Source organism: Rattus norvegicus, chromosome 5 (genome assembly GCF_036323735.1).
Source record: "Rattus norvegicus strain BN/NHsdMcwi chromosome 5, GRCr8, whole genome shotgun sequence".
Lineage (NCBI taxonomy): Eukaryota > Metazoa > Chordata > Mammalia > Rodentia > Muridae > Rattus > Rattus norvegicus.
In genome coordinates, this window is record NC_086023.1 from 22,544,223 (window position 1) to 22,616,311 (window position 72,089).

The 72,089-nt window shown below is 39.6% G+C and overlaps 1 protein-coding gene across 1 annotated transcript; it reads right to left on the bottom strand.

Moving 5' to 3' along the window:
- Nucleotides 1–29,018: 29,018 nt before the first annotated feature.
- Nucleotides 29,019–55,904, bottom strand: Bpnt2 (3'(2'), 5'-bisphosphate nucleotidase 2). The gene is made up of 5 exons (NM_001008772.3): nt 55,306–55,904; nt 42,923–43,085; nt 41,718–41,813; nt 35,621–35,782; nt 29,019–34,391 (listed from the first exon to the last, which is right to left on the bottom strand). The coding sequence occupies exons 1-5, from the start codon at nt 55,684–55,686 to the stop codon at nt 34,123–34,125; spliced, it is 1,071 nt and encodes a 356-aa protein (NP_001008772.2). The 5' UTR covers nt 55,687–55,904; the 3' UTR covers nt 29,019–34,122.
- Nucleotides 55,905–72,089: the final 16,185 nt, after the last annotated feature.

The window sequence follows — 72,089 nt, forward strand, 5'->3', positions numbered from 1 at the left end:
AGAAGTGGCCATATCTCCATGACCTTGGTCCTCCTTTATTTCTCTTTTCTCAGCCCATGACCACATCTTCATGAGAATTTCCTATGACTTTTTCAGCAAAGAAAAAGAATGGCCTTAGCATACACATGATCCTACTGGGCATGCAGGCAACACCCAAATTTTAGCTGTGTCACCCAGCCTTATACTAGAGGTCTCTCAATAGATGAAAGAGGAATCCCTCTCATGAACAGAGTTTTAAGAAATGCGTTTGAGTGCTCATTCTGACTGAAAGAAAAGAAGACCAGAGACATGCGTCTGTACTGGTTACCAGGCTGAGAATAACTGTGGAATCAATGCCTTAGAAATAACCCAACTGGAAACCCGTGGCAAGGAGCTGGGGAAGGAGTATGGAAATAGAGCATATGTCTGAATGCATACAATGTATGATGAAATTTGTATTTGCTGGTGAGTGCTTACTAATGCACTCATTAGGTTTTATGAGTCAAAGTTCAATCAGCCACTCATTAAGTTTTAGCCAGATTCCTTGTTCCTTTGTCCTTCCTTGTGCTTCCATATGCTCAAGGAAAAAAATATATAGGTCATCAGTGGTAGATAGTACCATACACTCAGAAATACAAACATTTACAAGGCCAGACTAGCCTTACTATAGCTATCACTGAGTGCACAGTCAGACATGGAACTGTTCCCTGTAGGAGTCAGCACTGTGATAGACTGACTACAAGGGGATGAATTTAATCTAGAAAAGACAGGGTTTGGTTGTCATGAAAATGGTCACATATTCTAAGCGAACACCTATCTTGACTCTCCACAATGACTTTACTCAAATTATCACCCATGAATTTGTCAAATGTCTTGTGTGTGGCCACAGTATTGTATGAAGTATTGATTTTGACAGAGGAACTTGTTTGATAACAATGGGAGCACAGCAGTGAGCCCAGACTCACAGAGTTCACCGCTCTTACCCTATACCCTTCTCTGTGTACACTCTACCTTACAGCAGCATTTTAAAGACTGTTACAGTGTTGGTTAAGCAGCAGTGCCTTGAGAACTGGAGTCTAGAATACTCTGCCAGATGGGGTAGTTTCTTGAAATTAATATTTAATACATCATATAACTTATACAGACTGGAAGTCAGACTGCGGAAATGAGAGTAGCATCCCATGACAGTCTGATATTCATTAGAACAATTTTGCTTCTCATTGCCCACAGTTTCAATGCATAACAACATTTATTCCTTCACAGTGCTTTTGCCATATGAGGATACAAGAGATGGGACAATGATTCTGCTGGCACCTTGTTCATGTACTGCTTAGCTTCTGAAACTAGAGCACAAAGCTCTTTAATTTACAAATGGCATGGTCCAAGCTATGCTGTCATAGAATTGCTAGTGAATGGAGATATTTTCCTTCTCCCACTTCTCCACCACTAAACAAAAAGTGTATTAGTAAAAGCTATTTTATATCACAAGACTTACTCAACAGAATCTCAAAGTCATGTAGGATAGGGGATTTATATAAGCTGTAGAAAAAGCAATGTGTGTTGCCGTAAAGTCTAAAATGCATGGTGCATTTTGTGTGTGTGTGTGTGTGTGTGTGTGTGTGTGTGTGTAAGTATGTAAGGTCATCCACTTTAATTATATAAGGATTAATTATGTCCTTAGGTGTCATCATAACTCCATGATATTGCTGCTGGGAACCTAGTATACAGGGGTGTATGTGTTGCTGGGTGTCAAAAATGCACTCTGAGATCATTGCAATTCATCAACAGGACTAGAGAGAATTGTGTTCTCCTCTTTGAATGTTCTCAATTAAGTAAGCTATAAGAGGTTTTTCTGAAGTTTTGAAATGTGACAGTAATTTTTCTCATTATTTTCAGAAGGGATCCAGAACTTCATTGTCCTGGGCCAACTATTGGATCTACAATTGCTATTCACTACCAGGGTCTCCTGTAGATTCTTTGGTTCTTATGCCCACTATGTCCTTTGAAATCAGGCAGAAAATTAAAAGCATGGCAATAAAGTTCCGCAAGTCTAAGAAAAAGTGTACCACAAAGCTTATGAACAAAAAAGAAATTAAAATAAAAAGTAGTTTACAGCAATAAGTAAATAAGATGAGAGAAGAAATTGGTAGCACATAAAAGAACTTTACAGAACAAAGAACTAGTTCTTTGGGGGCAAAATATTCACCAAGAAAATCTGCAGTCAAATTAAAAAAAAAACACACAAACAAAAAACAAAAAACAAAACCCAAAGAGAAATAGCTAAAATTAATTTTAAAAAAAAGTGAAGAACAAGCTAGTCTACCAGTTTTTACCAGTGAAATCTAGAGGTCATTAAGAACTACTTGGGCCTTCTAGTCTAAACTAGTGCCCCGAGCAGACACTTGGAGCTGGTTCTAAACCCATTCCCACAACACCCAGAGGAAGCCTGTCACCCAGGTGCTTAAAACACCTAGGATCAAAAATTGAGGAGGGTATAACATCTTCCCCAACACCTGGAGTAACTGGGAACTCCTGTCCAGACAGTGCTGCAGGTCCCTTCGGGTCTGAACTTAGGCCCTGAGCAGACCTCGGGTGTTGGTTCCACACCCATTCCCACAACACCCAGAGGAAGCCTGTCACCCAGGTGCTGTAACACACCCAGGATCACAGGAACACAGGACCACAGGTGCACTAACAGGCTCAGGATCACAGGAGTACAGGAGCACAGAGGAAACTTGGCTCCCAGGAGATCGGACATAACCAGGAGTTCTGAAGCTCTGACAAACTCAAGGTCATAATTGAGGTCTCCAACACCCAGCATATCTGGGACCCACATAGGAACCAGGGAAACACAAATCCCTGCCCACCCAGAGGCACCAGTTCCTTCCAGCTTGTATCTGTGCCCAGAACAAACTCAGAGCTCTAGCTTCCCCTCACAACTCCTGCAACACCCAGTGAAAGCTTGACTCCCAGAACTCTAACACACTCAGGACCCTAAGATCCCAGGATCCTAGAATTACAGGATCACAAAAATACCTGGACTCTGAGGAGTTCTGACATACCAGGATGACAAGAAGGACAGACTCCGGTCAGAGACAACTAGGGCAGGCACTAGAGAATACCAAATGATGAGAGGCAAACACAAGAACACAAGCAACAGAAACCAAAGCTACTTGGCATCATCAGAACCCAGTTCCCCCACTACAGCAAGTCCTGGTTTACCCAATCACACCTGAAAAGCAAGATTCAGAGTTAAAATCACATTTCATGATGATGATAAAGGACTTTAAGAAGGACACAACCAGGAGCTCTAAAGTATTAAAGAAATACAGGATAACACAATCAAACAGGTAAAGGAACTGAACAAAACCATCCAGGATCTAAAAATGGAAATATACACAATCAGGAAAGGACAACAGAGGCAAACCTGTATATAGAAAACCTAGGAAAGAGATCAGGCATCATAGATGCAAGCATCACCAACAGAATAGAAGAGATGGAAGAGAGAATCTTGGGTGCAGAAGATAACATAGAAAACATTGACACACAAAAAAATGACAGTCAAAGAAAATGCAAAATGTAAAATACTCCTAACCCAAAACATCCAGGAAATCCAGGACACAATGAGAAGACCAAACCTAAAAATAATAGGTATAGAAGAGAGCAAAAATTCCCAAATTAAAGGGCCAGTAAATATCTTCAAAAAAATGTAGAAGAACACTTCCCTAACCTAAAGAAAGAGATGCCCATGGACATACAAGAAGCCTACAGAATTCCAAATAGACAGGACCAGAAAAGAAATTCCTCCCATTACATAATAGTCAAAATACAAAATGCACAAAACAAAGAAAGAATATTAAAAGCAGTAAGGGGAAAAGGTCAAGTAATATGTAAAGGCAGATCTATTCAGAATTACACCAGACTTTTCAACAGAGACAAGGAAAGCTAGAAGATCCTGAGAAGATGTCATTCAGATCCTAAGAGAACACAAATGCTAGTCCAGGCTACTATACCAAGCAACACTCTTAAATAACATAGATGGAGAAACCAAGACATTCCATGACAAAAACAAATTTAAACAGTATCTTTCCAAAAGTCCAGCCCTACAAAGGATAATAGATGGAAATCTCCAACACAATGAGGGAAAGTACACAGTAGGAAAAGCAAGAAAGTAATCTTCTTGCAACAAAGCCAAAAGAAGATAGCCACAGAAACTTAATTCTACCTCTAACAACAAAAATAACAGGAAACAACGATCATTACTCCTGAATATCTCTTAACATCAATGGACTCAATTCTCCAATACAAAGACATAGACTAACAGAGTGGAAACTTAAACAGGACCCAGCATATTTCTGCATATAGGAAACACACATCAGTGACAAATTCAGACACTACCTCAGAGTAAAAGGCTGGAAAAACTTTTCCAAGTAAATGGTTCCCAGAAACAAGCTAGAGTAGCTGGTGTAATATTGAAAAAAATTGACTTTCAACCAGAAGTTATCAAAAAGCATAAAGAAGAGCACTTCATACTCATCAAAGGAAAAAAATCTAACAGGTTGAACTCTCAATTTTGAATATTTATGCTCCAAATGCAAGGGCACACATATTCATAAAAGAAAGTTTAGTAAAGCTCAAAGCATATGTTGCACTTTACACAATAATAGTGGAAGATTTCACTAACCCACTCTCATCAGTGGACAAATCGTGGAAACAGAAACTGGACAGAGACACAGTGAAACTAACAGAAGTTGTGAACCAAATGGATTTAACAGCTATCTATAAAACATTTCATCCTAAAACAAAAGAATGTACCTTTTTCTCAGAACCTCATGGTACCTTCTCCAAAATGGACCATATGATTGGTTACGAAAGGGCCTCAACAGATACAAGAAGATTCAAATAATGCTGTGCATCCTATCAGATCACCATGGACTGCAGCTGGTCTTCAACAACAACAAAAATAGCAGAAAGCCCATATACACATGGAAGCTGAATAAAGCTCTACTCAACAACAACCTGGTCAAGGAAGAAATAAAGAAAGAAATGAAAAACTTTTTAGAATTTAATGAAAATGAAGGCACAATATACCCAAACTTATGGTATATAATGAGGGCAGTGCTAAGATGAAAACTCATAGCTTTGAGTGCCTCCAAAAAGAAACTGGAGAGAGCGGACACTAACAACTTGACAGCACACTTGATAGCTCTAGAACAAAAAGAAGCAAATTCACCCAAGAGGAATAGAAGGCAGGAAATAATCAAACTCAGAGCTGAAACCAACCAAGTAGAACCAAAAATAACTATACAAAGAATCTACAAAACCAGGAACTGGTTCTTTAAGAAAATCAACAAGATAGATGAAATGCTTAGCCAGACTAACCAGAGGGTACATGAACAGTATCGAAATTAATAAAATCAGAAATGAAAATGTCAACATAGGAACAGAAAAAGAGGAAATTCAAGAAATTATCGGATCCTACTACAAAAGGTTATACTCAACAAAACTGGAAAATCTGGATGATATGAACAATTTTCTGGACAGATAACAGGAACCAAAGTTAAATCAGGATCAGGTAAATCATCTAAACAATCCCATAAGCCCTAAGGAAATAGAAGCAGTCATTAAAAGTCTCCTAACCACAAAAAGCTCAGGACCACATGGGTTTCGTGCAGAATTCTATCAGACCTCCAAAGAAGATACCAATACTCTTCAAACCATTCCACCAAACAGAAACAGAAGGATATTACCCAATTTGTTCTATGAAGCCACAATTACGCTTATATCTAAACCACACAAAGTCCCAACAAAGAGAACCTTAGACCAGTCTTCCTTATGAACATGGATGCAAAAACATTCAATAAAATTCTTGCAAACCGAATCCAAGAACATAACAAAACAATCATCCATTATGATCAAGTAGGATTCACCCTAGTGATGTAGGGATGGTTCAATATACAGAAATCCATCAACTTAATCCACTAAATAAAGAAATTCAAAGAAAAAATATATGATCATCTCGTTAGATGCTGAGAAAGCATTTCACAAAATTCAACACCCCTTTATGATAAACGTTTTGGAAAGATCAGGACTTCATGGCCAATACCTAGTCACAAGTAAATGCAATGCAAAGCAAACCAGTAGCCCACATCAAACTAAATGGGGAGAAACTTCAAGCAATCCCACTAAAATGAGGAACAAGGCTATCCACTCTCTCCCTACCTGTTCAGTATATTACTTGAAGTCCTAGCCAGAACAATTAGACAACAACAACAAAAAAAAAAGGTCGAAGTGATACAGATCAGAAAGGAAGAAGTCAAAATACCACTGTTTCCAGATGGTATAATAGTATAGTTAATTGACCCCAAAAATTCACCAGAGAACTCCTAAACCTGATAAACAACTTCAGCAAAGTGGCTGGATAGAAAATTAATTCAAACAAATCAATAGCCTTCCACTACTCAAAAAAATGAGCAGGCTGCAAAAGAAGTCAGGGAAATGACACCATTCACAATAGTCACAAATAAAATATAATACCTCAGTGTGACTCTAACCAAGAAAATGAAAGATCTATATGTCAAGAACTTGAAGTCTCTAAAGAAATTGAAGATCTCAGAAGATGAAAAGATCTTCCATGCTCATGTATTGCAGGATTAATAGTGTAAAAATGGCCATCTTGCCAAAGGAAATCTGCAGATTCAATAGCATCCCAATTCAATTCTCCATAGAGTTAGAAAGAGCAATTTGCAAATTCATTTGGAATAACAAAAAGCCCAGGATACCAAAAACTATTCTCAACAATAAAATAACTTCTGAGGGAATCACCATCCCCAAACTCAAGCAGAGTTACAGAGTCATTACAGTCATTACAGAGCAATCATGATAAAAAATAACCAAAAAAAAAAAAAAAACCACTATGGTATTGGTAGACAGACAGACAGGTAGATCAATGGAATAGAACTGAAGATCCAGAAATGAACCCACACAACTATGGACTATGGTCACTTGATCTTTGTCAAAGAAGCTAAAATCATTCAGTAGGAAGAAGACAGCCTTTTCAACAAATGGTGCTGGTTCAACTGGTGGTCAGCATGTAGAAGAATGCAAATTGATCCATTCTAATAGTCCTGTACAATGTTCAAGTCCAAGTGGATCAAGGACTTCCACATAAAACCCAATACACTGAAACTAATAGAAGAGAAAGTGGGGAAGAACCTCAAATGAACACATAGGCACAGTGGAAATTTTCCTGAATAGAACACCAATGGTATATGCTCTAAGATCAAGAAGTGACAAATGGGACCTCACAAAATTGTAAAGCTTCTATAAGGCAAAGGATATTATCAATAGGACAAAATGGCAACCAACAGATTGGAAAAAAGTCCTTACCAATCCTACATGTGATGGAGGACTAATATCCAATGTACACAAAGAATTCAAGAAGTTAGACTCCAGAGAATCAAATCATTCTATTAAAAATGGGGAGCAGTGCTAAACAAAGAATTCTCAACTGAACAATACTGAATGCCTGAGAAGCACATAAAGAAGTGTTCAACATCCTTAATCATTAGGGAAATGCAAGTCAAAACAACCCTGAGATTCTACCTTATACCAGTCAGATGTCTAAGATCAAAAACTCAGGCAACAGCAGATACTGGCAAGGATGTGGAGAAATAGGAGCACTATTTGATTGTTGGTGGGATTGTAAGCTGGTACAACCACTCTGGAAATCAATCTGGAGGTTCCTCAGAAAATTGGACATTATGCTACCTGAGGAGTGACCCAGTTATACCACTCCTGGGTATACACCCAAAAGATGCTCCAACATATAATAACAAGGACACATGCTCCACTATATTCATAGAATCCTTATTTATAATACACAGAAGCTGGAAAGAAACCAGATGCCCTTCAACAGATGAATGGATACAGAAAATGGGCTACATTTACACAATGGAGTACTACTCAGCTATTAAAAACAATGACTATATGAAATTCTTAGGCAAATGGATGGAACTAGAAAATATCATCAGTAATCCTATCACAAAAGAACATACATGGTGTGCACTCACTGATAAGTGGGTAGTAGCCCAAAAGCTTGAATTGCCCCCCCAAAATTCACAGAACATGTGAAACTCAAGAAGAAGGAAGACCACAATGTGTATGCTTCATTTCTTCTCAGAATGAAGAACAAAGTACTCATGGGAGAAAATTCAGGGACATAAAATGGAGCAGGGACTGAAGAAAAAGCTATCCATAGACTGCTCCACCTGGGGATCCATCCCATATGCAGCCACCAAACACAGTAACTATTGATGATGCCAAGAAGTGCTTGCTGACAGGAGCCTGATATGGATGTCTTCTGCGAGGCTCTGCCAGAGCCTTACTGATACAGATGAGGATGCTTGCAGCTAACCATCAAACTGATCAGAAAGATTCCTATGGAGGAGTTACAGAAAGGACTGAAGGAGCTGAGGGTATTTGCAACCCCATAGGAAGAACAACAATATCAACCAACCAGAGCCCTAAAGCTCCCAGGGACTAAACCACCAACCTTTGAGTACACTCATAGGGACTCCTTGGCTCCAGCTGCAGGTGTAGCAAAGGATGTCATTGGCTAGCAACAATAGAAGTCCTTGGTCCTATGGAGGCTCATTTTCCCCAGTGTAGGTGAATGCCAGGGCATCGAAGTAGGAGTGGGTGGTTTGAAGTGGGAGCATCCTCATAGAATTAGGGGATGAGTGATGGGAGAGGGGTGAAAGGGGATAGCATTTGAAATGTGTATATATATATTAAGATCCAATTAAAATGCAAAAAAAATTTAGACAGACTGATTAGATTAAAAAATGATGCCTCCAAGAAACACCTAATTGGCAAAGGATAGATACCAGCTTATTAAGCAAACAGAAGCCAGTAACAAGCTGGCATAGCTCTATGGATGTCACTTACGGTAGATTTCAAAACCAAAATAAAAGAGATAGCAAATGGCACCATATATTAATAAAAAAATAATTTCATAAAATAATGATTCTTAATTTTATAAAACAAACACTACTGAACTTGGTCAGATAGATCCATAGTGTAGTTTCAATACTTCATTATTTTATACCTAGAAAAGTAAAACTAAAAAATGAACACAGAAACCTCTGTGGACTTGACAAATTTCTACAGAATAATTCCATCCAACAGACATTCTTTTTTGTTGACCTATGGAACCATTTGTAAAATAGGACATTGAGGATAACAAAGTAAGTCCTAGTAAATACTAAGTACTATTTTAGAGCTCACATTTGTCTAGAAACTAACTTTTTGTTTCTATCATTTCTAGTTTGAAAATCATGTTTTCCAAGTAATTCTTTTTTTATTGGATATTTTCTTTAATAACATTCTAAACACTATTCCCTTTCCCAATTTCCACTCTGGAATCCCCCTATCCCTTCACCCCTCCACCTGCCTCTATAAAGGTGTTCCCCCACCCACCCATTTCCTCCTATCTCCCTGCCCTGGCATTCCCCTACAAGAAGGCATTAAGCTTTCACAGGGCCAAGGGGCTCTCCTCTCATTGATGCCCAATAAGGCCATCCTATGCAACATATGTGGCTGGAGCTATGGCTCCCTCCATTTGTACTCTTCAGTTGGTGGTTTAGTCTCTGCAAGCTCTAGGGGGTCTGGTTGGTTGATATTGTTTTTCTTCCTATGGGATTGAAAACCCCTTCACCTCCTTCAGTCCTTCTTTTTCTTATTTTTTTTTTACTTCTCCATTGAGGGGACCTGTTTTCAGTCCAGTGGTTGGTTGAGAGCATCTGACTGTGTATTTCTCAGGCTCTGGCAGAGCCTCTGAGGAGACAGCTATATCAGGCTCCTGTCACCATGCACTTCTTGGCATCCACAATATTGTCTGTGTTTGGTAACAGTATATGGGATGGATCCCTGGATGGGGCCATCTCTGGATGACCTTTCCCTTAGTTTCTGCTCCATACTTTGTCTCTGTATTTTCTCCTATGACTGTTTGTTCTCCTTTCCATGAAGGACAGAAACATCTACTCTTTGGTCTTTCACCTTCTTGAGCTACAAGTGGTCTGATGATTGCATCTTGTGTATTCTGAGGTTTTGGGCTAAAATATCCACTTATCAGTGAGTACATACCATATATGTTCTTTTGTGATGGGGTTACCCCACTCACGATGATATTTTCTAGTTACATCTATTTACCTTTCACTCTGAGGTAGTGTCTGAATTTGTCACTGAGGTGTGTTTCCTGTATGCAGCACAATGCTGGGTCCTCTTTACGCCTGTAGTCTGTTAGTCTATGTCTTTTTATTGGGCAATTGATTCCATTGATGTTAAGACATATTAAGAAATAATGATTGTTGTTTCCTGTTATTTTTGTTGTTAGAAGTGGAATTAGGTTTGTGTGGCTATCTTCTCTTAGGTTAGTTTCAGGAAAATTACTTTCTTGCTTTTTCTTTGGTGTTATTTCCCTCTTGTATTGGAGTGTTTTGTCTATTATCCTTTACTTTGTGGAATGATATTGTATAAATTAGGTTTTGTCATGAAATATCTTGACTTCTCCATCTATGTTAATTGAGAGTTTTGCTGGATATGGTAGCCTGGGATGGCATTTGTGTTCTCTTAGGGTCTATATGACATCTGCCCAAGATCTTCTAGCTTTCATAGTCTCTGTTGAGAAGTCTGGTGTAATTCTGATAGGTCTGCCTTTATATGTTACTTGACCATTTCCCCTTACTGCTTTTAATATTCTTCTTTGTTTTGTGCATTTGGTGTCTTGATATTGTATGAGGGAAGAAATTCCTTCTATGGTCCAATCTATTTGTAGTTCTGTAGGCTTCTTGTATGTTTATGAGCATCTCCTTCTTTAGGTTAGGGAATTTTTCTTCTATAATTTTGATGAAGATATTTACTGGCTCTTTAAGTTGGGAATCTTCAGTCTTTTCTATTTTTATTACCCTTAAATTTGGTCTTCTTATTTTGTCCTGAATTTCCTGGATATTTTGTTTTAGGAGCTTTATGCTATTTGCATTTCCTTGACTATTGTGTCGATGTTTTCTATGGTATATTGTGCCCCTGAACTTCTCTCTTAAATCTCTTGTATTCTGTTGGTGATGCTTTGTCTATGACTCCTGATCTCTTTCCTAAGTTTCCTATCTCCACGCTTGTGATTTCTATATTGTTTTTACTTCCATTTTTAGATCCTGGATGGTTTTGTTCAGTTTTTTCACCTGTTTGCTTGTTTTTCCGTGTAACTCTTATGTGATTTTTGCATTTCTTTTTTAGGGCTTCTACTTGTTTGTTTTCTTCTGTATTTCTTTAAGGCAGTTATTCATGTTCTTCCTAAAGGTCTCTATCATCATCATGAGATGTGATTTTAAATTAAAATCTTGCTTTTCTGGTGTGTCTGGATATCTAGTACTTGCTGTGGTGGAAGAACTGGATTCTGATAGTACCAAGTAGTTTTGGTTTCTGTTGCTTAGGTGTTTGTGCTTGCCTCTTGCCATCTAGTTATAGCTGTCTCTGACTGGAGTTTAGCCCTTCTGTGAGCCTTTGAGCTTGTGATCTTTGGAGTGAGAGTACTCCTGGGCATCCTGCTCTCTCCTGGGAGGTTTTGGGTTTGGAGATCTATCGGACAGCATCAACTCTGGTCACAAATGGAGACCAGAAGAATTGTGTCTCAGGCTGCTTCACAGTACTCTTGGTGGGTCCCTTTTCATTCATGCAGTGGAGCGAAAGTAGGGTCTCACCTATGGGCTTAGGAGTGAGAGCACTCCTGGGAGACCCAGCTCTCTCTGGGCAGGTTTTGGACCTGGAAGACTGTGAGATAGCCTTAGCTCTGTCATTCTAAAATTTTCAATTGAAATATTAAATTCATTTGTGCTTATGGGTATTAGTGACATATAAGGATAATTTTGCTAAGGTCTATAGTTTTGTTGATTGCTTTTAGTTGAATTATTGATCTTTTCTTTCTTTGTCCTTGGAATTAAATTTTGCTATTTTTCTGTGTGTTGGTCCTGTTGGATTCTTTCTTACTTTTTCCTGTTAATCTAGTCCTTTCATGAAATTTTATCCTTTATGTGCTCTGGGTTTTTGATGTCTTGTTTTTGTGGTTTTTGTTTGTTTTTGTTTTGTTTTCCAAAACAGGATTCTCTGTGTAATACCCTGGCTTCCCGGAACTTACTTTGAGGACCAGGATGGCCTCAAACTCAGAGATTTGCCTGCCTCTGCCTCTTGACTGCTGAAATTAAAGGCACACAACCAGTAAGCCTGACTTTGTGTCCTCTTATAAATAAGACTATCTTCTTTTCCTGTTTGAATTGCCTGTATCTTCTGTGGTGCTGGCTTGATGCTCACAAAGGGTGTTAAATTGTATTTATTTTAAACTCTTTATGTTTCCATTAATTTGAAAAGATTTGTATGTGAGATATAAAATTTTTACTGGCAGCAATAAACTTCCATGTTTTGAAAGAAGTCATTCTTCTTTCTAGTTTTCCATTTCTGGTAAGAGGTAGGCAGTTGTTTTTATGTTTGCCCTTCTAGATATATTGGCATTTCCCTCTTCTAGTTTTTAATAATTGTTTTGTGTTGCTGAGATGTTTACTATATCATAGAGCAGATATTCTCTAACCATGTCTACTTGTCTTCTTGGGGTTTCAAGTTCTTCTTCTTTTTCTTTCCCAAGTTCTTCTTATGTTTGTCTATCTATTTCTTTCTCTAAATATGAAAGAGTTTTTGTTCTGATTTCACTGAATAGATATTTAATACTTCTAGCTTTTGATCTCTGTCTGTCTTTAGGTTTGATCTCTTACTCCTATTGCACAGATCTTAGGTGTGTGGTTATGTTATAGTCTCTGATAATTTCATCCACTGTTATCTAAAGGTTACACTGCATTGATCCTGCCATCCACCCTCGGTATTCTTTCTACTACTTGATCTTGTCTATTGTTGATGGTTACCACAGTTATTGAGTTGTACTAATAATTTTGGAGTTTGATTTCTTAAAAAAGCACAGAAAGTTTATAAGAATATGTTTTGTTTGTTTATATGTTTCCCACGTGTTGGATATGGGGATGCTTCAGATTGTCCATAGTAGCTGATTCTGATTTACTTCATGCTCTAGAAGGAACATGATTTTGCTGGCTGACATAGTTTCTGCAATTGTGTGACATTTGGAAAGTAGCCAAAGACCAACTATGAGGAGTTGTGAATATGTGGAGATGTCTGTAATCCCAGCATATCTAGGCAGGATGATTGTGAGTTCCTGACCAGTTTAGGCTACATGAATGATCTTGCCTCAAAACAAAACCAAAACAAGAAAAATGTATTTTTCTAGATTTTTATTTGCTAATAAATAGAAAGAATACTTTATTAAGGGAAAACTACATTAAGTTCTGCTTGCTAAATGAAATTAAAACATCTTGAATTAATGTCAGAGTCTAAAACTGTTCAGTCAAATAGAAAGATAGTCTCAATACCATTCAGTAAATGCTACAAGTTCTAGGTGAGAAGGTAAAATAAGCCCACAACTAAGGTTGACTTTAAAAAAAAATTGTGAGCTTGGGATGACTGCTTCAAGACAAGGTACTTTTCATACAAGCCTGAGAACCACAGTAGAGTCACCAGAGCCTGCACAGACTTGTATTTAAGGTGGAGTCAGGAAATCCTCAGAGGGGGAGCCTCAATAATGGTATCAGAGTTCTCTGGATTCAATCAAAAGAACCTGATTTCCTCCTATAAGATGAAAACTAGAAACATTAAATAATGTTATTCTTCCAAATGCATTCACTCAGGTAGTCATGTACACCATACACATGCAAAGAGAAAAATGCCAGGAGCCATCAAGGAGAAGCTAAACACTAGCAGGTATTCTCCCTGAGATGGTTCTGCCATAGAATATAAATCTATGACAGTTTCACTTCTTTAAGCAAGGCCAGGAAGATTATATTTTAAGAAAAAATCCTGCTATTAATATGCTTTCTCTTTTATTATAAAATATATGTTACAATCAATAGATATTATCTCACCCTTTTGAACAGGTTGCTATAGATCAAGAAAGATATATTGTCTTGTAGTTATGCTATATAGGTAAATAGATAATTTCTTAATTAATGATGATTCTATAAGAATTCCTAAAATTATATTAGTAATTATTTAAGTCTTTGGTAACAGGACTGCTATTAATCCTTTCTTGTGTCAAAAGTGCATTGAGAACTCTGTCAGTCTTCAAGTGTCACTAGTTGATTGCTTCTGAGATAAAAAGGCATCTACAACTTAGAGCACATTCCAAGAGGTTATAAAACCATTAACCAAAGGTCATAAAAAGGGAACTAACTTAATATAGGTGCAAGGACAGAAGGTAAAATATTGATTGAATTTATCTATGCAAAACTTCAACTACAACTTAATTATTGTCTTTACTCTCCATTAACCTGTTGAGCCTGAGCCAGATAACCTTGTTCTTGTAAAATTATAGAAAAAAAACCAAGGTTTTCTTTACCCGGACTAGGTCTGGCAGTGCAGTGCCCTAAGGTATTTGCTAGATATCTTGGCAGAAACATATCCCAACTCCATGGCAGCCCAGTAGAGGATAAAAGACAAGATTTTCTTCTTGTTGTTTGTTTGTTATTTTGTTTTTTCTTCCATTTTTATTAAATTGGATATTTCTTATTTACATTTCAAATGTTATTTGCTTTCCCGGTTTCTTGACCATCAGCCCCCTAATCCCTCCTCCTCCCCTTCTATCTGAGTGTTCTCCTCTTCATCTACCCCTCATTACCCCCCCTGCCCTAACAATCCCCTACACTGGCGGTCCAACCTTGGTAGGACCAAGGGCTTCCCCTTCCACTGATGTCCTAACAAGGCTATTCAGTGTTACCTACGCAGATGGAGCCCAGGGTCAGTCTATGTATACTCTTTGGGTAGTGGTTTAGTCCCTGGAAGTTCTGGTTGGTTGGCACTGTTGTTCTTATGGGGTCGTAAGCCCCTTCAGCTAAAAGACAGTATTTTATTTTTTATAATTTTACAACAACAGATGGCAAACCAGCGTGATGGGCAAGAATCCACTAGAAATCCTAAGAGTTGAGAGAAAGTTTTATTTTCTAAGTAAGAGGAGGCCAGCGCCATGTTGAGTGACATGATATCTGAAGCTCAGGAACTTTAAACAGAGAAACATAGAAGTAGCCTGGGCTGGGAAGCTGTAGGTCCCCTGCTGTGTGGTAAGTAATGGCAGTTCAGAGAGTTAGAGATAAAGCTGCTTTGCAAAGGAAGTCTTTCAGGATACTCATATTCCTTCTAAAGTGGACTCCACAGGAATTTTGGGTTGAAATCCTAGTTAGATAAGCTACTTTTTAATGACAGATATTATTAAAAGGTGATTAGGTTTGTTTTTAAAAAGAAGAGAATAGAAAGATTACCCAAATCATGTGAGGATTTTCATTCATGGTTTAGAACTTAAATATGGAAAAGTTAGTCACTTAGATATGGAAAAATTAGTCATTTTGATACAGAAAAATTAGTCACTGACTCCAAGTGGAGTATTGTGATATTTACAAGTTAAGGTTAAATAAAAATCTGTGTCTCCAAGTAGAGAGCTTAACAGATGGATATATTTTGGGCCAAAGTCCTGATTTGATATGCTGCTTATTGGTATTAGAATTGATTGAAGATGTTTAGTTTGTTTTATAAATTACCCCACTAAAGATCATATGCCAGCTAGCAAGGGTTTGTGGTTAATTTTGGGCTCCATGGGAATTTTGGGTTTATTTCCTGATATCACAGAGTACAAAGGTACAAAGGCCTATCGGGCTCATTGTTTAACACTATTGTTTAGCTTTCTTCCATTTTTTAAAATTGTTTAATCTTCATAATGTGTGTGACTTTGAGTTTTATGGTTATATTATTACTCTGGGAGAGAGTGCAAGATATAAGCTTTTCTGGTTGCAGACTAAGGAACACAGTATTTTGGGAGAAAGATTTTGTCTTTGTGTTTTTAAAAAGTGTGATTAGGCTGTGGAAACCTCACAGAGTCATACTGATTAGATTTGAGAGAGGCAGACAGCCTGAAAAACTAGATTCAGGAGAATCGAACAAAAAGATATCTGGATTCGAAACTTTTGTCTTGAGCATTGTATTTTACAGAGTGTGCCTACTTGGATTCCTGGTCTCAAGGACTTTCAGCTGGGTCCAGTCAGGACACATCCAGCTACAACATTTGCTTCATTCTTCCTACCCACTACCTCCAAAGATATCTCAATGCCCATGTACAGCTTGAAGAAGTTGTAGAAGAGTTGTCGCCCCAATTCCCTGGACCTTTGGGGGGCTGAAAGTGGATTTTCAAAGGTTGTTTTATAAGAAATCTAGAAATGGTTGTAATTTAACAGGGAGGAATTAGCTAGATTGAGTTGTACAATCATAATCTCATTTGGTAACTAAGCTGAAATCATAGCTTTGCTTTGGTATACAATTTATTTGTTAAAAAAAGTTTAAAAGTACAAGGTTTAGAGCCACTCCTTCTATTGATGTCATTACAAACTTCTGAGTTGATTACACATGTGAGTTAAGGGTCAAATAGCAAATTCATGGCTCTGAGTTTGTGAGAGTACTTTTGAGATAATATTTAGGATATGGAAACAACAGTCCAGATTACCTTATATAGATAGATGGTTTTCAAAAATATCAGAAATCCACAAAATATGAGATTTAAAGTTACTTATGTTTTGTTGAGACATATCTGTTCCTAACAGTTCCCCTTTGATGGATTTAATGAAGAAGTTGAACATCTCTATGATCAGGTGAGGCAATACTTTGTGGCTAGGCAGCCACTGGACAAAACTGCCTGTTTCATCTGCAGACTAATACTGTCCAGAAAAGGACAAATTATGCAGAATAGCTGCCTGATAAGCTCTGCCAAGATGGGGTGATAACCCTTCAAAAACCTGCATTTCAAGAGTCTTATCAGTTGATTTTGGGCTAGAAGGCTAAAGACTTGCACTCATATGTTGCTAACAGAGGACTGTGCTAGTGGAGATTTGTCTCTACCACCCATCTCAGTTCTGGAAGCCATGTTAGGCTTCCTATGTGTATAGATATTTGGTCATTCTCAGATTTCTGATGGGGTTGAAGACTGATTATAGTCGCATAGCCTATCAGGCACTTTAACTCTGAAAATACATATTTTATTAGATAGTTATCAGATAGTATACAAGCTAGTCAGGATATAATATAGATTTTAAGCCTTTTTAAAGCTGGAATGTATAACTAAACGTTCTGTTTAACTGATAAAGTGCTGAACTGGGTGTTAGATATATTTTATGCTTTTAATTACAAAATGATAATAGTTGTACTCAGCTTATATTTGAGAGGAAAGTTTTTTTTTTAAATTAGAGAAAAGGGGTTAAATGTGGGATGATGTCACAGGTGAGGTAGGTACAAGATAGAATGAGGCTTGTCATTGGACAAGAAGGAAGGATAGGTGGGAGAAAAGTTTGAGGGAAGGGGAGGAGACTGGGATGGAAAGGAGGAAGAGACAGAGGAATCTGCCAAGGAGAGAGAACATGGAGGCTGATGTTAAGATTCCATGCTGTAGGACTAGGAGAGAGAAGGGAGACGGAGAGAGGGGAGAGGCCATGGCAGGTGATGTTAAGATTCTGCTCTGTGTATTTACAGGGTCCTGTAATGACTGCCTCTGAAAGGCCCAACAAGCAGCTGAAAAAGTCAGATGTACACTCAACAAATGGACAGAAGCTTGTGCCTCCTATGGTCAAGTTAAAGAAAAGCTGGAAAAAGCTGAGGAGGAGGGTGACCTTATGGGAAGACCAGCAGTTACAATTAATCTGTACCCCCAGGGAGCTCTCAGACACTGAGCCACTAACCAGGCAACCTACAGCAACTGATATGAGATCCCCAACACATAAACAGCAGAGGAATTCCAGGGAGAAGAGAGTCATGCTGTAGTGGATATTCCTGGTTGTCAACTTGACTATAACTAGAATGAACTACAATCCAGAACAGGAAGACTCACCTGTGATCCTGATCTTGAGGCTGGGAGATACAAGTTTCTGACCTGGATCTTGGCATAGAGATGTTGAGTCATAGTGGTGATGAACCCCAGGAGACTAAGGCAAGGGGATCTCTGAGTTCAAGGTCATCTGGGACAAAGCAAGTCCCAGATCCGGGAATGAGGGTACACACCTTTAATCTGGGATGCACCTTCTGCTGGAGACCTGTATAAGGATTTTGAAAGAAGGAAGATCCTCTCCTTCACTTGCCTTCCTTGTGGGACTGAGCCACTGCTAGATCCTTGGACTCCCATTCAAGTTGCTCTTAGTATCTCTGGAAAAATTGCTGAAGGAAAAGAATAAGGTGTATAATAAAATTGAATACCTCCAGATGCAAGTAAACAATCTAAAGGTGAAAAATAAAAAGATTCCAATGCTGTACCTTTACAGGTTGTTATGTTTTTATGGGATGGATGTATACAGGGCTTTGTATGTTTAGGTGGGCGATTATATCTTATCAATTGGATCAAAGATTATTGAGTCGTGTGCTCATGTGTAGATTTAAGTGTAAGAAAGTAGTCTGCGCCGCTCCAGAATTGGGATGTATGCTTCTGGCAAGATATTTAGCAGATATCTTGGAGGCACTGTGGTGCCAGATCTAGAGCAGGTAAAAAAGACCTTTTTTAAAAATATTTTTACAACAACATGCCTTCCCTCTCCTACCAGCTATGAAGCACAGCATATCTGGAGATGAAGAGGGAAAGACCAAAGTAGGAACTCAGAAAGGAAAGTATCACAAATGAAAACTAAGCTAAGATTAAAATCGTTTAGGGTTAAGTTAGTAAGACATGATTCATTCAGAAAAAAAGCTTCTGGAGCTGTCTGCAGGTTGGGTAGACTTTTAACACCTTGGTGTAACTAAGACAGACCCACCTCCACCAGAGCCGGAATAAGCCATGGATGCAGTCCTGGAGAGAAGAGATGAAGTGGCCAGCCAGCAGAACAGTGTAACAGAACGGACTGGCCCTCCCTACCTTTCCCCTCCTATCCTCCCTTGATGAACTACAAATTATATTCTCTGGAGAAGAACATGAGATATAAGCCCCAAGAGTGTACAATGTGGGGAGAGCAATGTGGGAAGGGGACGAAATCTCCACCCGAACGCAGCAGCTGGGACTGAGGCCAGTTTATCTTTGTTCTTTAATGGTGATAAACTGAATTTGGAAGGGGAGAAAAAAAATTGTCCATGAAATATTCCAGGAAAATTTTTTTCAGGGAATCCAGAGCTACGAAAATTGTTGTGAAGGACCAGGCTCGGACGAGTTTGACTAGCATGGCAGGAGGCAGCACACCTGTCAGCAGCGCCAATATGAAGACAGAGATTTCTTCAGTGCCAGCCCCTTCACCCCTCAGACCTCTGGCGGGATCACTGGTGACCGCTGCTGCCAACTCACTTGGGATATTGGTACCAGCTGCCGCTGGCGCTCAACACTTATGACCCCATCTATCTTCTGATGCCTGGGCAGAGGTAGGGATGTCCACCCTCTCCGTGATGCAGCTTGCACCTGACTGGGAGGGGTGAGAACATTTCAGAAGCACCGTGTCTGAGCCATTGCTTGAGGATTTAGCAGTTTAGTCACTATTAAAAAATTACAGGCTGATTTTCTTTCTTTGAAAGAAAAAAAAAAAACTTCGACTTTTCATGTCTTAGGGTTTTTATTACTGTGAAGAGACACCATGACCACTGCAACTTTTATAAAGGAAAACATTTAGTTGGGGCTGGTTTACAGTTTCAGAGATTTAATCCATTATCGTCAGTCATGGCAGGAGACACAGCAGTACACAGGCAGACATGGTGGTGCTGGAGAAGGAGCTGAGAGTTCTCTACATGTTGATAGGAAGGAAGCAGAAAAAGATTGTGAGCCACACTGGGCATAGCTTGAGCATTTTAAACATCAAAGCCTACCTCCACAATGACACACTTTATCACAGCCATACTTCCTAATAGTGCTAAGCATTCAAATAGATGAATCTATGGGAGCCACTACTATTTACTCGACCTTGGGGTGTAAAATGTATTTAGTCCAATTTTTAAAGTCCCCATAGTCTTTAACAGGCTCAGCACTTTAAAGTTTAATGTCACTTCTGAGACTTAAGGCGGTCTCTGTTAGGTCTCACAAATCCTGGACAAAAAGCCTTTTTAGCATCAAATCAAACTCTAGCCAGCTCTCCCAGCATCACTGAGCACCAGTGGCTGTTCCTAGCACTTCTCACTCCACCCATCCTACACCTCTCTTTCCAAGGGGCTGGACTTTGGTTTCCCTTCCCTTCACCTGATCCCTATATAATTCAGCCATTTGCCTATACCAATCTCCAGGCCAGGGCATGTCTCTTGGTCAGTGACTCCTCTCGTGCTCTCCTTCCCCATTCCTCCTCTCATGGTCCAGTTTAGTCTGCTGGCCATGATTAGCCTAGTCTTTGTCCTCTGACTGCTTTCTCCTTTCTATCTGCAATAAGAATCTTCGCCATACTTTAGGAGTAGTCATGTCTTCCGCCCTTAATTTTGTGTTTTCATTCAGTCCCTTAACCATGATACCCTGTTACAAAACAAATTAGTTACTACAAATATACAATGGCACAGAATATCTATTACCATTCCAAAATGGAGAAATGGGGAACAGTAAGGAAGGATTGAACCAAAGCAAGGCCCCAGCAGCAAAACACCAAATTCTCTAACTCCGTATCTGGTATCTGGAACATTAGTTTCAAAGGCTCTACAACTCTGGCTCGGCTACTTGCAACATACATATCTCTTTCAATTCTCCTTGGTAGATGTCTCACAGTTGTGGCATTTCCATGGTGGTCTCCACCATAGGCCAGGCATTACCTGCACAGCTGCATGCAGTGGGTACAAAGCCTGCTCTCTTAGCAGATTGCTCCTGCCACAGGCTTCCTGGGCCCAGAAATTCTATGAAATCATGGAACAAACTCCAATACCTGCCCACCTTTACATCTTGCCTACACAAGGTTGACAACACAGAGGAGTGCAGCTTGGGAGGAACCACACTAACAGCAGCTTTTTGTGTACACTTGCTTTCCTTTGCCAGTTGCAAATATCTTATTCTGACTCCCTTTCCTTTGGAGATCCTCTCCTCTCTCTAGTATCTTACTAGACACCTAAACTCTTACAATTAACCTCTGTGGTTATTCAGACTGTAACACATATAACAAGAGCTTGAAAACTAACATACATGTGTAAGAAAAAGCATGCACTATTTATCTTTTGTGGGTCTGGGTTACCTCATTTGGAATTATTTTTTTTTATCTCCATCCATTTACCTTTAACTTCATGATCTATTTCTTTTAAAAAACTAAATAATATTTTTTGTTTAGATGTAATATTTTCTAATCCATTCATCAGTCGATAGATATCTATGTTGTTTAAAATTTCAGTGTGGATGAACAGGTTATCTCTAGAGTAGAATGAAGAATACTGTGGGTATATACCCAAGAGTTATGGGATAGCTGGATCCTGAAGTAGATTAATTCCCAGATAACCAAGGAACAGCCATACTCATTTCACAGTAATTGTATCAATTTGCATTCCCATAGCTTTTGTCTTACATTTTAGTTTTTGAGGCAAGGTCTCATAACCCAGGCTAGCATCAAACTTATATATATTCAAATATATATATATATATATATATATGTATATATATATATATATTTGCTTTTCTTTTTCTTTTTTTTTATTGGATTTATTTACATTTCAAATGTTGTCTCCTTTCCTGGTTTCCAGTTCATAACTCCCCTATCCCATCCCCCCTTCCCCTGCTTCTACGAGGGTGTTCCTGCACCCACCCAAACCCTCCCGCCTCAACACCCTGACATTTCCTTACACTGGGGCATCGAGCCTTGGCTGGATCAAGGGCTTCTCCTACCATAGATGCCCAAAAAGGCCATCCTTTGCTACATATGAAGCTGGAGCCATGGGTCCATTCATGTGTCCTCTTTGGGTAGTGGTTTAGTCCTTGGGACTCTGGTTGGCTGGTATTGATGTTCTTATGAGGTTGCAAACCCCTTCAGCTCCTTTAATCCTTTCTTTTAACTCCTCCATTGGGGACTCCATTCTCAGTTCAGTGGTTGGGTGCAAGCATCTGCTTCTGTATTTGTCATGCTCTGGCAAAGCCTCTCAGGAGACAGTCATATCAGGCTCCTGTCACCATGAACTTCTTGGCATCAGCAATATTGTCTGGGTTTGGTGGCTGTATGTGGACTGAACCCCTGGGTGGGGCAGTCTCTGGATGGCCTTTCCTTCAGTCTCTGCTCCGCGCTTTTTCTCCGTATTTCCTCCTGTGAATATTTTTGTTCCCTCATCTAAGAAAGACTGAAATATCCCGACGTTAGTCATCCTTTTTCTTGTGCTTCATGTGGTCAGTGGATTGTATCTTGGATAATTTGAGCTTTTGGGCTAATGCCTACTTAGCAGTGAGTGCATACCATGTGTGGGTTTGTTTTTGTTCGTTTTTTGGGGTTTTTTTTTTTTTATGTGCGTAATTGGGTTACCTCAGGATAATATTTTCTAGTTCCATCCATTTACTTATGAATTTCATATAAAGTCATTGCTCTTTTTTTTTTTTTTTCCTGGGGCTGGGGACCGAACCCAGGACCTTGCGCTTCCTAGGTAAGCGCTCTACCACTGAGCCAAATCCCCAACCCCGTCATTGCTCTTAATAGCCAAGTAGTACTCCAGTGTGTAAATGTACCACATTCTCTGGATCCATTCCTCTATTGAGGGACATCTGGGTTTTTCCAGTTTCTGACAATTATAAATAAGGCTGCTATGAACATAGTGGAGCATGTGAACTTGTTATATGTTGGGGCATCTTTTGAGTATATGCTCAGGAGTAGTATAGCTGGATCCTCAGGTAATACTATGTACAATTTTCTGAGGAACCTCTAGATTGATTTCCAGAGTGGTTGTACCACCTTGTAATCCCAGCAATAATGGAGGCATGTTCCTCTTTCTCCACATCCTCACAAGAATCTGTTGTCACCTGAATTTTTGATTTTAGCTATTCGAACTGGTGTGAGATAGAATCTTAGGGTTGCTTTGATTTGCATTTCCCCATGACCAAGAATGTTGAACAGTTCTTTATGTGCTTTTCAGCCATTCAATATTCTTCAGTTGAGAATTCTTTGTTTAGCTCTGTACCTCATTTTTAGTAGAGTTATTTGATTCTCTGGAGTCTAACTTCTTGAGTTCTTTACATATATTGGATATTAGCCCTCTATCAGATGTAGGACTGGTAAAGATCTTTTCCCAATCTGTTGGCTGCTGTTTTGTCCTAACAGCAATGACCTTTGCCTTACAGAAGCATTGTAATTTTATAAAGTCTCATTTGTCAATTCTTGATCTTAGAGCATAAATCATTGGTGTTCTGTTCAGGAAATTTTCCCCAGTGCCCATGTGTTCGAGGCTCTTCTCCACTTTTTCTTCTATTAATTTGAATGTATCTGCTTTTATGTGAGATGTCCTTGATCTACTTGAACTTGAGCTTTGTACAGGGTGATAAGAATGGATCGATTTTCATTCTTCTACATGTTGACCTCCAGTTGAACCAGCACCATTTATTGAAAATGCTATTCTTTTTCCACTGGGTGGTTTTAGCTGCTTTGTCAAAGATCAAGTGACCATAGGTGTGTGGGTTCATTTCTGGGTCTTCAATTCTATTCCATTGATATACTTGCCTGTCTTTGTACCAATACCATACAGCTATTTATCACTAGTGCTCTGTTTTTAAACCCCATAAAACATGAAGCAAAATGTCTATTTTAGAAATAATTTTCCATAAGATTTCAAATAGTAACTTTAAAACTGCCCAGTCTGAATCCTTGTCTTGCTATAACTCTGTCCTTCTTGCCTTAGTTTATGGTTACTATTGCTGTGATAATTATTTGACTTACATATCCTCAATCTATTGAAGGAAGTGAAGGTAGGAACACAAATAGAGGAAGAACCTGGAGGCAGGAACTGATGCAGAGGCCATGAAGGACTGCTGCTTGTTGGCTTGCTTTTCATAACGTTTTTAGCCTGATTTCTTATAGAACCCAGAACCACAACCCAGGAATTGTACCACCCACAATGGGCTTACCCCTCCCCTTCAATCACAATTTAAGAAAATACTCTACAAACTTGCCTACAGTCCAGTCTTCTGGAGCCATTTTTTCATTTGTGGTTTCTTCCTCTCAGATGACTATAGCTTGTGTCAAGGTGCTGCAAAGTAGCCAGCAGAGTTGTAATTATCTTTCCACTTCTTATTTCAGTGACCCCACACTGATTTTTCTTTTTCCTTCTTTCATTCTAGGGAACTCCGCAACTATCCAAGTGTCTCAGTTACCTTTCTGTTAATAGAATAGCATGACCAAGGCAACTTATAAACAAAAGAGCATTTAATAATTGGCCTTATAATTTTCAGGGTTAAGGTTAGAGTTGATCAATGACACATTTGATCTAATAAGGTCACTACTTCCAAAACAGTTTTATCAGCTTAGGACTAACTATCCAAATATATGAATGAGACTTTGGGGACTATTCTATTCAAACTAGCACACTGTTCTTTCCATTTTTCTTCTAAAGGTTCATTTACTGGCTTCTATTCATCATATCTATTGTATTCTCTCAAGACTATTTTTAAGGGTTACCTCTTTGGTCTTGATCCCAAGTTTGTACTGCTCTCATTTTAAATAATTTTTCCCCAATATTCAAAGCAGGTATATTTAATTGACTATACTATAATGCCTCTCAACTAACACACTTAGACCTAAAGTAACTATTTCACCATCCAACCTCTGTAGTCTCCTCAGCTAAGAAAATCAGTTTATATCCTCTTAAAATAAGTTATTTTACTGGAGTGAGCCTCCATGGCCTGGAATAGGTTGACGTGGAACAGAGTTAGACACAGGTATAGTTTTAAAGACTGATGGTCTCCAGATATTCCAGCTCTCCAACTATACTGAAAGCCTGATGATAACTTCTAAAACGTCATAAAAATTTTCTTGCTCGTTTTGAGGATAAAAACCTCTGCATTGAACAATTAACACAGGTAACCTAAGGGCTGGAAATTAAGTAAATTGGCATTTATTCTATCTCTGCATTGCTCTAACTCCCAGCCTGCTAGCTGGAAGAAAAAGGGAGAGTTTGAAAAGTAATTTTAGCTTTTCTTTCTAAGTTCTTTCTAAAAGGTATTCTATGAAAGTTCTCTAAGAAAGTTCTTCTCTACAAAAGGTTTTGTTTCTAAGTTCTACTTCCTCTCTTTGTCCTTTGCTCTTATACATCTTTCAGAATACATGACCACAAGGTAAATCCTTGACAAGTTTACACAAGAATTTAAATCATAAATTGAATAAAAGGTATACAACAGAGAATGTTTACATGCATATTCATTAAGAGTAACCATCTGGCTAAATGTTATGTTGTGGTTTGCCCTGAAGTTATCTGTATTTTGGTGCTAATTCCACTGCCTGAAGCAATGCTGCATAGTCCTGTACTCAGGACTCAGGTGACTTCCTCAGAACCTTCTCCCCATTTAATTTACAGTGAGGTCTGTCACTGAAGGAGAAGGAAGGATAGGTGCAAGAAAAGTTTAAGGGAAGAGGAGATGGGGAAGGAAGGGAGAGTCTTGGAGAGACAACATGGAGGCTGACGTTAAGAGTCCACGCTGCACCTTCACAGCTTGTTGTAAGTTCTTAAGGGATGGATGCGTACAGGGCTTTGTATGTCTAGGTGGGCAATTCTATCTTATCAACTAGATCAGAGGTTATTGTGTTGTGTGGTTTTTCATGTGGAGAATTGAATTTGGGAGAGTGTGTGGGACGCCTTGGAGTTGGGATGTGTGTGTCTGGCATGGAAACCTGCCTTGGGAACTAGATAGGTAGAGAGATGGCTGCCAGGCTCAGAGAGAGGCCTTCGGCAGTGTGATATGCGATGGAGCAGAGGGGGTGAGAGGCTTTGCTGACTGAGACTTAAGATACCCAGCAGATATCTTGGGGCACTGCGGTGCCACACCTAGTGGGGGATTAAAGACAGCATTTTAGTTTTTATAATTTTACAACAAAGGCAAACTCCTTTTCGGTTTTCTTTGACTTGGCCATTTTGAAGTCAGTTAGATGGCATAATTTATTGCTTTTTGAAAAAGAAATACTGTCCATATAGGTTTCATGCTAGCACTCTTAGGAGCTAACGGGTGATGTGGCCACACTGGTTTCATTTTAAGCTTTGTACTTTCCCCCCTCCTGCCTTGCCGTCTCTTCACATGCCATCTAGTGAGGAGCCTTGCTCTCACAGTTGTAAGTGAATTTGAGAGCCAGGAGCAGAGTCACTTTCTCCAGTGAACCAGAAATGGTAGACCTGTAATTGTGGGAAACTGTCAGTTCTCTTGTTATGGCCCTGCCACCCTTTGCTCTGTGTGTGTGTGTGTGTGTGTGTGTGTGTGTGTGTGTGTGTGTGTAATACTTTGTCCTTCATATGTGAAAGATCCAATGTTGGAATTCTTTGGTGTAAACATTTGGTTTTATTTATCAAAAAGAAAACCAAAAACCAAAAACCAAAAACCCGAAGACAGATAGCTATGATAATCTGAGGGCCAGAAGCTAGTAGAGCTATGAGGGGAGCTTATGGAAACTTTATGAGGTGCAGCCTTAATGTGGGGTGTAGGCTTTGCAGGTTCACAGCCTTCTGACTTTCCGCTTACTCTTTGTTGCAAGCAGAAGAAAATGTCATCAGCTGGCTTTCCTGCTCCATCTGTTCTGTGCTCCCCATCATTATGGACTCTTCATCTGGGATTTTCTTCCTCAAGTTACTTCAGTTCTTGGTACTTTATCACAGCTTGGGGAAACAGGCCAAGGCAGGGCCTGGGTTAGTTAAGTGTTACAAGTTAAAGTGAAAGTCAAATGGTAAACTGCTTTTCTTCAGTTGTCTTTTCTTTGCTGTTTTGCTATTTTCTTGTGACTTTAGAACATAAAATCAATTGTTAAGATTTGTTCTGAATCAATATTTATCTTTCACAAAACAAAACAAAACAAAAAAAAACACATAATAATGCAGTTACCTTCCTTAAGCCATGGCAGTTGTTCCACTGTGGTCTCTTGTACCCTTTGACTGCCTCACTTTCCTTTCAGGTATGAGGGTTAAAGTTGTTTTAAGTGTAAATCATGTTTAACAGATCTATAAAACAAAACTGCCTCTAACCTGTAAGTCCCACTTTCCCCAGGAGAGATAACCCACTAAGTCTACTTGCTTAAGGACAGATAACTTCCTGGAACTGTGGACTGTTCATGGACAAAAAGAAGACACGTATTTTCACTTCTGTAAACAAGGTTGGTTGCCCCAACTGCATGGGATCTGCTTGATTACATATAGGCAGGAGATAAGTAGGCACGAAGTATGTCAGGATGTATGCTGTCCCTGACTAGACAAGGCAGGAACTATGTAGCCTTGTACGTTTTGCCCTTTTCTGGAAATTCCAGGTATGCACCTGACCACTGTCCATCTTCCTGACACGTATTTAATCAAGTTTGTTTCAAATCTGGCTCAAAAATTGTGGTAGTGAACTTATTCTCACCTGGTGGGATCTAGACTGGCAATAGATAAGATTTTCTGGATGAACAACAGATTTCAAATGGATGCCAAATATTTAAATTAGCCCTTTCCAGCAATGGCTCACTGCTCTTTCTTGTCCCTAACCCATTTAGTGCTGGGGATTGAACATAGCACCTCAAAAGTGCTTGCCAGATAAATACTACCACTACACTATGTATCCCCAATATTGTCACTTTAAAAAATCTGAGACACTGTCTCATCAAATTGCCCAGCTGGCATTGACCTTGTGTTTTTTCGGCTCACATCTTTTAAGCATCTTTTATAGGCCTGTATCACTGGACCAGGTTGATAGCTCCATCATATCATCAATTGCTCTACTTGGAGGTATTTGTCTCTCACGTGGTCATGTAAAGAGACTTGAGTTTCATTATGGTTATTGCCATGTGACATAGTGATAGGGCCTAGCAAATACTCAGGATTAAGGAAGTTCTCCTGTAACCTTGTCAGTGTTCTAAAGAAAGTTATAAAAAAAAAAAAACTTGCCTATTTTGTGATATAACCCCTTGGCCCCGACACACTCCCACTATAATATCTTCCACTATAAAGCCTTCACCTCAGCCAAACCATCAGTGTTTTGTCCTTGGACCTCCAGAAAGCTAAACTCAATCAAGTTCCAAACTCATTACAGAAACAAAATGTTCTTGATTTGTTGGTTACTTTTAGTACCCACAAAAAGCTAGACTGATCCAAGACTTTCTCAGATGCCCTGATGAAAGTACAATGGGGACTTTGACTGTGTTCTTGTGCAGGAAGAGACGGAGCAAGGCCAGTCTAGTCCTGGGGCCTGTGCTTTCTAAGAGTCAAAGTTCAGCTATCTGGGGACCCAACTCTTGCCCCTGGACTGTGATCATCAGTGCCAAGGCAGTTAGGTCTGAGACAGCCTGTACTCTCGGCCAACCTTGTCTTACTGAGCTCTTTGCTGGTCTTGCCTATTTCCTCCTGCCAATGGTCTATCTGATGCTATTCTTAACCCCATCCCCAGTCCTTGTGCTCAACACAACATGTGAGACCCTTATTCCCGCTGCTTCAGGACACGTGTTTACTTCCGCCCTCGTGTTTCAAAGTGGGCCAAAATTCAATTACAAGGTTTTTTTTTTCTTTGTTACCTATTACTTTTTCTGTATGTTGTAAGAACAGAGAATCCCAGTTCCCAAGCAGCTATATTCAGAGACAAAAGTTGTCAGTGACACAAAAGTGTCAGACAAAAGGCAGAATGGAAATCATTATTTAGTAACATTTCTGATTGGACATATGGTCAGGTTCTGGAAATGGATGCTAAAGATTGTCCAATATTATAGATACTCTTAATACTGCAGAATTATATATTTAAAAACGATGTAAACTGATAATAGGGAAACGCCAACACAACATACCAACCTTTTCAGACATGACTGATTTATTTGATGAATTCAAATTTCACTTGTCAAAGTATATTGAGGGGCAGGGTTTGGGTTAATTATTTCATTAGAAGCAATCACATTTTTTTTTTTTACAGTTAATTGACATGGGGTAGTATCTAGAGGAAAGGCAAAACTCTAAAAAACGACAGCAAAACACAACGTCATGTATGTGGGTGATAATTACAAATATCAGCAAAGGAAACAACTAGCTTATACTACTGAGGTGTGAAGCATGCTAACACTAGTAGTGACCTTTTAGTTCAACTCAACCCACAGTCTGCACTGAGTTGGTGCAAGACACTAGGTACTAGGAATATGGTGAAAACACACGCACAATCAGACATCCTCCATCTCCTTAGCAAGTACACTAAGAGCATTTATAAAAGTAGTATCGTGAGGCATAAAGCACTCTTCTAAGGCCATGGATGGAGATGTTTCTTCAGGTGACACCACTGAGTTCCACTTCAATCTGGTGAAGTGGGTTGGCAGGTCAGAGTCTGCTATGAAAATGTGGCATCTCTGCCAAAGGAAAACGGCTTATTTCTTCCATGGCTTTATATATATGAAAAGAAAAAAGTATTCAAAAGTAAATATCTAAATTTCTTTCATGGTTGACCCATTTTTAAGAAATGGATCAACAGGAGGAGAAGATGAAAAAATAGTTTAAAGGGAGAAGGACACAGTTCTGGTGACACAGGCATAGGCTGCTCAAGGCAGCACTGCCAATACGAACAAGCCCTATGAATAGGTAGAGTGATGACTCTAGACACCCTGTTACACTATAAAGGCTGGTCCTGGGAACTGCAAGTACAGGACAAGAGTCCCTCTCCAAATGGCTGTAGACCATATTTGGCGACATGGGATTGTTTCAGATTAAGTATCTCATGTTAACTTAGTATGTTACTTTCCTAGTTTTTTTTTTTTTTAAATGGAGGAACAAGTCTTTCCAGAATGACACTTGTTTTATACCTTAAAATAATACTAAATATACTGACAAACATTAATACCCCTGCTTTTGCAATTTACAAGATATATTATATAATACTTTAGGGAATGACCACAAACACAATATATAATCAGTTTTAATTCATCATCCTTAACTTCAGAGTTTGTTCTGTATTATCTCAAAGGCAAACATCTCATTTCTTCCATTAAATTAATTTACTGCCCAACTCAAAAAATAATAAAAATCAAAAAACCCTGTTAATGCTAAGTCAGAATACATATACCTGCTAGGCTTTGATAATGTAAAAAAGAACAATTTACATGTATATCAGCACCTCACAGAACCATGTCACTGCTGAACTTCACTATTGTGAAGTCCCCTCACAACCATGTCTGGTCAAGATTAGAATCCTTCCCTCATCAGGAACTCTGTTAAGTAATAACACACAATATTATTTAACTAATAGACCACCAAAATCGTACCACTAACAGCTATTTTTTAACCAAAGTTACTCCAGAGAACTAGAGGAATATAAAGTTGTCTGAAATAATTTATTTAAAAGTAAAATTTTGTAAAATTCAATCTATCCTGGTCTTACATCTAATTAAAAACCAAATGATGAAACATCATTTCAGACTTACATATATCATGATCCAGTTCTTAGAAAAATGTACTTCAACTGTAAATGCTACATTATGCAAAAATAATTCATCAGTTTTATTTAATTTTAACGACTTTTCCCCAACTCTGATATAAAACACACTGAAAGAACTTAAAATTTAATGGGAAAAAAGCTACTTTCCCCACTTATTAAAAAAAAGTTTTGTTTATTAACATACAATGCCCTATTTAAGGCACAACTTTTTTTAAGGAAAACTCCCAAAGATTAGTTTTTTTTCTACACACAGTTTTAAGACAGAGCTACTTCGCAGGTATATCGTTAAAAACATTTTAATCAGACCTAAAACGAAAAACTACTGTTTCTACACAGAAATGATACACACAGCCACCATAGGTAGTTGCAGCTAGAACAATCCCAATAGTTTCTGCTTGAACCTTCCAGGTTGTCCCAGGATGGCCACCAACTATGACCAAGAAAGTTAAAATGGTTGGCACTCCACTGTACTTCTGTGCTTGAGTTACTAGAGCACTACCTTCATGGCTAGAGTGTTCTCCTACTTCTGAACTTAGCATCTAAGAGCAGGTAGGGACAGGAGCCAGGGCAAATGCTAGTCTCTCAGCCTTGCCCTGGGCTTCCATATCTTGCATCTCTTCCTAACCTTGGCCCTAAGTATTTCTTCTGACATGATCTGAAGAACAGTCCAAAGGAGCCTCAGGAATCAAAGAATCTCCATAGCTGTCATATAAACATAAATCTAGACGCTCTTGTCAGTTCACTATTTATCACTCATATCTCATTGAGAATTTTAGTCCAAAAACGAAAAGGAAAAAAGAAAAAAAGGAAAAGAAAACCATAAAACTGGGAAAGGAGAAAAACCCACTAAGACTATGACTGTTTTGTACAGCCTTGTAAACGCAAATGAAGTCAAGACTGTGGATATAAGAATGGAAACCAACAGAAAAATGAGGTTCCTTCAAGTGGGCTTCCCTATCCAATTCACTAGCACATTCCAGGCTTATATTCTTGAGATAGGTAGGAAGAAGTGCTTGGTAAAAATGTTAGTATTGAGTCATTTAACAGCATGAAATGCTTATAGTTTCCAAGGTAACTTTTTTTACATCTCATTAAGCCTCAAAAATAATGGTTAACTAGGTCTCTTCCAGGATTGATCACTTTCACTGTGAAGTTTACCAAAGTCTCAATTCTACCTGTTCAGTGGCCAATATAAAGAGGAATCAGGTTATAAAAGAATTTGGGTTAGGCATGGGGCAAGGTGGCATGCTAGCTAAGAAAGAGAGCCAAAAAGGAAAAAGGGCAGGGGCAGCTAAGAGACAACATGTGTCTGAGGAGGAGACACCTGATGTCACCTGTTGAGGCTGGGGATGTCTCTGCTTCTACTACAGGGAAACAGGTAAGTTTCTAAATATTAACTTGTTTTGCTGTTTTAGAAATAAAACAATTTAATATTCATTCTAAGAGGTATTACATAGTCCACAGCAGATATGTTCTGGCACAATAATACCCCACATAAATAAATACTATTTTCCTTGTAACATATATTGGCTCTTAAACAACATTTTTTAAAAATGAACTGTCTATAAAAGTATGTAAAATCATTAGTAACTAAACAACATGAACAAGTTATAAAAAATACTTTCCTCTCTCAGACAGCATCTTTACTTTTGAGCACAACACACAACATTCTTACTCTTAGTGATACCTATTAATGAAACAAAAACAAAATCAATTATGCTTACAAATATGAGCTAGTTTACTTGAAATAAGTGATAAAGTTTCTGCACATTAAAACGTGCCCAGTTAAACTCCATCTCCTGCTCTGACACACTACCGTGGACACAGACGCCCCGTCACGGGTTCTGGTCCAGAGTGCCTGCTTCTTGGCATCCCCTCAGAGAAAGCAGGAGTTTGATTCTCTTGTAATGTTATCTAGTGATTAGATTAGTTGTCCGAAACTGTTTTAAAAAGTCACAAGTCCTGTTAGATAAATACTAAGTGTCCAAATACCAAAGCTTTGAATTTTCACCCCACAAAGGACAATCTAGTGCATTTGTTACCAGCTGCTAAGCACGGGGCAAAGCACTCGTACTGTCTGAGGAGGGACAGGCTTTGGGCTCCACGGCATAGAAACCTAAAGTATGCGAAATATACCAGATTACGATGTCATCCCTTGCTCAATTTTAGCTCTAAAATAGGAAAATAAATAGAATTCTTTTTTAGGCTTACATTTTTAAGAAAAGAAAAAATGAGAAGTTCCTCATTAAAGTTTACAAGGGCATCAAAGTCACATGAAAAAACATGATTATTTACATAGATTTTCTAGATCATATGAAGAAAAACTACTCACACCAACAAATACAGCTCAGAAAACAAGTTCTTAGTTATAGCTACATGACAAATGCTACCATATCTTTTTCTAACCACATTCTGCTGAGTAGAAAAGAAAAAATTTTTTTTAACAATGAGAAACTATAGAATTGTGTCAAAAGTAATTCATTTGACAATTTGGTTATTTTAAGTAAGTCTATTAATAGCAAAGAAAGAGCCATTCCTGTTCTTGATAATAAGAGAATGTGTAGAAATTAACTAAAACATAATTCCTAAAAAATAAAACTATTCAGTCTGTATGTCAAGTAACTTTCCACTATTACAAACTCATTTATATTCTTAGAGTGTCTTACAGTGTATTTCATCTCTGCTGAGAAAATAGAGCAAATCATGGTACTAATATTGAAACTTAAAACCAACTTTTCTGGTAAAAACTGAATCCTGTTCAGTGGAGAAAGGATGGACATGGCCCCTCCATGGGAACGTGAAAATCAACAGCAGCACTCAGACAAGTCCAGTTATAATCCAGTCATTTGTCTGTATTTTCTACCAGCGGGGGAATCTGTTAGTACAATTTTCAAAGAAAATAACCTATTTAAGCCTTTTCTATTAAATCCATGGAAAGGTAGATGAACAGACCACTTGTTGCATATTAATGAATGAGACTTCTTGTGCTTTCCATCTGAGGAGTAAAAATCACCAATGACTTGATTTTTAATAAGATACAACCTCAAAGTTACACTAAACTCTACATAAAACGAAGCCTTCCTCAAACCCAATTCTATATGGAAATTTCAACAGCGCAGATTCATCATTTGTTGTGTGAAAATGGTGACTCAGTAGAGTGTAGACTTAGCTCTAGATTTTAATTCACAAATATATATATATAATTATATATATATATATGCGCCTTGTGTATGACAACTGTATGAAAATAGTCTCAAAAATAAAGACAATACTTGAGAAATGAAGCAAATCAATTTCCCTGATTTTGTGTCCTATTACAGGGAAAGTAAGTCTCTGATGCTTCATAAGTACTTTCAAAGTACTTAAGGAAGGCCTCAACCATGCATGATCTCCACCAGTCCTTCAAAGCTTCCAACAGTTCAGGCCAAACAATTCAATCTAGAAAAGTTGCACCCTGTGGTCAGGAATGCTTACTAATGACCCGACTTTTCTAAATCCGGAAGTTTTCTGACCAAAGCTTGGTGGTTCATTCTGATGCTAGCAAGGAGTCCCCCTTCAATGCCGTCAGACCCAGTATAACTGATCTCTTCACCACTCAGAGTGGTCATATGCCCGCCAAGGGCTTTTAAGATAGCATTGCCAGCACATATATCCCACTTTTTGATGTACGTCACATGAATATATAGATCTGCTTTTTCTTGAGTCATATCAGGTACATCCAAGAGGGCTAAAACCTTATAACCTAAAAGACAAAGAGAATTTAGATCATTACTCAAATGACTTAATAAAAAGGGTGTAATGTTTTCAAGAACATAGTTAAAAGAAACAGTGAAGTCTTCATGACTGTTCTACATTCCCTTTGCCAAAATCTAAAATCATTTCCCAACATATTAAACTATTCTCAATTTCGGCAAGTCTATCTAGGACACCTATTTTAAGAGTACTACCCCACTTTCTTTAGTAATGAGACAGCACTTGCATAGGAGGAGGAGCAGGAGGAGGAAGGAAGAGAGAAGGAGGGGAAGGAGGAGCAGGAGAGCGACAATGATGAGGACACCACATCTAGAATGTAGTTCATCTCATCCCCCTGGCCATTCTGGACATTTACCTTTCCTTACTAACCTAGCAGTCACCCTCTAAGGACACACCTAGAAAAATAAATATATACAATTAGCAAATTAAATATACCAGGCTGGAAAGTGTCATTTCTCCAATCCAACTACCTCTACCTTAGCATTGCTAATTGCAAAACAAATGTTTTGACTTTAATTTATTTACCTGAATTAATATTTTGATATGATAAGCATTCATCACGTGGCCTCTTCAAGATATATCCAAGTTACATTCTGCTCTTGTAGACATCTCATAGTAATTAAACATTTTAGAATGTGGTTTAATCAGATGATAATATGCCAAAAACTACATGTGTCTCACAATATCTGATTATTTACTACTGTCCATTTATCAAACTGTGGGCTCTGATTTATAATAAAATCGTGTAAGAGTGGGGGATATATAAATTGGTGAATACAAGATTTGTTCATCCAAAATGTACAAGTTGAAGAATTCAGTGATCTAAGGATTAGCCATTCTAGCAATCCGTAGGATGATACCTGACAGCTTTTTGCCACATGAAACATCTCAAGCCCTCCATATTTCTTCCTGACAGGTCACTGATAATAAGCACACAGGTCAGTTATTTTGAGGTCAAGTCATATAAAAAGCAACCCTGCTGGGATGTAGTGGTGGGAATATGTTTTTGTGGTGATTTAGGGAGAGTTATCATTAATGTAAGACATGGTTTCTAACAAGGGTAATGGTAAGACAATCCCACCTGTGGGAGTTTGAGCCTGTCTTGAAAGTACATTGTCTCCTTATTTTGTGGCCAAGCATGAGACAAACAACTTAGTCTCCTAAGAAATGATCACATACTGTGGAACCACACGATGGGCAGAAGCGGGAGGAACATACCAGCACCACCAGCCGGGATGATTAAAGTCTGGTTTCCAAACGTCTGAAGAGCAACCTGTTTGACCATTCCTGCATGAGAGCGAGACACAATGATTTTTGGGGTCTTCTCGTTGTAGGAAGAGCGGGCTTTCACATTGGAACCACTGTCGACCATTGCCCAAGCTGAAAAGCAAATAGATGCCTGGTAACAACACTGAAGCCTTACAACTCCAAAGCATTACATAAATTACAACACTCCGAGTCAAGTGACTGAAAAAAGAAAAAGTCACCTTCTACAGATTTAACCATTAAAATGATTTATTTTTGAAACTACAAAAGTAACGATTTTTTTTATAATACGCAAGTATTAAAACAAATCTTCTAAGTGCCTCGTGTCCTTCACAATTAGAATGTTACCAAATATTTGGCATAAGAATTCTGGTACTCTCCCCATTACCAGATGAGCCTCTTGTAACCTCTTGTGACTTCCCTGTAACTCAATTCCTAGCTATACTTCTCCCATTTTTTTCCTCCGCTTCAAACATTGTACCTCAGTACAGCCCTTAGCAAGTATTTTGCACACTGAGTTCAACATCAAAGTGAGATTCAGGGAGCATAATATTACAAGAACACAACTGCTTAGATAACTCAAAATTTAAAATTAATTTTCTCCTCTTCCTACACTCAGAGATTTGCAACAGTATTCTCCCACCTGACTTTGAAACAGAAAATAGTTAAAGTGAGTTAGGTTTACAGTTTGTCTTACCAAGGAACATGCCCTGGTGACATCCCTGTGAGAGAGAACCTTAAATGAGAACTGCTTCTGTCACACTGGCCCACAGGCATGTCTATAGGGCAGCTGGTTTCTTGACAGCTACTTAATGTAGGAGGATCCAGCCTGTGGACAGTCCCATCACTAGGCCAGCAGGCCTGGGATGGAAGGTAGCTAAGCACCTGAGGAGGTGGCTCAGCCTTTAGGAGGACTTACTGCTCTTCAGAGGACCCGAGTTCTGCTTCCAACATCTATGTCAAGTATCTCACAACCGCCTCTAACTCCATCCAAAGGATCTGCTCCTCTCTTCTAGCCTCCGTGGGTGCTCTTACACATACATTCATATGTGTGAGTGGCATACAACCACAAAGACACACTTAGAGACATAAACAACATTTTAGCTGAATGTGGGAGCCTGGAAGTAAGCCAGGAAACAGCACTCCTGTGTAGACTTTGCTTCAAGCTCTTGCCTGGGCTATCCTTGATAACAGACTAATTTCCAAGATGAAATCAACCCTTTCCTTTCTCCATTAGTTCTGGCAATGATGCTTATCTCAACAACAGAAAGCGACGCAGAGCGGAGCATAGAAATAAATAAATAGAAAAAGGGCCGACTGGATGTTGCCTACAATCCCAGCATGGGAGAGGCTGAAACAGGACGGCTGTTATGAGTCCCTGGCCAGTGGCTGTGGGATGTATATAGTGAATTCGAAGCCACCCTGGTATTGGTGTGAGACCCAATCTCAAAAAGAATGAATCAAAGAAAGAAAAAGGGGAAAGAAGGGTGGGGTTGAAGAAACTTTAAAAGGAGGGAGGGGCTTCCAGAGATAACTTGGCATATATGTTTTAGGGTTAAGGCTTCCTCACTACAGTGCAAGCAATGTAAGAAAACAAATTTAGTCAGAAGTAAACCAGTCAAATTGCTACTATAACATTCACTCACTCTGGAATACCATGCTTATCAATGAATGTGGTAATGTACTCCTAGCTACACGGAAAAAGAAAATAAGGAGAGTCTGGGATTCTGAGACACCAAGGATGATGGCCGCCTCCTTCTAAAAATCTATCCACAATCACAAATAAGGTGAACATAAAGCCCTTTTATTATTCCTACAGAGAAAATAGGACATAGAGGAGAGGGACAAATTCTAAGTAATGAGAAGGCATGGAACTAACCACAGCAAATCAGGACAACAGCTGTCAGATGCAATGCCAATGCGGTACAATGGTGGGAGCTTTGAATTGCTAAGAGGTCAGAGACTTCTGAGTGATGGGAAAACTCAGCTAACAGGAGCCAAGGTTTCTTTTTAACCTGAAATAAGTTAATAAAACACTTAGAAGAAAAGGCTTAGAAGGGGTATGCAATCTGGGGAGGAGAGAGGAAGAAGACTTCTCTGTCATTTGGAAAGGCAACAAGTATCCTTCCAGGAAGAAGAGCAAACAAGAACAAAGAAATAAAACTAAAGCAGGTGCCTAATAAGAAGCCTCCCCACCACACAGGAGAGAACATTCCTGAAGGAAGCACAGCCAGTGGCATCCTACCACCGCCCCCAGAAGACTTACCTGTCCTATAGGAGACGTGGTCTGGTCTCCAAAGCAAGAAACTGCATGGGGCTAAGAAGTAGAGAAGCTGTTGCCCATTAAAAGAACAGAGTGCAATGCAGTGGCTAGAAGAATCCTATCTCACTTGATAGGATCTTATTTTAAGGAAGCAACTATAAATCCATTTTAGGAACATAATGCAGAGAAATGAAAATACTGAAGGCAAAATATAGTACTTGCAATTTAGAGGACACTGGGGGAAAAATGAGTATTTATCATAATTTTATGTTTGTGATTATTTACCAAAAAAAGTTTCAAAAAATGAAGAAAATACCCAAATTCTCTAAGTTCTCTAATTAAGGTTTGCTAATAACTATTGTTTTACTAAGAAATGAATTTACAATGCTCTAGCTCTAGGGGTCAGTATTGTATAGGATATTAACATTTACTAATTCAGTATTTTAAAAGGCACTTTTTGTTAAACACGCAATACATTAATTTATAGGACTTACTTGAACAACTTATTTTCAAAATATTATTTTAATTATGTGAATGTCTGCACATACGAGCACAGGTACTAGGAGGCCAGAATAGGATGCAGATCCCCTGGAGCAGAAGTTTTGGGTGGTAAGTTAGTCTGTCACCTAACATGTATGCTGGAAACTAAGGGGGCCCTCTGTAAGAATAGTACATGTTCCTACCATGGAGCCATCTCTCCAGCTCCAATGGGCATATTTTAATTAGATTTAGGAGATAAGGTAAATGAGCAGCTACAGAGTATGTTTATTTTATGATAGATAAATAAAAACCCAGCAGAAGCCAGGAAGTAGCCCCTCCCTATAATCTCCTACTACCTGGCACATGAAGCTCAAGGCAGAAGAACACTGTCTCTTGCTCCTCGGTCTGCACTGCAGTTACAGAATATAAATCTGATTATTGTGGCTCAGCAAGTAAATCAGGAAGTAGGTGTGGTTCAGGGATTCAGCACTAATGACTGCTTTTGCTGTTCTCATTTTGTAAAGTACATTGACATACATACACACCACACACACATACCTCTGGAAGGAACAGAACATGGGAATTACAGTTTTTAAAAAGAAACAAGCATCAGAAGGCTCAGGCAACAGAATCTTTCTGTGCTTTAAGGGTGTTTGCTGCTGCTGCTAATTGAATGTTCAGGATAGGTCCTCTCCTTCACAGTAACTCTATGTACAGTACAATAACAGTAAGTACAGTAGGAAGGAGAAAGTAAAAATTGGTCTATCCCAGCTATTGTCTATGCTAGGCAAAATTAATTGAAGCCCTATTCATTAAATCTCTGCTTCATTGCCTGAAACACAGGTTCCCCAGAGGCTCATAATTTTAAAACAAACAAACAAAAAAGCAAAAGGTCAAGAGCCACAGTAGGTTAATGGGTGAAAATGGAAATGGATGCTGAACAAATGGGAAAGCTGACTCCCATTCTTGGGTCTTGCTTTCTACACATATATAGTAAAGAAAGAGTTAGGAGCCTGAATTTAGGACCAGCAATAACTACACATTGTTTGCCACATAGAATTCTAACATATTTTAATAGCTACAAATTCTAGGAACATTTATGCATTCTTTCATTAAAATACTATCAAAAAACCTCCTATATTTCTAATAATTTCAAGCTTAATGAATTAATTATAAACAAGAACCAAGAATTTTGACCTGCTCTATTCCAATTGCCACAACAATAATTCCTATCCAGAGCTCTATTATATTCAAGTATAGCTAAGTTCTGATAACACTGATGTTCTGTCAATACTAAGTAAGGTATAGCATGGGGTTGAAAATTGCAAAGCATCAAAACCTTCCATCTAGGAATGGATTGCAACCCAAACATAGTTATGGAAGTTTTGATTTTTGAGGCTGTTTTCTGATTAGCATGCACTTTTGCTTCAACATGATGGGTGTTCCAATACAGTTTTACCCTCTAGTCATAACATGGGCAGAGTGGAGCAGAAGTACCTTTAGTCCTGAAGACAGGTAACAAAATATGAAATACACTAGCTGCTAGAGTCCCTAAGGAAGACTCCGTCCTGCCTTCTGGAAGATGCTGACAAGTCTGAACTGAACACGGCTCCACTCCACACTCTGCTTTCTTCACACTGTCTTAGGCCGCATGTGTGGCTCTTGTTTCTAATAACAGCTACTCTACAATCTCAATGGGACACTTAACTTCCTGGGCGAAAATAGAATACAGGAAAAATTATGTCTCCCCCTTCTCAAAAGACACAAGAAGGCGAGTAAGTCAGATGTGGAATTTTCTGAAAAAGGGGTCTTAGAAAAGAAACTATTAGTTAGAAATTGTACAGTCAGACCTTCATCCAGTTGACCTTGTAAAAGAAAGGATACACAGACACTCAAAGACGGAGACAGATTACGGTGATGGTTCACCCACCAGGAACGCTGTGGGCTACTGGCAAACTTCCACAGAGAGAAGAGCAGAGACCAGTCTCTTGTATGGTTCAGACAGTACATCTCTGTCTTAGCTCTTGTCCTCCACCTTAGTCTATTATTTAAGACCGTTTATACTTTATCTAAAAACTTTTTCAACTAAAAGGTATTTTCAACTCTTTAAAATAAAATGGACATAACAAATTTTGAAGGATCAAATATCTGAAAAGTGAAAAGTCTCACTCCTGCACTTCTGCTTCTACATTCACCTCCCAGGAATCGCTAGTTCAGGAAAAAAAGAAATTGTGTTTGAGGCAGGGTTTCACACAGCCTAGGCTGGGCTTCAAGGCCATACATAGGTGAGGATAATCTTGAACGTTTTTAGTTTTAATATATTTTCCTTAATTCTTTCAGGATGGGCTTATGTTTTTAGTTTTAAAGCAGCCTTAAGAAACTACAGCACAAATGTGAGGATGACACTGTATTTCCTACAATACCTGGTCACGAGGACTGTTTTCAATACTGGTGTGGTGGACACTGCACAATTAAGAGCCTTATCACCTTAGACTATGGTGGTGCCAAGGGGCATAATATTTGCCCTATAAGTTGATGGGAATTTAACTAAATAAAAGCATGACAAATCCTGGCTGACAGTCAGCAATACTATTTATACTATTCTTCCCCCATAACAGTAATAACTTGTGCTGTCATGGTAAACATGAGATTACTAGCTATACCACACCTTAGAAAATCAGAAGACTAGGTAGCCTTGCTGAGAAAATGGAGTGCAATTATCTTCCCTGCATCCCTGGCATTGGCAGGGTTACCAGCAAAGGCTGTACCCTAAGTAAATAAGAGGTTCCTTAACATGGTCACATGCCTTCTCACAACACAGTCATCACTGACTGACCTGTACTTTGTAGGAAACTAACATGGCTGTGTGAAGACTGGAGAGGCAAGGGCTCTAAGGATCTACAGAGACATGCTGTAGCTGACCATGGGATAGCTACTCCCACTTTTGCTGTTTAAGTAGCACTCTTCTTTATCACAATAGTGAGCTCTGCATAATACACTTTGCTAGAACAACACCAGCTTCACTTCACAATCCAGTGTAAGAATCCTAGGCCTCAACTCCAACAACATCATGAAAGAACCACAAGACACTTGATGCAGAATGTCTCTACCTAGTAGTAGTTCAATAGATTTTTTTTAAGGAAGCTATGTTCTGTCACATACTATCAGTGTCAGCCATAAAATCCTCACTGTAGTCAGTGAAGTAGAGGACAAACTTCCATTTTTAAAATCCTAGAATAATAGTTGAGTAATTTGGACAAATGGTTCAGTACCATTGCCTCTCAAAGGTGCTCACATAATTCATACCTGTATATTCAGAAAATGGCTTATGAATAACTCCTAGCACAGGTTTGCCATTCACAGCTACACACACCATGGTAGTGACATACTTTCGAAGATCCTCTAGAAGAAAACACAAAGGCATGGCTGTTAAATTACTGTGTTTCATTTCAGCACACAATAGAATACTTACCTTATTAGAATTTAGATGGGAAACATCTGTCAAAAGCAAAACTGTCCTAAGTAAAAGGACATGAGCTACTAAGTAGTTATGTGACTTAGTTTCTTGGGTTATTCACCCAGTCCATCATTTCAGTAAATCCATTTCTTGAGGGAAATTAAAGTCAATTGAATTTAGTTTCCTAATCTGTATAGTACAGATAATAATTATCCATCTTTAGATATAAATTAACTTGTAATTTTATAATCAAATTTAAAGACCAAGTTAGAAGGTTAAAGTAGTCCTGGACAAAGGGATATGCCAATTATCATATATTCAGGTTAGTTTATTTCAGAAAAATTCTTTTTGCAAACATGCTCAATATGCTGTTTCTACTATCTACTCATAATATAAATTAGTTTTACAACTTGAGTTATTAAGCATATAACTTGTATCTTCTCTTTCTTCTTAATGGTAATAATCTATTTAGTATATATTATGGTTCAAGGTCAGTACACAGAATGCTAGGGTAAAAAAGTACAAACTCCCATGTCCTGGGGTTTTGCCACATAGTGGGACAAACTATCTAACTTTAACATATATCAGGAAAGGGTGACGCAGAAATTAGATACCTCTGGGAGAGAAACAGCCTGAGATAAGACCACAGAGATAAAACTTGAGCTAGGCAAGAATAATACTATACCTTCTCTTATATTTTTTCTTAGTACTAGGTGTCTATCTAATACCATGCTGGTGCCACTATTAAGTATCAAGTTGAGTTCTTGATCTTGAATAATCTAATATAATTAGAGGAACATGCTATGGTATGGGAAAGACAAGTGAGAATCAGCCATCTGTCTAAATGGTTCTTATAAAACCTTACTAAGCTAGCTTGCTTGTCTGGAAATCTAATTGAATTCTTAAAATTTAACTGGAAAAGTTCTTAGGCTTATAGAGTATCTGCTACTACACACACACACACACACACACACACACACACACACACACACACTATATTTGCCTTTGTCTGTGTTCGCTAATATAAAAAGACAATCTAACATTTGCCACTCACCTGTGTATTCCTGTGTAGCATCAAGTGGGTCAATCCAGACAGTCACACTTTCTGCTGGTACCTCCTTAGGAGCAGCTATTTCCTTCAGGATGTCCTCAGGAATCTTACGGTTCCATACAATGACCTCCTTGTCAGAAGCATCTACATGTTCCTCAGTATTTATCTACAGTGGAAATAGATGTTAGACACAAAGGAGAAAATCATTATTATTTAATAAGTCCGAAAGCATGCTTCTCAAAGAACTCACATAAATTCTTATTAATGAAAGCCTTAAAATACTTCAAGGAATTCAATAAAGCACTACATAAAAAAAATTCCAATTGACATCTTATTTTCAAATACTTTCTAATCTAATATTCAAGTTTAGTGTTTTGGATAATGAAAACAGACACTCCAAATATAGACTCCAAATACATGTACAACAGAAGGGAGTTGCCCAGGACTAAATCAAAAGTAAAAGTACTGAGGGTCTGAAGCTCTGGTAGTACACACATGTCTACCATCCAATGCTTGGGAGGAGTCTGTCTCAGGACACCTTAGGCTAATTTATAAGACTCCTTTACAAACTAAAAGTAAAACAAAAACAAAACAAAAAAAAATCCCTAAAGTATGAAAATAGATATATTCTACACAGAGAGGCAAACAGAACATTAACAATTTAGCTATACAAAAGATGTGTCTTTAAAATAGAGAATCTGAATGGTAAGGGATAAAATAGCTGAGGAAATTGGTAGCCTAAAGTGTAACTTTAAGAAGGAAGGAAAAGGAGATCACCAAGTAGATATGCTAGCATATTACAAATAAAATTGAAATATGCAATCTCATATATATATATATATATATATATATATATATATATATATATGAGAGAATGAGTGTCTTGCCTGCATGTATGTCTGTGTTATCACATGTGGCTAGTACCCTGTAGGCCAGAAGATGGTGTAGAGCCTCCCTGAACTGGACACATAGAAGGTTTGTAAGTTGCCATGTGGATCCTGGGAATCCAGCCTGGCTGGGACCTTTCTGAGAACAGCAAGTACTCTTACTGCTGAGACATCTCTCCAGCCCCCAACAAACATTATTTTTAGAGCTAGCATTTCCCAAAAGCCATCATATATATGGATATATGTAGTAGTGTATACAGTGAGAGTTCTGTTAAGAAAAGGACATAGCAAACTGTTTTAAATTGACATTTTCTTCACTGGCACCCCTGACTGCTTTGAGTGAATGGATCTGCTGTGAAGCTACCCATCTTGTGCACTGCAGGATGTTTTACTACAGCCCTGGCTAGAAGCCTATAAAACCTTCTTAGGTGTATTCCTCCATTTTGAGAACCAAAAATGTCTTCAGATGTTACCAAATAATGGCCTTGCCCTACACAGAATGACTGCTTTAAATGGTGAGCTTATTAATATAAACATGGTCAAAGCCTACCACTAGGGAGCCTGTAGGATCTAGAAGACTTATTGTCATCTTTCTAAATTATGTTATCAAACTGTCTTCTAAATATTTATGTTTTTGTAAGTATGTGTAGTACCACATGTGTGCCCATGGAGGCCAGAAGAGGTAATTCAAGTAGGCAGTTGTGTGCAGCCACTCTGGGTGCTGGGTCCAGAATCTGGGTCATTTGTAATAGGATGGATTGTTCTTAACCACTGAAACATCCTGTTAAACCCTAGATCTTTACAAATATATCCACGGATTTGTGATGCTCCAACCTTCATCAGAGAAGCATTTTACTGCAGTGCAGCAAACAGTGGTTAATAAGGGACACGTTATTGTTCAAAGTGTAGAGAGAAAGTGATAATGAGTTCTCAACTATAAATGAGACAACTGTATCAGCTTTGTCCGTACCAAGCCTCTGGGAACATCTAGAAAGCGGAGATAGAAAGAATGCAAGAGCTGGAAGATTGATAGGATACTGTGAAACACTTTTCTCTGCATATGACATGGCTGTTGCATACATGAACAGCAGCAACACAAGCCTGACAGAAGACCAATCCAGTTAAAAATACCAGCGCAGAGGAAGTGGGGTACTCAAAGGCCCCCACTTTTAGCAAAGGAGCTACTGGCAATTGATGGCTCCTACGCATAACGGGGTAAAGTGAGTTATGTTTTGTATAGTAGTCTATAGTATGCCTATGCTCCAGTAGATGACCCCAGGCTATGTCATGTGCAGGACTCCTTTGCCTTATTAGGTTAAAATAAATAATTACAAAAGGACACAAGTTGGAAGAGCAATGTGATGGGAGGGTCCTGGAAGGAGTTGGACTGGGGTAGTGAACGGTGGATATGATTGAGACACTCTATATACATGTATAAAATTGTCAGAGACTAAAAATTATAAAAATAGTGGGTTTACCAATACCTACTTTAAATCATGTGCCATTTGTATAAACTAGTGATCAAAAATGTTTTAAAATTTCATTTACTTTTAGAAATTAGGATATACACAGTGAAGCAAATAACTTGCTTATCTGTACTTTAGAAATTAGGCTAATGGGGCTGAAGAGATGGCTCAGTTTGTACCATGCTTGCAGTAGAAGCATTAAGTTCTGTGTACCGATCCGTGTAGGATTGCCATACAGGTGGAGGCAGGCACAAGATAGAACAAGGCCTGTCATTGGATAAGAAGGAAGGATGGGCAGGAGAAAAGTTTGAGGGAAGAGGAGGAGACTGGAACAGAAGGAGACGGGAGACTGGAGGAGCTGCAGAAAAATTCCACTCTGTATTTACAGGTTGTTATGAATATTCTTTAAAGATGGATGTGTACTGGGCTTTGTATGTTCAGGTGGGCAATTATATCTTATCAATTGGATCAGAGGTTATTGTGTTGTGTGTTCTTTCATGTAGCAATTTAAGTTTAAGAGAGTGTGTGGTGGCCAGAGACAGTGGGCCACTACGGAGATGGGATGTGTGTTTCTGACAGTGTGTATGGGATGGAGCAGAGCGGGTGAGGTACTTGCTGACTGAGATGAAGATGTCTGTCAGATATCTTGGTGCACTATGGTGCCGGATCTAGAGGGAGTAAAAGACACCAATTTTTTTTATATAACTTTACAACAACAGATCTTAAGCACCAATGTTGAGAAGGGCAGAGGTATCCCTGGAGCTCTGTGAAAGAAGACTCAAGCACCACAGCAGCCTAAGATTTTGTTGAATTTTGTTCCATAAAACTGGTAGTTGCCTGAGGCAGGGAACAGAAATCAAAGGACTATAAAGACCAAACCTTCTAAAACCTTATAGTTATGTTTCCACAACCTGGCAAACCTACCAAATTACTGTACACCTTAAGTGAGCGAATGTTATGATAGACAGACTTTGCTGTAATAAAAGACTTTTATAAATAAACAAAAACCAGGTTAACTAGAGAATCCTGAAAGGTGCTATTTGACTTAAGACCTAAAAGAGAACACAGCAGGTGCTAGAAAGTGAATTCTATACCTTGAAATAACAAATGTAGATGCCAAATGAAGCGCATTCCTAGTCTGCTCCCAGAGCAGTAGGGCATTGGGAAGCAAACACTGATGGGTGATAGGCACCGGGCATGAGGTCAGAGTAATGGAAGCTATAGCTACTAGGCACAACCCAGTGCCAACTGCCTTCTCTTCAATGTATACTAACAGCATACGAAGGAGGCAAGAGTGTGAGGCAGATAAAAAATTAGAATGCAAGAAACAAACCAAGACATGCGGTTGATGATTAAGCCATGAGGAAACGCAGAACTTTAAGAATATTTCCAGATTGTCAGCTGTAAAATACTTACTATCAAATGCATTTTGATATATTAGCAACAAATATTTCATTGTTTCATGCTGACTCCTCTAAAGTTGGTGCAGTATGAAGTCAAGGATCCTAGCTCCACCTGGGTAGATGTCTCTGAAAACCCCTCCGGCTCCCCCAGGTTATAGCTTAGGCCTCTCCCCACTGTTAACTTCCCATAGGTTGGTCAATGAGTCTTGAAGTTTCTACCTCCCAATTTTAAATCACCACATCTATACTTATTTAACTACTATGATCATTTCACTTGATTCTTGTAATAACCTTTATATTTTTCTCATGTTCTGTACTACAACCACTCACTTATTCAACAAATATTTAGTTTGTTGCACTCAAAGCTATTTTGGCTACCAAATAGAAAAATGACTAAGACAGACCAAAGTCACTTCCTCTACAGAGCTTCCCTTCTTTCTTATTTTTATATTTTAAAGTTTATTCTTCTCTCCTACATTATATCCAACTAGTTTCCCCTCCCTCCATTCCTCTCAGCTCCCCCCAATACCTCTTCTCCCCCAGATCCACTTCTTCATTTCCCTTCAGAAAAGACCAGGAGTCCCAGGGATATCAACCAAGCATGGCATAACAAGATGTAAATGTAACTTTTATTCACAAGATGTAACTGTTGTCACAGAGGCTTCTGGCTAAATAAGATCACCCTTTCTAGCTATTTCTGAACTCTGACTGGTTCAACTCAGCTGTTCTGGCCCAAACTCTTCTTCAAGCTGATTGATGCAACCTGGCTTCTCTCAGCTTCTCACTGAATTGCTCTGCTTGACCTCCAACTAACATTGGCAATTGTTAAGGCCTAGGTAAGTGTTGCATGTTTAGTTTAGACATTTTGTGCTGTTACTAAGAAACTTTTTCATGTTGAAGTTGATTACAATATTCTGCTCTGTTCTTTGGTGTTCTTGGAAACCAATCACAACAGAAGTCACTTAGGACTGCTTTGTACAGTTCACCACAATAGGCTTGGACCTAGAGTAACCATCCTACAGTACTTGCTGCACCTGTGTATGAGCTTTTATGGGTTTTATATACATAAGCTGCAACTGGACTGGACCCCAACGTAAGAGAGACACCTGCTCCAGTATATTCCAAGTTTCCAAGACCTCCCTGGGAATTGACATCCTAAACAGCAGAAAGGGTCACATACATGGATAACTGACATCCTGGTTGGCAAGTTAAAACATGAATGTTAGGCAAGGTAAGTCCCCCACCACAGCTGACTACCTCAAGTCACGGAACAGAATAAGTATACAACAAAGACATGTTCCTAAGGAAATTTCCTATTCCTAAATCCTGAGTGGTGGAATAACTTGGCACAGATATTTGTGGATTTCAGGCTTAAAAACACTATGGATTCTAACTAGGGGTCACAGTTCAGCTCCAGAGTCTGGACTGTGTCCCTATTCATCAGTCTTGTGATGTATGTTCAATAAACCAGTCCTGTTTGACTGAGTAGTTTGTGTGCTGAATCCCAGATTCCAACAACAATCTGTTCTATCTTCTAGCTCCTTTTCATTTTCTGTTTTTTTTTTTTTTTTTTTTTTTTCTGTCTTCACCTGCAACCTGTCTCGGTAAAACTGTCCTAGAAAATCTGCCTCCCTTCACTCTTTACCTCTCTCTGTGCACTTGTTCTCTTAAGTTGCCTCTCTTCTCATGGGAGCTGAGTGAGTGTACACTAGGGTGTGTCTTACTCTAGCCAGAGGAATTGATTACAGGTGTGTGGCTTTCTGCAATCTAGCCTGGTCAAAGAGACCTAGGTCTTGGGATGTGATACCATGTTGCTGGATTCAAATTCCCCTATAAGATGCAATAAGGCTAAGCACAAACCTTCTATCAAGGCTAGAAGAGGCAGTGCAGGAGGAGGAAAAGGGTCTCAAGAGCAAACAAGTCAGAGACATCCACTTTTAGGAGTCCTACAAGACCACCAAGCTACATAAATGTAACATACACAGAGGGCTTGGCTCATGCCTGTACAGGCTTCCTGATGGTTGATTCATCTGTGTGAGACCCTATGTGCCCTGCGTAGTTGATTCTGTGGCCTGTGTTCTCGATCCCTCTAGCTCTTAAAATCCTTTCACCCTCTTCTGTGGGGTTTTCTAAGCCCCTCCTAATGTTTAGCTGTTGGTCTCTACATCTGCTCTTACGAGTTGCGGGACAAAGACTCTCATTGATGATCTATGTCCATGGGATTTAACCAGGAACTAATAATAACAAAATTACAAAAAGCCTTTGACTTCCTATAAACACTACCACCCCTTCTTACCTCAGTCTGGCTACTCTCAAAGAAGTCATTTATGATAGAAATAGAAAATGAAGTTTACAGAGAAGCTATGATTTTAGTGGGTGATATAAAAAATTTCTAGAAACCAGAAAATTGCAAACTGACCATACAGGCTATGCTTGTAAATGATACCTACTATTGCAATTTCTACCCATTCTTGGCAACTGCTTGTCTGACATATTTGTTTACTAGACTTAAGTATTATTAAGCACTGATTTCTTTTTTTTTTCAAGAATAAAGCAAATTTATTTTTAAAGTTTCTTTTTTTAATATTTTTTATTTTCTCCATCTTTATGAAATTGAGTATTTCTTATTTACATTTCAATTGTTATTCCCTTTCCTGGTTTCCAGGCCAACATCCCCCAACCCTTCCCCCTCCCCTTCTATCTGGGTGTTCCCCTCCCCATCCTCCTCCCATTACCGTCCTCCCCCCAACAATCCCGTTCACTGGGGGTTCAGTCTTGGCAGTACCAAGGGCTTCCCCTTCCACTGGTGCTCTTACTAGGCTATTCATTGCTACCTATGAGGTTGGAGCCCAGGGTCAGTCCATGTAGTCTTTGGGTAGTGGCTTAGTCCTTTGAAGCTCTGGTTGGTTGGCACTGTTGTTCATTTGGGGTCTCAAGCCCCTTCAAGCTCTTTCAGCCCTTTCTGATTCCTTCAACGGGGGTCCCATTCTCAGTTCAGTGGTTTGCTGCTGGCATTCGCCTCTGTATTTGCCATATTCTGGCTGTGTCTCTCAGGAGAGATCTACATCCGGCTCCTGTCTGCCTGCACTTCTTTGCTTCATCCATCTTGTCTAGTTTGGTGGCTGTATATGTATGGGCCACATGTGGGGCAGGCTCTGAATGGGTGTTCCTTCTGCCTCTGTTCTAAACTTTGTCTCCCTATCCCCTCCCAAGGGTATTCTTGTTCCCCTTTTAAAGAAGGAGTGAAGCATTCAAATTTTGGTCATCCTTCTTGCGTTTCATGTGTTCTGTGCATCTAGGGTAATTCGAGCATTTGGGCTAATAGCCACTTATCAGTGAGTAAGCACTGATTTCTTTCGTCTAGCTGTTCTTCTACATAAGTCTGTCTAGTGCTCACAAAATCCAGTTCTCATTTCCATCCTGGGCATATGAAAGTTCACAGTTTCCATCTCTCTTACAATAATAAACACATTAGATATTGTAGCCAGTGAAATATGGATGAAAAATGTGACACATCTAACTTCTTGGCTGATTAAAAAGGTTCAGTTTTCCTCTTTTCCCTGTCATATTGACATGGCAGAACCACACGCGAACAACACCAACTGGGTCAGAGTCACAGTAAAGGACAGCTACCTTGGACGGCAATGCCTACTTAGTTTTTCCAATGAATTTTTTTCTCTTCATATCAAATACTCTAAGCTGTTTAAGAGGCATGATAAATTCTTACATTATGCCTCAACATGGAAGAGCAGTGGAAGGGAAAAATTGTAAGTGGATTGGGAGGTAGGAGTAATGTAAGATACATAGAAAATAACACAGTAAAATGGTAGATCGGGATTGAGGAGATAAAAAGCATATGGGAGAAAAAAAACATGGTTTTAGATACATTTCACACACTACAATGAATGATAGAGTGCCCAGACTTTTGTGATATATATGAGGCAGCTATAAAATAGAAGTGATCTATAACTTTTTAAATGGAAAATATTTGTCCAACTAAGTCAGGGATCAGCAATAATATATTTGAATATAAAAGGTTGTTAAGTTAGTACATAATACATAGAGGTCTATATAACACATAATACAATTTATTTATTTATTTTATTATCAATACATTTATCCATAAACTATTATATATAATTAATTTGGTGTTAGACACAACACCTTACATAATTTTGTATATGCACTCTATAATAGATGATAGGGTACTCAGATTTTTGACTAAACATTATTTCTTGGTATAGCTTCAGTGTTCTGTAATATATTTAGCATTTGAAAGAGCAGATGCAATAAGGTAAATGGGTCTTCCTCAATCCTGAATAGATAGAAAGGGAAGAAAGAGGAGAAGTGCCCCTTCTGCATGACTGCTAAGGCTGAGACAGGATTCTTCTCCAACTAAGATTTACACAATGGGGGCCACATTTTTTATGCCTTGGAATTGTAGCTGAACCACACCAGCAATGCTCCTGAGCCTCCAGTGTGGAGACTGTAATTTCTCAGCCCCCTAAAGAGCCAAGTCCTTCTAAATATCCATCAGTTGTTTCTCTGAAGAATGATTACTTTCAAAATGTAAAAATAAATGGCTCCCATACCTGTACCGTCTACCTCTCAAATACATCTTCGTAACAACTAGACACCCTCTACTGTCTCATGTTAAGAATGAATACAAACAAACGAACAAATCTAGACTCTTCTTGTCCCAAGTGTCACCTGAGCCAACTTCTTAGAGGCCCAACTTAAGATTTCCCATGGTGCACTGCCTCTATTTCCTCACCTTCTTATCATCTTTGCTTCCACATCCTGCCACCAAAGACACCTTCCCCAAAGAGAACTAATCAAGTGTACAAAGGACTACCATTAAAACATTGTTCAAGGGTAGGAATATAACTGAGTGTTTGAGCAATCGCCAAGCTAGTGTAAGACTCTAAGTTCAATTCCCAGAACTGTAAAAATAAACAAGAAATTAATGAAATTTATAAGATCCAAGTCCAACAGCTCACAAATGCTTTTAACTCCAACTCCAAGGGGACCCAACACCTCTGGTTTCTGAGGGCCCTTGTGCTCATGTGTACATATCAGTACCCACACACAATCAAAACAAATAGTTTTTAATAAAAAAAATGCTTCTATTAAAAAAGATAAAAAAATAAAAAATAAATAAATAAATAAAGAGATTTCTTTCAAGTTATTTCTCTTGTAGATCTGAGAACTGAATCCAGCGTTTTCTACAGCTTTAGATGGCTCTACCAGAAACTACAGGTCCAGTTTTGTTATTTTTATGCAATCCTAAAGACTCATTATCCTTCTCTATCGCTATCACCTACAACCAAAACCCACTTAAACAGACCTTGTGATTTCCTTATAACACTATGCTCCGTTTGTCCAAAACATGGTAGTTAAGACTAGAGTTTGCGGGGCTGGAGAGATGGCTCAGTGGTTAAGAGCACTGACTGCTCTTCCAGAGGTCCTGAGTTCAAATCTCAGCAACCACATGGTGGCTCACAACAATCTGTGATGAGATCTGATGCCCTCTTCTGGTGTGTCTGAAGACAGCTGCAATGTACTTACATATATAATAAATAAATCTTTAAAAAAAAAAAAAAAGACTAGAGTTTGCTATATCACCTATATTGCTTTTACCCAGAACTAGGCAGGCAGTTGTAAGATGGCCTTTAATTATTACTACTTTGAAGCAGTGAAATTAACCAATGTCAAACTGCTTAGCCGTAGAGAAGCTGCCTCTAAGACTGTTGCAATGGAAGAGTGAACTTGTGTTTGACTGGGCAGCTTGCACTTCTAGGGAGTGCCGTCCATCTGAACATGATCTTACAAATTAAGCCAGATATTGATTTCACATGGAGGGCTGTCTGAGGGCATTAAAGGATATTAATTCTATCGACTTTTGAATGCATTTTACCCCTGGGTGTGGCAATCTAAAGTGTCACTGGCCTCTCTTGGGGAAGAACACCCCCTACTCCAACTCCAAAAGGACTCTAGAATAACTGCCAGTATAAGGTATTAAGGTGAGAACATAAAACATGCAGTCTTATACTTCAAACTCCAAACAGGGAAGTAGTGCAAAGAAAGGAAACATACCTCTTCCATTTTGAAAGGCAGTAAGATTTAAATGGGAGGGGAGGAGATAGTTGTGCTTTGTAAATGGTTACTCTGCATTAGGAAATGAACTAACTGGAGAGCAAGAAGTTTCTCAAAATAAATATATACATAAATTGGAATGAGGCTTAAAAAATAGCCAGCATTGAGGATAGTGTTCAGACTTTGGAAGAGGGAGGAAAGGAAACAAACAAAACAAACAAACAAACAAACAAACAAACAAAAGTCTAATAAATCGGAGTAAAGGAGATAGTTCAATATTATTCACCCTAAGCCTACCAATGTACATAAATAAATACAACATTCTGTTACACCAATCAATACCTAACCTGAACAATGAAGGCAGACAAAGATTCAGCCACGAGAAAAGTTATTTTCTATTAAGGCACTAAGTTAACATCTGAAACCCAAAAGCTGAGAGTGTTTTAGTAAAATGTCACATGCTACCCTTGGATGCTCTTCTTTGTGTTTGCTAATACGTGAAAACTTAAGCACTTACTTGTATACACAAACACACAAACAGAGAGAGAGAGACAGACAGACAGACACAGAGAGAGAGAGAGATACAGAGAAATACAGAGTGAGAGAGAGAGAGATACAGAGGGGGGATAGAGAAAGAGAAGAGAGAGAGAGAGAGAGAGAGAGAGAGAGAGAGAGTGAGTTAGTTCAAAACTTGTGCTGTACGGGCTGGAGAGATGGCTCAGTGGTTAAGAGCACCCGACTGCTCTTCCAGAGGTCATGAGTTCAATTCCCAGCAACCACATGGTGGCTCACAACCATCTGTAAAGAGATCCGATGCCCTCTTCTGGTGTGTCTGAAGACAGCTACAGTGTACTCATATATAATAAATAAATAAATCTTAAAAAAAAAATCTCTCTCTTTCTAAAAAAAAAAAACAAAAAAACATTTTCCTATACTCCAATAATAATGGTATGTTTTCCTCCAAGAGGAGCGAGCGCACATAAGCCGTGGAGTGTCAAGAGCCAGATCACCCACTTGGAAAATGGGCACAAATGAAGTATACTTTTAGAAATAACTACTTAATTCAAGGAAAGGTCCTGTGACCAGTACTTGAGCTGCTATCTAGAATACATTAAGTGTATTCATTACAGTACCATATAAATATCACACACAAACCCCAAATTCCCACTTCTTCCTCTAACTTTTAGGGCAGTACACATATTTTGAGAAGACCAACGTCTTTCACAAGTATACCTCATATCTAGAAGCAAACAGAGGTGCTATTTGCCACAGTAATAAAGGGAAAAGTACAAGAAAATTTGAAAATATTCAGTGTTTTGTCTGGGAAGGCATTTGGGAAACAAAACAAAACCAAACAAAAAAACAATGATTTCAACTGCATCTGGTATTCAGCAGCTTAATAGTTGAAATCTAATGTTTCATGGAGGAAAAAAACGGGGAGACAGTGACAACAAAACAGGACCAAAAGAAAACCAAAACAATAATGTAAGAAAGGAAGGAACATTACCTAGATGTGAGATTCTTCAATGACAATACCAATTCTTTGAAGGTCTGCAAGTCGGTTGCCTTCCAAAGGAACCTAGGCTTAAGTTTTACTTTTTATCTAATCAATAAAATTATTGGAAGCAACTTTTGTTTCTAAAAGCCAAAACCTATCTACTTACACATTTAAAAGATTCTGTTACACTATGGTGAGCCCTTCCCCCAAAATTCAATAAACTGGAAAAGGCCAACTGAAAAGTTGGAGATCCCCATAATACCCAGCACTCAGCACTCAAGCTGAGGCGGTGGATACTGAATTCTAGTTGAAGCTTAGTTCTAGGTCCGCCTGGCCTACTTAAAAGAACCCACAAGAAAGCAAGGTTGTAAGAGAACACGCGCGAGCGCAAACACACGAAAAAGAAAAAGCAGCCGTAGTGAAAGGATTCCGAGAGGGGGGAAAAAGCTTAGATTAAGACAATGACAACTCCTATCCAAGAAACGTACCACAGAAAAAGGTAGATGTTACTAATTTTGAGTGCGAGGGCGCACCGAAGTGAAATTGTGAGAAAGCATTAACTCCAAATCTTTCCTTGAAAGGTAGCCCAAACTGCACAGCATTTATAAACAGAGTCTTGCTCCAACTACAGCTTCAGCAATTCATGATCACATCCCCTTCCTCCCGTTGGTCTGGCACACTAAAGATTTCTACAGGCCCTGCCCTTCTAAGTGGCCAGATCGAATGCCAGACAGATAACCTGGACTCAACAGCCACGACCACATCAAGGCAAGTCCTAGGAGAACACAAAGGTCCAAGGGGTTCAATCCCTTCATTTAGAAAGCAGCCGGTTAGAGATGTGTGGTCCGCCAGCATCCCGGCACCAAAGCCCTTCCACACCCGCCCGCCCACAAACAGGGAGAGGAGGAGGAGCGTGGCCCCGAGTGGAAAAGCCACAAGCTCCCCCAGTCCGCGTGTGCATGACCTTGCACACATTACGTCGGTGTCTCGGAACCCGGCTCAGCAGGTCCGACCGCGCTCGCGACCCAGCACCTACCTGCACGTTGGGGAAGGCCGTCTTGAGCAGGTAAAACATCTTGCGGTTGGACAGCACGTCGCCGCTGGTCATCTTATCCTCGGCGCCCTCGCGCGTCTTCCCCTTGGACTTCTCGTGGAGGACATTGCTCTCGCGGACTCGTCTCACCTCGTCGCCGCCGCGCTCCGCCGCCAGCACTGCCACCGCCAGCATCTCCCGCAGGTCCACCGTGCCCCCGTCGACCGCCACCTCGGCCGCCCCTCCCGCCGGCTCGCCGCCCAGGCCGAAGAGGCTGAAGCGGCCGGCCAGGAAGCCCGAGTAGAGATGGTAGAGCACCCCGAGCCCCAGCAGGAAAAATACGGCCACCCCCAGCGGGGACAGGCGGATGCCCATGGGGGCCATGGCGCGCGACTGGCGCTAAGGCCGCCTTAGGCCGGCCCCAGAATCCGCTACAACGGCGCCCGATTCCCGGCGCCTTCCCGCGCCATCACCGCCCCGGGAAAGCCGCGCCGCCGCTGCCGCCGCCCCGCGGGCCCCGTACCCCACACCCCTGCTTTACAGCAGCCAGCAGCTGGCGGCTCGGCCTTCCGCGTAGGCCAACGGTTGGCTGTGAGGTGAAAGGGGAGCTAGAGTGTATATCCGGGTTAAGAGACCGAGGGAGGGGAGAGGAGGCGGAGACTGTCCAAACAGGCCCCTCCCGGGGGCGGCCCCATAATTGGGGGCGGGGCCTGGGCGCTGTTGCTGGCCTGGGTTCTAGGAGGTGGCTTAAGACCACGTGGCTTTTTGCGGCAAGTCGGTCTCTTGTGCCACTATATGTGTTTGAAATAGAGCCACAGTGACAGTGCCTTTCTATCACTCTGATCGTTCAAAAGAGAACGACGAGGCATTTAAAAACGAACCAATTTGAGCCTCCCCCATGGCCCAGAGTACTTGGGTCTTGAAGCTTTAAGTCACTTTTCCTTTGGCTACAAGCTGGGAGGGGCTGACATTAACAAAGGAATGTCACGTGGTTCTTCCTTTCACTGGCCTTGTGATGGATGGTCTAAGCCAGCATTTCTCAACCTGTGGGTTGAGACCTCTTTGGGGTTAGACAAATAGTAGATGTCTACATTGATATTTATAATAGCAGCAAAATTACGGTTATGAAATAGCAACAAAAATAATTTTATGTATGGTTACTACATGAGGAACAGTATTAGATGAACGCAGGATTAAGAAGGCTGAGAACCGCTAGTCTCAAGGGTTATGTGTTGATGGGTAGATTATTCTTTGTCTAAACTTGACATGCTCTGTGAAGCTGTGAACCTGGGTTAACTAACCCTGAGTTTAACTAGGAAAAACACTTCAAGGATTCTCTCCTTTTCATGGAGACTTTGGCCCTACACTCAGTGCAGAGGTTAAGGCAGAAGAATTGGGGGACCAGGATCACTTGATTTAAAGTACGACTAGATTACATCATTGCGAGGCAATAAATGTCCGCCAAATGTGGTATATTACAGATGCATTGGAGAGTAGATAGCTGTCATCTACAATACTACAGATCATTAATAACAAATTCTAAATTTCAGTAACTCCTAAATACTCAGAAGTTTCTCTTCATTTTTAAAAGAAGCATGCATGATGTTATACTAACTAGCCAGATATACTAACTTATGCCTATAAACCGAAGATTCAGGAAACAGGCAGAAGGACTGATACAAATTTTAGGCTACCCCGAGCCACATAAAAGTTCTAGGCCAGCTTGGATTAAAGATTGAGATTGAGCTCAAAAACAAAAAAATACATGAAAAAAAAAATACAACCCCTACATGTTGAAGTTTTTTCATTAAATCAATAAAAGACAACCTATTTTGCCACTCTGTTTAAAAACATAGGTTTAAGATATATTTTAATATTAATCACCGTAAGAACTACAAGTATCCAAAGTTGTAGATGTCCATTGCTTGTTGTCGAGTGAGGCTTGACCTTTAGGTTTGTGTACCGACTGGGCACCTCTAGCATTTACCTAGAGTTAGATTGCACTGTTTTCTCTGCCTGCTAACGATAACCAGCTTAAACGTAAAGGCCATCAAACGCCCAGGTGACTCAGAAAAAAGTAAGTCTCTCAATCCTTGACAGCAGCAGAGCCTGAGGAGCCAGCATGATGCCATATAGTCTAACATCACAGTCAAACCCCTTACTTTCCAAGCAGATCTGGAAGTGAGGTCATAGAGGGCTACCCACCCCAGCATGAAGAGGAAGCCCGAGCTCAGGTCTACCTGGCTAGACTACCTCAAGCTGAGACCAAACAATCAACCAAAAACAACCCTGAGAGGCGTGATGGGCAGGAAAAGCTCAAAAGCGAGAAGTCTGCAGATGTGTATCAGTATAAATTGAACGATCCTTTGCAGGAATTTTAGAACGAATTTAGGGGTGTATTCACTGGGGCACTGTCTATTGTATTGGTGGGAGTAACTGGAAGAGGCCACAAGAGGTGCTTGAGCGTCTCTGCCCCAGAGAAGGTATTTGTGACCCAAGGAAGGAAAAAAAGACCAAGACACAGAAAGGAGTTTAAAAACAGTTGCTAGAAGTGGTACTTCAGAATGGGTTGATAACTGATAACAGAATAATAAGAGAAAGTATAAGCAGAAGAAACTATTTAACTGCATATAGCGTGTTCGGGGTGGGGTGCTAAAGACGGAACTCATGGTACCCAAGGCCTGGCGTCCGTCACGGAGCTTTGTCCCACGCCTACGTATTTTAGAAATAGGATTAGACAAAATGTTCCTTTTTAGTAGCAGGTTACTAGAAGTTTCTAACATAATATGAAAGGGAATGTCAGTGAGTAGGCATGTGATCCATGCAAACAAGTCTTTACCCTGAGTGTTAAAGATGATGAAGTTCCAGAAAACTGCGTTCTGAGAGCACGGAGAACTGAATTTCAGGACCACGAGCGCAGGGATGGCCCCCACATTAGGCTGCACCCTCCTCCGTTGATCACTAACTTACAAAATGCCCCCACAGCCGGATTTCATGGGCCATTCTTTCAACTGAGGTCCCCCCTTTCAGATAACACTAGCTTGTGTGAGGTTGACATAAAACGAGCCAGCACAGCTGACCCCTTGTGAATTTGACACTCAGACACATCACTATTAAGCCATACCGTAATCTTTCCTTTTTGTTTTTCCAAGGTCACACATTAATACCGACATTACAATATTAACATTACAAATTTTAAAAGGCCCAGTCTTTTAAAAACTCAAACAACTAAAAACTCAGTCTCTATAAAAGAGTCTTTCTTTAAAATGTAATATCTTTTAAAATTCAAAACCTCTCGTTTTGTTCCTCTGTTGCCTTAGCATCAGTGTTTGCCTCCCGTTTCCTGCCCTATTTGAGTTCCTTCCCAGACTTCTGACTTCTTTAGGTGTTGTACTGTAATGTGGAGTTGTAAGATGAAATAAATCTTTTCCTTCCCAAGTTGCTTGAGTCATGGTGTTTAATCATTAAGAGAATCCCAGTGGAGATATTAGAATAACAAGGTGTACTGCAAGGAATCTGAGAGACAGTTCGAGTTATGGAAATATAATTTATGATTGTTGAGTAGTTATTTGACTCTGTAGATTTATCAAAATGTACCAAACTGAGCACTTAAAATTGGTAAATATTGTTATATAAATTATATCATAGAAATATTAAAATATATTTTTTTATTTTATGTGTATGTGCCTGAGTATTTGCATGTGTACCACCTACATGTAGGTACCCACAGAAGAGAAATATGTTAACCAACCTCTAGAGCTGTATTTATGAGCAGCAACGTGAGTATCCATGTAGATGGTTCCCAAACTTGGGTCCACTGCAAGAGTAGCCAAGTTCTCTAAACACCAAGCCAGGCGAGGCCTAGATTTTTAAAAAAGACGTATTTATTTTTTATGCGTGTGAATGTTGCATGCATATTTGTGTATCATATGCCTTGTGCGCACAGAAGCCGGAGAAGGGCACTGTATTCCCCGAGACTAAAGTTAGGGATGGCTGTAAGCTGTCACATGGGTGCTGTGAGCCAACCCTGGCCCTCTGGAAGAGTAGGTTGTGCTCTTAATCTACTGTTTCATCTTTCTCAAACTTATTTTTAAAGGAAAGGAAGGGGGGATCATTTAATTGTATATTCCTAATTTTTAACTTGCCTAGCTTTCTTTAAGCTCCTTAGCATGGAGGAAAGGAAGAAGGGATAAGGGAAAAGGAATACCAGGTAAAACAAAGCTTGTCTTGGTGTGTGCTGTATTCACAGCACTTGGGCTGAGACAGGAGAATCAGGAGTTTGAGGCCAATTGAGTTCCAGACCAACCTGGCCTGCATGAGACTGTTGGAAAAATAAAGAAAAATAAACAAATCTTTCATATGAATTTTAATATACCACCACCATTGTATACAAAGCAAATAGGGGTGACATCTTTGTTTTTGCTACAAATTATGAAATGTCCCCCACAAGATGACCTCTGTGCAATATTTTAAGAAGGTAAGAAGCATATTAGTATGTTAATCCATTCTTTTTATGTTATCCAGTTTCATACAACCAAAGCATCAAGGTCCATCATCCAAAAGGCTTGGAGCATCCTCTCAACCATTTGCCTCTCTCTTATGCTCCTAAAATTGTGCTTTTCTCTTTCATCCATATTCCTCAATTGTTTTAGCTTGCTGTGGCTATCTATCATTGGCTAAGAAATTCACTTGACTGAAAGTTTGGAAATGGAGTAGCCTGTGGTGATCTAGTGGCCACTGGACTGAGTGACAGCTGGTCAGGTCTGCTGGACAGGCTCTCCCTACTTTCCTTTTTTTCATACCCTCTCCTTTCCCAAGGCTCTTGCCACTGACCCTGAGACACAGTGGAATGCTGAGGCTACTCTTTGACACCTTCCTGCCCCTTTTAAAATAATGGCCTTTGGGAACACTAGCCACATCCCTGTATTTCTGTGGCTGGCCTTCACTATTATTAGGCTGTACCAGCTGGCAGGTATGCTGTGCACTCAATGTGTTTAAACAAAAGCCAGTTATTTAATTTGTCACAATGCTTGGTGCTAGTCTTCCTTTGCAACTTTCTTGCTATCTAGGTAATCTCGTGTGCTGAGTACATGATGCAGTGATGCATGGTGATTGGAAAAGAAAGTGAGAGAATCCACTTGCAACAAGATTTTATATAGAATTTTATAGGTTTCTGCTGTCTTCAAATCTTAGCTGCTGTTCACAAGTTAAGAGTGCTTACTGTTGGCTCTTCACAAAGCTGAAGAGAAAGGCTTCCCTGTTGTGGACTCCCTTTGTAAACCCCCTAAACCCTCAAGGCAGGAAGTATCCAGGCCTGCCCTGAGAAGCAGACAGTTAGGCCCCTCCCCCAGACCTCCCTAATAGTCTTAATGACATTTCCAACCTCTGTAATTGTCACAAAAGTCCTAAGAGCCACTCAATAGGACCCTTCCCAGATGATGCTAATCTTAAATTAAAGGTCTTGAACAAGATCCCAACAATTTCTGAGCTTGCCACAGAAATTTAGAAACATCTGAGCATGAAATGTCATCTATCCCAGAACAGTAAAACACACCAATTTCTTAGCACTGCCAAGGTCAGTACTTGAAATCCTACCAATCCTCACTTTGGAATTCTCCACCCTGAAATTCTCTGCCCCCTATGAAATCCCATATAAAGGCTGTGTCTGCTCAGTTCCCGACTGTTCTTTCCCCTGATAGAGGCAACCACCCCAGGATTTATCCTTCTACACCTTGGACCTTCCCAATAAATCTCTTTTGTGAGATTTGCATTGGAAGAAGCCAAGCAGCAATGAAGAGAGAGAAGAAGGGAAGGCATGGAGCGGGACAGAGGCTCTGGAGTTGCCACAGCTCATTAGGAATATGTCCCTCTGGGAGCTGGAATGCCCCTGCTAAGGCATCCTCTCAAAGCTGTGCAGCTCCTGTTTTTCTGAGTCCCAGGATGTCTTTCTATCTGAGCAGGAAGGCCGACACCTCTATTCTCAAAGAAACATATAGCTACCATATATTACCAGGCCAAGAAAATGTAACCAATTAGTCTCATTTGGATATGGAGAACAGGAAATAGGTGTTCAGAGAAGATGGATGAGTGTAAATGACTTTAAACAGTTTTTGGGTGCTGTGTTTACTGCTACCAAAGTCTTTCTCTTGCAACTCTCTTTACCTCTTCCTGAAGGAGAATAGTTTGGATAGACCTATACTAGGAAAAAAAATATCTTAGGCCCATGAAAGAAGAAAAGAGCTGAGAGCTATTGTATATGTTCACAATCCCAGCACTGTGGAGCCTGAGTCAGGAAATCACATGAGGTTGAAGCTAGCCTGGGCTACATAGTAAGTTCAAGGTCAGCCAGTGATACAAAGCAAAATCCTTTCAGAAGAAGAGGAAGAGGCAGGGGAGAAAGAGGAAGAGGAAAAGAAGGAAGAAAGGAAGGAAGGAGGGAGGGAGGGGCAAGGAAGGGAGGGAGGGAGGAAGGAAGGAAGGAAGGAAGGAAGGAAGGAAGGAAGGAAGGAAGGAGAGGTCATTTGGCTCTTGACAAAGCCAGCCAAGAGAAAAGCCTCCTTAGAGGGAAATCCCTCTTAGAATCAGGAGTGGAAGGTAGATCAATTAATTTGTGAAGTCTCTGTACTGTCCTCCTAAATTTACAATGACCGGAAGTAGCACAAAGAAAGCATATTGTCATAGTTAATCCTGCTGTTACCTGAGCCTAGAATCCCCTCCAGAGGGGAACCTCAATTGAGGTGTTGCCTCCCTTAGATTGACCTGTGGGCAAATCTGAGAGGCATTTTCTTTAATTGCTAGTTGATATAAGAGAGTCCATCCCTCTGTGCCAGCTAGATAGGGCTTGGCATGTTTAAAAACCTGAGCAAGCCACCAGGAAACAACCCAGTAGGCAACACTACTGTGTGGTCTTTGACTTCCTTTCCTGGCTCCCCTTGATGATGCATGGTAACCTACCTCTCAACCTGTGTGTCTTAACTCTTGAAACCCTGACTAGGGAAAGCAAGGGAATGAAAAAAGGACAGAATAGAATCACACCTACAGGAAAGTTTGGGTCAGATATTATGATGATAAATATTCTGAAAACATCTATTTCATTCTAAGAGATTGGAATTTCTGCTAGGCTTAACATCCAGAATTAATATACCTTGAGGTCACTGAAGACTTGAGACTGCCATCCTACTATGTACTTAGCCTGTTTAACCTGCCTTTAAGAGAACAATCTAACACTCAACACTTGCCTTGGATTTCCCAAGTAATCAATTTTGACAAACTAAGTCAGTGACTACCTGAAATCTTAAGTTATATATGTAAGGTGGTTTGAATGAGAATGTCTTTTATAGGCCCATATGTTTGAACATTTGTTCCCCAATTAGTAGAACTGATTGATAAGGATTAGGAGGTATGGCCTTGTTGCAGGAGGTGTGCCACTGGAGGTGGGCTTTAAGGTGTCAAAAGTCATGCCAGGCCCAGCCTCTGTCTCCTGCCTCTGGACCAGTATAGAAGTTCTTATCTATTGCTCTAGCACCATGCCTACCTGCCTGCTACTATGCCTCTTACCATGATGATGATAATGGATTAATCCTCTGAAACTGTAAGCAAGCCCCCAATTAAATCCCTTCCTTTAGAAGCTGCCTTGGTTATGGTGTTTCATCAGAGGAATAGAGTAGTAACTAAGGCAGTACTCTTGTGTTTCATTGGCTGAATGCAGCAAATACAGAAGTTCCTACCATAAAGGGTGAAAGCAGCCATTTATGGTTACTTGCTATTCACTCGGTCAGTTGGGATCAGTTGGAACCAGTGAAATAATCCCTTGTAAAGCTCTGTTAACAATTTCTGTCTAATATCCATTCTTACCCCATGTGACGTTTTCCTATGCTGCTCAACAAACACAGAGCAAAGCCCTTTGTTCAGGACAGATGCAGATGGTCCCACTATTTGCAGATAGACAGATACCACTCTCACACAGCACTCATGAAACAGACAGACGCACATAAGGATGAGCAGAAGAAGACACAGGAACAACCCGATTTATAAGACTGTCTTCAGAGGGGCAGAGATTCAGACGCATACAAGAGAAAGTATATGGGAAACTCAGAGTGCATGCAGTAGATTTCAAATCTGGATTTACTCTTGGTTAAATGACTCGAGGGGGAAGTAATTTTAGTTTTTTCCTTCATACTGCATTCTCGGTAACTTGGCCTTCATCACTAATGTGTTATAATCTGCGTAAGGTGGTACCTCTGATAGAAGGTATCTACAACCACTGGCACCCTGGGACCTCAAGATGTTTATGAAGTATAGCACAGGAGGACGGGATGGCTAGTTTTAGTAGGAAGTCTCTGTAGGCAAATCTCAGGCTGTAAACATTCAGGGGAATGAGAAAACTATAGTTGCTAATTTTTATACACATTGATTGATCATCCATAAGTACTTGTACATGGACCAGAGGAAAATATGTGAAACATTGCCTTTCCAAGTCGGACCTGTATGTAGAACATGCTTTGCCAGTTTCCTGGGGCTTCAAGACCTTAGAATTCTCAATATGGTTGTCTCTGTTTACAGTACACACACACTTCTAGCGCTCAGGACTTCCTTTGTTCCTTACAATAACCCATACAATGAAACAGACCCTTTTCTCCCCAAGTTACTTTTAAGTCATGCTTTGTGTTTATTTCAAAGCACAGATCAATCTGCAATAGAAATTGCTATTGGAAGTGGGCCATTGCTATGACAGACCAGACTGAGTTGCCTTGGTGAGCTAGGAAAACTGTTGAGTGCTTAGAATTTAGTGGGTCGTTCTGTGGGAGCGTGGAAGATAAGAATAGTGAGGGGAGTGCAGACAATGGAGGCCTCGCTTGTGAGCTTTCAAAGAAAAGCAGGCTCTCCTGGGGCTGTTTGCATAAGAGTCTCAAATTTGTGGAAGTGAAATCTTTTGTGCTGTGCTAAGGTAATGGACGCTGGTTTTCTGGGACTGACTTAAGAGACTGTAATCATTTGAGGCCAAATCTTAGGAAGTACATTCTCAGGGTCATGCCACATAAGCTATGGTGCATCCAGACCAGGTCTTGTTTCAGGCTGGCAGCTGAATTTCTACTGCTTTTGATGGCATTAAAGCTTGGAGGACCGAAAGAGTCATGGGGCCATTAATGAAGGTGCAGCCTCAGTTGCAGTGGAGACTCCCGTAAGTAGCATGTGTGGAATGGAGAGAGCCGGAGTCTATGTTTGGAACCCAGAAGGTCATAAATGAGTTCCAGACTCTGAATGCCGAGCTGCAGGAGTTAATTTAGGTTTTGCTTGAATTCAATTAGAACAATGCCCCATGTCTTCCCTCTTTCAGGAAGAAAATATGCAACACTTTGCTATTCACAGGATTCCCATTGTTAAGAGACTTCAGCTTTTCAAAGAGAATTTGGACTCTGAGATTCTGAAATTGTTGAAAAAAATTTAAAGAGTATTAACTTTTAAATTGTACTGTATTAAATTACAATATGATGTTAACATGAACTCTTGAGAACAACCTATAGAGGAAAGGCTGTTTTAAAGTGAGGTGTTTATATGTCAAAGTTAACAAGGGGTGAAATATCATGTATATATATATATATATATATATATATATACATATATATATATATATATACATTATCTTTGGAGGTTAGAAAGGAAGAGAGTTAATTATAGAGAGGCAAAAGTTATAATCAAATGGTTGTAAGTTCAGCTACAGCTAGAGGCTCAATATATTTTATAACCACTCTTCTCAGCAAGTGAATTCAACAGTTATGATAAAAAGTTCGGGGTAATTTACACAACTTTTGCCAAAGTGAGTCATGGTTTTGAGGCCGTGGTTTTGTACTTTTTGAATATAACTGTTTCGATGAATCTAAACATTTCTCCTTCAGACAAGTTGAAGGAACATCAAACACTGGCTTGTGTGTTACAAGGAATCTGTGAGAGAAGTGTCATGTCCTATGGTTTCAAGGAGATGGAGAAGCAAACACAGGCAGGGAGACAAGACAGAGCAAGATCATCAGTGGGGGAAGTGTTTTCCAACCTTTAAAAGCAGTGTAGAAACACTTCTGGGTCTTTTGGCTAAGATCAAAATACAAGGATAAAAGCAAAGTAGAAATGCCAGGACTTTGTTTTAGTAGTTAAATATTAATCTTAATGACAAATGACAGTAAAACAACAAAAATGTAAATACATGACCATGCTTACAGTAAGATTTCTAAGACTACTAATAAATATGAAATATGAATAGGGGTTGGAGAGGGGAGTCAAGTGGATGAAGTAAAACGCTCAGCTGGCAAATAGGCACCCTCTGCCCAAACTACAATATACCTATGCCATCTCACACACGAAGGTGACTGCCATGATTTTCCTTTTGATTTTAATAAGAGAACATTTGTTTGATGCCGTATTTGTCCTAGTAAGTGGCTTCTTTCTTGTAATATAAGGACATTGTGGGCTTCAAGAAGGGAGAGGATCCTTAGAAATACAACAACATTTGAAACAAGCTAGACCTCTGAGGCTGGGAGTATGATAGTGTATGACCACATAAAACTGCCAGCTTTAGGAACCAGAGTTTATGATCAAGCCTCTGAGTTTTGGGTGGTGAAAATTAGTCCCATGTGTACTTTCAGTCTCTGCAGCAGTTGTTGTAGAAAGTTCTACAGTCCAATACTGGACTCTCAAATCCCAATACTCTCTGGCCTTCTTTTGGGGCCCTGTGCTAAGAACATGCTTTTACCTTCTGCACTACCAGCGTTTTACTTAAAATGGTTGTTAAGTGCAACCAGGGACAATAAGTGTGGAACAAGAACGAGGCAAGAAGACCAGCATTAGTGAGGATCGATCTCCTCCTATTCTCTGCCTCTATGCCCTTCAGTCTGTAGACCCACGAACTCCACGATTCCAACTTCCATTGTTCTTGAGGTAGTCATATAGCATCTTGGCCAAATTACATGTTTAAGCACTTGGGAGTCCTCTTCATGCAAATAAAGCACTCCTAGCACCTCAGCCCCAAGCTAATAATGTGCACGCTCCTTGAAAACCCCTTCCCATTCCCCAAGGTCTATATGTCCTCGTCCAACCACAATAAAAGAGAACGGCCATTTCCCAGAGTATCGTGCAGAAGAGCAGTTTCATTTTCCTTATAAAGAAGAGCTGTCACAGTGAACACTATCTCAGAGAATGGCTTCTCCCACAGACATCACTCTGCTGGACAAAGATCCAGCAGTCCAGCAATACAAGCCTCCTCCCTTTCAACAAAATCAGGCTCAAATGCTTGAATACTCCAAGGACAGAAGCAGAGTTGGGGCCACTAATGTTATTTTGTTCTTAATGCTTAATTGCATTTAACATTGGGCAGTAATCCTGAGATTCAGCATCCTTAACTCACTACTCATTCATTTCATTAAGAAATATGAAGATGCCATCCTTTTAGATTTATTTAGTGTGTGTGTATTTGTGTATGTGTTTGTATGTGTGTGTGTGTATGTGTGTGTGTGTGTGTGTGTGTGTGTGTGTGTGTGTGTGTGTGTGTGTGTATACACATGTTATGGCTCATATGAGAAGAATAACTGGGAGAAAAAGAGAGGTCTCTGCCTCCACTTCCACGATACGGGTCCCTGGGATTGAACTGAGGTTTATCCAGGCTTGCGGGCAAATACCTTATTTGCTGAGCCATATCACTGGACCAAGAAAATGTCTTCTTTGCATATTACCCACTTAGAAAAAAATAAGCAATATTTCATTAAAATCTTTTCCACTCAGTAAAATGAAAACTCCAAACCATATAATATAAACGTGAGAATGGAAAAGAATGTGCCAAGTAGCAAAAGACTTTTCTGGTCTTATTTCTTTTTGGAAAGAAACTACTCCGAGGAAGAAAAGAACATGGAATCCAGGGCTGCTACTATTGACAAAGAAATTGCTTATTTTCTTGGAATCATGGTATTTTGTCTGGAACAATGAAATAAAATTGGGTTAATGAGGTAGTTGATATAAATCGCTTAGCACACTAGTTAGCTGTTAGTGCTGTATAGCTGTGCAAAATTGGTTTTGAGTAGTGTGACCCTTATCATAAAGTGAGTAAAAAGTGTCTAGCAGATCTTCAGGATAAGAACTCATAGATTTTGCCAACTGGACTTTGCAGGTCATAATCTGGGTTATATCACTAGCTATAGAGTCTTCAACAACAACAAGTTGGATGTCTCTTTCTAGTAGATCAATACAAGTATATTTGGAAATCCACATACAGCATTAAACCATTCTCAAGCATGGTTTGGAGTGGTTGGTGCTAATCTAGCTGATGAGAAGGACAGTAGGAGTGGAACCTCAATTTAGCACATGCACATTGTCTCCATCAATGACTTTTGCTTCTAAGGCTGCCAGGCAGCTGCTTATTTACTCCTAGGATCAACCACTCACCCAGACCCCCGGCCCAGCCTTTGGCTCTACACCCAACTTCCCCTGTCCTGCAATCCCTTTTTGATTTCTTTACTGGTAGATCCCTGTTTCTGTGATCATATGTCTAGCAGGCAAATGGCACATGGGTTCCTGAAGTAATGGTAGTCATCCTGTGCCTTCAGTTTCTTTGAAGCGTGAGCATGGCAGTGCAACCCAGTTACAGTCAGAGATCCTGAATGAAAGATCACTGCTGAGCAAACATGAGCATGCTAGCTTACATGTTAAGGAAAACTAAGAGAACTTAGAGAGATAGGAGGGAGGAAGGGATGGAGAGACAGAGAGCAGAAGGCAGGGAAAGAAGGAGGGAGGGAGGGGGAGAGAGAGAGAGAGAGACAGAGAGAGAGGGAGAGAGAGAGAGAGAGAGAGAGAGAGAGAGAGAGAGAGAGAGAGAGAGAGAGAGAGAGAGAGACCAATCATTTAATACTTCAGAAACCAGGAAGACTGAATATTCTTTACAATTTCTTTGAAACATTTTTTCTTGACTATGTCCCATGATAATGGCGTAGTCAAATTACTGTGTACTAAAACATGTTAGAAAACATCAGCCTACAGTATGAGCTATACTCTTGTTCTTGTACCATACACACACACACACACACACACACACACACACACACACACACACGTTCTTGTTTACATACACACATATCATGCTTCATACTTATACATATATAAACATATATTCTTGTTCATATAACATGTGTATTCTTGTTCATACATACACATTTTTGTCAATGTGTGTACATGTATATATATTGATGTTCATGTATACACACTTACTATATTCAGATTAGCAGTTAGAAATGTTCTTATGGTGGAAGAGTTTTATCTGTTCTTACAAATAACTCCTAAGGTACAAGTCAAAATGTTGTCAAAGAAGAGAAAGCATTTAGCAGGTAATTTATTTTATTGGTATACTGTTAATAATTAATTAATCAACTTGCTGTTAATTAAATGGCATTTTACATTATTATCTTTGCCTGAAAAGATTCTAAGTACATTTTCTGAAAGTTCATTATTCATAACATGAACCACATACCCACTACTAAAATTAGGTGATTAGCTGTTGGATGATTAGTCAGCTCCAGGAGCCATCCCTAGAGTTGTAAGTGCTCACTAATCAAAAGCACAGTGTTTTGACACAATGATTCAGGAGAGGGAGATGGTGCTTATGTATTTCTCATGTCATGCAGAGCTTTTGAAAATTATGCTGGTATGGCTATGGTGACAATTCAAATGAGTTTTAAATTAATATAACAGCGGAAATAAGAATGTTGAATGGAATAAACAGTTAATATTGAGGCGTGTAGAAACAGCAAAAACTCAACTTTATGCTTAAACTGAGTCCAAGTGGAAAACATTAGCAAGTGCATTGAATTCAGTCTTGATGACTAAACATTCTTGACAAAGAATAAAGGAGATTAAGAAAACCAAGAAAACTGCAACATTTGTGACAAGACATTTAGAAGAATGAAACTGAATTTGTACAGCTCATATCAAAGACCATGGTTCTTGAAACTGGAAAGACTGGTGCCACCACAGAACAGAAAACTAGTCCAATACTAATTAAATATGACTCTCCAGTTTTTCTAACTTACAAAGGAGACATTTAATGCTCACCACATTCTCAAACCTTTCTTTACCAGTCTTTCTTGCAGCTAGGTAGGTGCCATGTGACTAATGCTGCCCAAAGAAATGTGGGAAGAGTAGGCTACGTCACTGCAAACCACTAGGTCCCACATGACCTTCAGCTCCTACTTTCTTGTTCATGCAAGGGTAGTGAATGACCAACTCTGTACACACTAAGCCATGATGATCCTGCTGGTCTGTCATTGCGTACAGCTTAGGTCATCCCTCCAGGTCCATCACTAATCTAAGTATGTGCTGGAGCCCAGCATCCATTATTCTTCAGCAATCTGCTCAAAAAGGGGGGGTTAATGTCTAGTGATTTTTATATATATTTAATAACAATAGAAAAAGCATATTAATAGCTGGGATCTTTCCTAAAATATAATCTTCTAGGCCACGCCTAGAGATGCAAATTTATCAACTTTACCGTCCACAGTGGAATCATCTCAGGAAGGTCATCTGCTAGTCTTTAGCTTCTAGATGACTCCAGGCATGTAGAGGTGAGTCAGGTTCTGATTGTAGGGTACTTATCTCCCCAAGTATCAAAGATGCTATATTTCAGGGACACTGCCTTTAGTGACCGTGGGCATAAATTTCGCAAAGAAATGTTTATTGCTCAAAATATGCTCAAGAGTCAGAGGACTACTACAGTGATTTTCCAAAAAGCTTTCTGAAAATATCCAAGTCTCAGTTGAAAGCTGTTGCCATGATCATGACAAGAACTTGCAGAAGGCCTTGCTTTCTGCCGTTGCCATGTGGAAAAAGTGTGTCCAGGTTGCAGCTTTATACTGGTTTTTATCTGTACAACTGGGAAAGCAAAGGATAGAGCTGGAATGGAATGAGACCCACAGGGGTATTTTCTTCTCCATGTCAGTCCTAGGAACATTCCTGAAGAGAAGAGAAATTAAGCTGTGGATAACAGAAAAGCCTGGGCCTCTGCCGGCGATGCCAGGTAGAATACCACATTGGAATTCTCTAAGAAGAGGATAAAGCCCTTCCGGGAATCATACAGGCTCCTGCTCAGTCAATAGCATTGGAGTCCACCCTTTCCATCCTGTACAAACCTGAGTGCCTTCTCCTTTAAGAAATGTATTGATCCTACAAAAAAGATCTCACAATTGTGTAGTAAGAGAGTCAAAATATGGATATGTAACTGGTGGTTCTACCTAGGTTAATTCAGGAAACAGTTTTTCTAGATCTCTCATGACCTCAGGAAACAGCTGAGGTCACACTCTGCTTTATGAAGGATGCTATGGTATCAATATTACTGTTTAATAGATAGCTTCCTTTTATTTATTTATTTATTTATTTATTTATTGGTTAGCACAAAACAAATGGTTTGTGGGGTGTGTTTTCACTACACATCACTGTACTTTGTTATTTTCCTTGCTGCCCCCTTATGTGCCCTTTGCACTCATTCAATCCTGCAGTCCACTGTTAATCTAGGTACAGGAGTTCATCATTCACTCCATGAATGACATACCTTGAAAATTTACGTGATTAGATGTGGAATGATGAGTGATCTGTCTGGTCTGACATTCCATAAGCCACATAGAGGGAGATTTATAGTTTTTCCCATTTAGAACTGTTTTATCACTTCTGTACATTAGCAAAGCTCCTCCTTTCCATTTCAGATGGGTCTTTTTTTTTTTTCCCTTTCCAGATATTTAGTGACCAGATTGCCTGAAGCCAGCTTCTAATCCACCATTTTGCCAGAAGGACTTACTAGCTAGATTCTTGTATAAGTCTCCTCTTAGATGTAAGCCCAGTTTCACAAGGTTTAGGCAGGCTTTGTTGGCCAGTCTTCTCACAGCTGATGGTTCTGCATTAACAACCAACCGTTGCTCAAAACATTGAGATTTTCCTCAGCTGCTATAATATGAACACGTTTCCATTTAAATGTAGAATGTGTAATCCCCCTTTCTATTAGATATAATGAGCTCAGCTTAGCTTTCCACAGGCTATCACACTTCTACTTTTAAGTGTTCACCCTCCCCACCCCAACAGCACTTACATGTTAACCTACTTAATAGGAAGCTTCAAGTCGGCAGTCAAATTGTTCTAATTACTTGGAATGTGGCCTTGGCATGATATGGGGATTGGCTAGTCAACCCTTGATCAGATGATCAAGGGCTTACAAGACCTCATAAACTCTGAGATAGTCGAGGATAAAACAGAAGAAAATGGTATGGCTTTGCCTGTTCTTTAGTGTTGGCCCTACTACTTCTGAGCTTTGATGCCCTATGGGCACAAGCCAAAAATAAAATCTCATAATTGCTGATAACCCAGTCTGAACAGATTCTTGATCTCCAGGTGAGTTGTCTCCTGCCTTCTACCTTGAGTATGTAAGAGTTGTAGCTGTCATGGGCTATCCATAACAAAGAACCACCTTGACAATTTTAGGGGAAGCAACTGCTACACTATCATTTGATATTAGAAGCCCATTTTATAATCATGTATACCATTCTACAAGCTCTCTTCAAGATTCAGGAAGGAGTCAGGAACTAAGGTACAAATGCATACATGTTAGGCTCCAGAACCAGGACCTTAGAAATTTGTCTTGCAATCGCTCCATATAATGCCACAGTCCCTCCTTCCTGACCCTTTGAGTTGGTTGCTCATACATTAATCGAATACCTTCATGGAGGATGTACCTTTCATAAGGTTCACGTCAATTGGGAAGGTATTTGAAT

What these genes read in the sequence shown, in the direction of transcription:
- Bpnt2 (NM_001008772.3), bottom strand. Translation starts at nt 55,686, where the DNA reads ATGGCCCCCATGGGCATCCGCCTGTCCCCGCTGGGGGTGGCCGTATTT. An exon ending in TGCTACACAGGAATACACAG is followed by an intron (nt 41,814 to 42,922) that starts GTGAGTGGCAAA and finishes GTTTTCTTCTAG; the next exon opens with AGGATCTTCGAAAGTATGTC. An exon ending in GCCATTTTCTGAATATACAG is followed by an intron (nt 35,783 to 41,717) that starts GTATGAATTATG and finishes TTTGCTTTTCAG; the next exon opens with CTTGGGCAATGGTCGACAGT.